The following is a 72,089-nucleotide window of genomic DNA, read 5'->3' as shown; positions in this document are numbered from 1 at the left end:
GGGTTGATACTCCAAAGTTGACGAGTAGCTCGTCATCTTCGTAGACCAAACCTCCCTTTACTCCAGACCTCCCTTTACTCCAGGCCATATCCTTGCGGGGAGGTTTGCTAGCACTGCTGGGGGGGGTTTAAACTAACTTGGCAGGAGGATGGGGTACAGAGTGGAGCTATAGTAGGGGGTGATTTACAGCCAAATACAGAGGGAAAAACAAGTCAGCTGGGAAGCCAGAGCAAATATGTGAAGGCAAAAGAGAATATGGCAGGGCTGGAAGGCATTTTTTTAATGCAAGGAGACTTGCAAGTAAGGTGGATGAACTGAAGTTGTTGTTGAACACATGGGAGTACGATATTGTTGCTATCACGGAGACATGGTTGAGGGAGGGTCAGGACTGGCAGCTCAATATTCCGGGGTATAGAATCTTCAGGCGAGACAGAGGGGGGTGTAAAAGGGGAGGGGGTGTTGCAATATTAATTAAGGAGTCAATTACTGCTGTAAGGAGGGATGATATATTAGCGGGTTCCTCTAATGAGGCCATATGGGTAGAACTTAAAAACAAAAAGGGGGCAAGCACTTTGCTGGGAGTGTACTATAGGCCCCCAAACAGTCAGGGGGAGATAGAGGAACAGATATGTAGGCAAATCTCAGAAAAGTGCGAAAATAATAGGGTAATAATAGTGGGGGATTTCAACTTCCCCAATATAAATTGGGATAGTCAGAGTGTGAAAGGCTTAGAGGGTGCAGAATTCTTAAAGTGCATCCAGGAGAGCTTTTTGAGCCAACATGTAGAAAGTCCTACAAGAGAGGGGGCGGTACTGGACCTAATTCTGGGGAATGTAGCCGGGCAAGTGGTGGAAGTATCAGTAGGAGAGCATTTTGGCGACAGTGACCATAATTCGGTGAGATTTAAGGTGGTCATGGAAAAAGACAAAGACGGCCCGGAAATAAGGGTTCTAAATTGGGGGAGGGCCGATTTTAATATGATAAGGCAGGATCTGGCCAAAGTGGACTGGGAGCAGCTATTTATAGGAAAATCCACATCAAAACAGTGGGAGACTTTCAGAAGGGAAATAGAGAGAGTACAACGCCAACATGTTCCTGTAAAGGTCAAGGGTGGGACCAACAAGCAAAGGGAACCTTGGATGACAAGGGATATACAAAAATGCATTAGAAATAAAAGGGGGGCTTTTGGCAGTTACAAAAGACTAAAGACGGAAGAAGCCCTAGAGGAGTATAAAAAGTGCAGGGGCATACTTAAAAAAGAAATTAGGAGGGTGAGGAGGGGCCATGAAATAACACTGGCGAGCAAAATAAAGGAAAATCCTAAGATGTTTTATAAGTATATTAAGGGCAAGAGGATAACCAGGGAAAGGTTAGGGCCCATTAGGGACCAAAGTGGCAATCTGTGTGTAGAGCCAGATGATGTAGGCGGGGTTTTAAATGAATTTTTTGCATCTGTGTTCACTCTGGAGAAAGACGATGCAGACATAGAAATTGGGCAAGGGGACTGTGACATACTTGTACATATTAGCATCGAGAGGGAGGAGGTGCTAGCGGTTTTAGCAGGCCAAAAAGTGGATAAATCCCCAGGCCCGGACGAGATGTATCCCAGGCTGCTGTGGGAGGCAAAGGAGGAGATTGCAGGGGCTCTGACACAAATTTTCAGAACCTCTCTGGCCACAGGGGATGTACCAGAGGACTGGAGAACAGCTAACGTAGTACCATTATTCAAGAAGGGTAGCAGGGATAAACCAGGGAATTACAGGCCAGTGAGCCTAACATCTGTGGTAGGGAAATTATTGGAAAAAATTCTGAGGGACAAAATTAGTCTCCACTTGGAGAGGCAAGGATTAATCGGGGATAGTCAGCGTGGCTTTGTCAAGGGTAAATAATGTCTGACAAATCTGATTGAATTTTTCGAGGGGGTGACTAGGGGGGTGGATGAGGGAAATGCTGTGGATGTGGTTTACATGGACTTCAGTAAAGCTTTTGACAAAGTCCCGCATAGGAGACTGGTCAAGAAGGTAAGAGCCCATGGGATCCAGGGTGCCTTGGCGCGTTGGATCCTAAACTGGCTGAGTGGCAGGAGGCAGAGGGTGATGGTCGAAGGTTGCTTTTGTGACTGGAAGCCTGTGTCCAGTGGGGTACCTCAGGGATCGGTGCTGGGTCCCTTGTTGTTTGTGATCTACATAAATGACTTGGATGAGAATGTAAAAGGTATGATCAGTAAGTTTGCAGATGACACGAAAATTGGTGGGGTGGTAAATTGCGAGGAGGAAAGCCTCAGGCTACAGGACGATATAAACGGGTTGGTCAGATGGGCGGAAAAGTGGCAAATGGAATTTAACCCTAAAAAGTGCGAGGTGATGCATTTTGGACGGACAAATAAGGCAAGGGAATACACAATGAGTGGTAGGACCCTAGGAAGTACAGAGGGTCAGAGGGACCTTGGTGTACATGTACATAGATCCCTGAAGGCAGCGGAACAGGTAGATAAGGTGGTTAAAAAGGCATATGGGATACTTGCCTTCATTAGCCGAGGCATGGAATATAAGAGCAGGGAGGTTATGATGGAGCTGTACAAAACGCTGGTGAGGCCACAGCTGGAGTACTGTGTGCAGTTCTGGTCGCCTCACTATAGGAAGGATGTGATTGCTTTGGAGAGGGTGCAGAGAAGATTCACCAGGATGTTACCTGGGATGGAGCGCCTCAGCTATGAAGAGAGGCTGGACAGGCTGGGGTTGTTTTCCTTGGAGCAAAGAAGGCTGAGGGGGGACCTGATTGAGGTGTACAAAATGATGAGGGGCATAGATAGGGTAGATAAAGAGGAACTTTTCCCCTTAGTAGGGGGGTCAATAACAAGGGGGCATAGATTCAGGGTAAGGGGCAGGAGATTTAGAGGGGATTTGAGGAGGAACTTTTTCACCCAGAGGGTGGTTGGAATGTGGAACTCAATGCCTGAAAGGGTGGTAGAGGCAGGAACCCTCACAACATTCAAGAAGCATTTGGATGAGCACTTGAAATGCCATTGCATACAAGGCTATGGACCAAATGCTGGAAAATGGGATTAGACTGGACAGGGATGGATGGGCGGCGCAGACACGATGGGCCGAAGGGCCTCTTTCTGTGCTGTAAAACTCTATGGGCTAGATTTTCAGTATAGACAGTTTTGGGGCGCTAAGCTTAGCGCCCGCCTGAAGTTATTGCCCGCCCCAAAGTAGCGCCCTGTTGCCGGAAATTCAGTGGCTTCGCCCTAAGAGGTTGGTGGAGCGCTAAAAGAGGCGTTCCACTAGTATCTTTAGGCGCTAAGCCGGCGGTGGAGAGCGCAACACCCGAGCTCGGGCGCAGCGCACGGCAGACACTCTGGTGCCAGTGAGCTCTTAAAGGGGAAGGGTGCATGTGTTTTTTTTTCAAATGCAAAGTCTGGGGGGGGGGGGGGGGGAAAAAGAGAAGGGAGGGGGGAAGGGAGGGGAGGGAAGGAAGGGAAGGAAGGGAAGGAAGGGAAGGAAGGGAAGGAGGGGAAGGAAGGGAAGGAGGGGAAGGAAGGGAAGGAGGAGGAGGAGGAGGAGGAGGAGGAGGAGGAGGAGGAGGAGGAGGAGGAGGAGGAGGAGGAGGAGGAGGAGGATATGATGATGATTCCACACAACACATGCAGAGTGCCTTTTGTATGATGATATGATGATGATTCCACACAACACATGCAGAGTGCCTTTTGTATGAGTGCCCTTTAATTTGCACTCCCCAGGGTGTGTTGCGTTCCATTTTACAAACGCTCTGGACGCCAGGCGCACAATGGGGCGGTCCGACTGAAGTTTGCATTCGGGGCGGCCAAAGGGCGTTGCACGAGGATGTGACGTCATTTTCTGCGCGCGCATCCGGGCGGCCGCTAAACTTTGCGCCGGCGCTAACGGGCAACTTAATTTGGGGCGGGGCGCAAACTGCGCTGCGCCCGGGCGCTACACGCATAGCGCCCGAAAATCACTTCTCTTAAGGCGCTAACTGCTGGCGCAAGCAACTGAAAATCTAGCCCTATGACTCTTACTAGGGCACACTGGGTCAGGGATTTCTGTGGTGGTTGGCATCTCTGTAGTGGTACTGGGAGTTGTGGGTTTTGGTCTCGGGGCCCTTACTAACCACCCATATTAGGTCTCAGCAACCTCCTAATCCATTTGTACATCCATACTTGGTTATACCATTTATGTCACCTGATGATATTTTGTGTGGATACTTCCCTGAGCATTGCACACAATCTATCTCGTTGTCATATGCCTCATACCAGGTTGCCATACTTGTACGTATCACCCATTTAGTCCCGTTCTTTATTCTATTTCCCCTAGTCATTATCCCCGGACCTGCTATCCCAGTATTCGTCTTTTCCTCATTCCTTTGAGTTCTAATACAGTTACTTGTTACGCTATGACTGTTATCCAGACTTGTTCCACCTGAAGCGGTCTCTGTTGGTGTCAGGATCGTTCTGACCACAATACATATTAGGTTCAGGAGTAATCTGTAACACAAAATGTCCAGTCATCACCGGACGTATCAGTGATTTTTATACTCTTTCAACTGAGACCAGTGTTTCCACCGTCGTCCTCTCTTTTTCATATCCACACATGCACAGGTGTCACTTGACATAATGACGTCATATGGTCCATCCCACCTAGGGGTGAGACCTGTTTTTTCTGGGATTATTTTTACCATTACCTGAGTACCTACCTGTGGTACTTCGGATTTTTGCACTTTATTATCACTTTCCATGTCCCTAATTAGTTGCTGATCTCGTACTTCCTGTTTCAGTTCGTGCAATCCCACACATAATTGTCTGACAAATTCCCTTACTTTATCTTTTACCGGTGCTATATGATCCGTGCCTCCTGTGATGACTCCTTCAGGGAGTCTCATGGCCCTTCCTGTCATTAACTCAAATGGTGTTAGACCCGTCGTGCGGTTCGGTGTTGCGCGTAATTGCATCAAGATACCGGGTAATATATCAGCCCATCCTTTTCCTGACTCATGTATGCTTTTGGCCAATGCTAACTTTAGGGTTCAGTTCATTCTTTCTACCATCCCTGAGCTTTGCGGGTGGTATGGTATGTGATACTTCTGTTTGATGCCCAGTAATTTACAAGTTTCCTTAATCACCTTTCCTGTGAAGTGCGTGCCTTGGTCTGAGTCAATTGTTGGGGTACACCCCATCTTGGCACGATTTCCTCTGCCATAATTTTGGCTACTGTAGTGGCTGAGCAATCTCGTGTTGCAAATGCCTCTACCCAACGAGTAAATTGATCAATTACTACTAGGCAATAGGTTTTCCCTCTACTGTTTGGTAGTGGGCCAGTAAAATCAATCTGTAAATTCTCCCATGGTCCTTTGGGCCTGGGTTGATGACTCATTCTGATTTTTACAGGTCTTCCTGGGTCGTGTTGTGCGCAAATAACACATCTATGACAATATTTTGCCACATCCTCTCCCATACCCGGCCACCACCAACATCTCCTCATGTTGTATAACATGTTGTCTCACCCTTGGTGTTGGCGCCGTGGTATAGTTCTAACAGCTGCTGTTGAATGCATTCGGGAACAGCTACCCTACCTTCCGGATTTCTCCAGATTCGGTCATCTCCCTCTTTCGCCCCTGATTTATAGCACAAGACCTTTTCTTCCTTTGTGATTTCTTGATGTAGTTTATGCACATTCACTTCCTCAGGTCCTATGGCACTTATAGCTACATTTACTTGGCTTACCTCTTCTGGCTTTAAGTCTTGCTCCACTACCTGGTTTGTTGTTTCGTTTGCCCACTGGTTCCCTAGCTGTTCTGGGTTATCTGCTTTACGGTGAGCTTTTATTTTGATTACTGTAGCTTGGCTTGGTTTCTTGGCTGCTTCCACCAAGTCCCTAATCTTATTTTCATGCTGTATGGGTGTTCCCCCTGAAGTTACATATCCTCTTCTACTCCACACCATCATATAGTCATGCACTGCACCAAAGGCATAATGATTGTCTGTATATATATTTACCCTCTGGTTAGCTGCCATTTCTAAAGCTCTAGTTAGATCGCATTAAGTTTAAGCAGACTTTGGTAAGTGGCAGAAAAAGTCTTTTAAGTGCATTTACTGAATTTTAGTGAGTAAAAAAGTGAATTATTTGAAGTAAGTTTAATTTTTTAGAGTAAATTAAACTGTTGGGGAGTTGAAACCGGAAGTAGAATCTGGGTATAAAAAGGGGCGGGCTTAGTGCGGTAGCGCTGAGTGCGGTCGCATTGAGTGTAAGTAGAGTTTGGTAAGTGGCAGAGTTTGGGCAAGTGGGAGGTGAGGGGGTGCTTGCTGCTCTGTTTTGCTTCCCTCTCTCAGGCTAATCTAACACTGCGGACGTGGAGCAGTGAGATGATTCAACCAGACAGGTCCCCCAGACAGCTTCCACGAGGGAGGTTGGTGATCAGCTGGTTGGTAGATTCTCTTCCTTCTCTTCTATACCTTCAAGTTGGTAAGTCCTATTAAATAGTGGTGTAATATTATCACCTATATCGGGGCAGAGGGTCTTCATAACTAATAATAAGAAATTTAATTTATTACACAGATATGGGTGAACAGGTGATGTGTCACTGTTGCAAAATGTGGGAGCTGGTGGACCCCATTGAGGCTCACGGTGATTACATTTGCGATAAGTGTTTGCTGCTAGAGGAACTCGAGCTCCAAGTTAAAGAGCTTGAGACCGAGCTTCAGACAGTGCGACACATCAGGGAGGGGGAGAAGTTCCTGGACTCTGTTTCAGGAGGTGGTCACACCTATGAAATTAATTACTGTAGATGTAGTCCGTGGTCAGGGACAGGATGGTGTGACTACGAGTGAGGAAGGTACAGGGATCCAGGATGTAGTGTTGAAGGAGCCGCAGCCCTTGCTCTTGTCAAGCAGGATTGAAGTTCTTACTCCCTGTGAGGGCAGGAGTGGGGACTGCAGGGAGGATGAGCAACCTGGCCACAGCACCGTGGTACAGGGGGCTATTCAAGTGGAGGGAGTAAAAAGAAATGTTGTAGTGGTAGGGGATAGTATCATTAGGGGGATAGATAGGGTTCTCTGCAGTCAAGAGCGGGAGTCCCGAAGGCTGTGTTGCCTGCCCGGTGCCAGGGTTAAGGACATCTCTTCTGGGCTGGAAAGAAACTTGGAGTGGGAGGGGGAGGATCCAGTTGTCGTGGTCCATGTTGGTACAAATGACGTAGATAGGACAAGGAAGAAGGTTCTGTTAAAGGAGTATAAGCAGCTAGGGGTCAAATTAAAAAACAGAACCTCAAGGGTAATAATCTCTGGGTTATTACCTGAGCCACGAGCGAAGTTAGCTAGGATAAATAAAATTAAAGAGTTAAATGCGTGGCTCAAAGACTGGTATGGGAGAAATGGGTTTTGCTTCTTGGGACACTGGCACCAGTACTGGGACAGGAGGGAGCTGTTCCGTTGGGACGGACTCCACTTGGCCAGTGCTGGGACTAGAGTCCTGGCGAATCATATAACTAGGGCTGTAGAGAGGGTTATAAACTAATTAGTGGGGGGGAGGTTTCTAGAGAGCAAACAACAGAAATGACAACGGAGAAGGTCATAGACTTGGTAGCAGTGGGGAAATTAAAAAACAGAACGTGTCAGGAAGGGGCAGAAGGTATGGAGTAAAAGGTAAAGTAGTAAAAGGGGAAAAAACAGGAACTAAGTGTCACAAAACATATTTGAAAGTTCTTTATCTGAATGCACATAGCATTCGTAACAAAATGAATGAGTTAACAGCACAAATAACTACATATGGGTATGATCTTGTGGCCATTACAGAAACATGGCTGCAGGGTGACCATGACTGGGAATTAAACATACCAGGTTATTTAACAATCAGGAAGGACAGGCAGGAAGGGAGGGGAGGTGGGGTGGCTATGTTAATAAAGGAAGGAATCACTATAATACAGAGAAATGATATTGGGTCAAAGGAGCAGGATAGTGAAACAGTTTGGGTAGAGATAAGGAATAACAAGGGGAAAAAAACACTAGTGGGCATAGTCTATAGACCTCCGAACAGTTGCAACTCTGTTGGACGGAGTATTAATCAGGAAATAGTTGAGGCTTGTAATAAGGGAACAGCTATAATTATGGGGGATTTTAACTATCATATTAACTGGACAAACCAAATTGGGCAGAGCAGCCTTGAGGATGAGTTCATTGAGTGTATTAGGGATGGGTTTCTTGAGCAGTATGTAACTGAACCGACCAGGGGGCAAGCAACCTTAGATTTGGTCCTGTGTAATGAGACAGGATTAATTAAAAATGTCCTAGTAAAGGATCCCCTTGGAATGAGTGACCATAACATGGTTGAATTCTATATTCAAGTAGAGGGTGAGAAGGTTGGATCTCAAACAAGCATGCTGAGCTTGAATAAAGGAGACTATGAAGGTATGAGAGCGGAATTGATTAGAGTGGACTGGGAAAATAGATTAAAGGGTAAGACGGTACATGATCAGTGGTGTACATTTAAGGAGTATTTTACAACTTCCAAAAAATATATATTCCACTGAGGAAAAAAGGCTGTAAAAGAAAAGATAGCCATCTATGGCTAAGTAAAGTAATTAAGGATAGCTCCGACTAAAAACAAGGGCATATAAGGTAGCCAAATCTAGTGGGAGGATAGAAGATTGGGAAGTCTTTAAAAGACAGCAAAAAATAACTAAAAGATTGATTAAGAAAGGGAAGATAGATTATGAAAGTAAATTAGCAAAAAATATAAAAACGGATAGCAAAAGTTTCTATAGTTATATAAAAAGAAAAAGGGTGGCTAAAGTAAATGTTGGTCCCGTGGAGGATGAGACTGGGAAATTAATGGTGGGATACATGGAGTTGGCAAAAACGCTGAACAAATATTTTGTATCAGTCTTTACAGTAGAGGACACTAAGAATATCCCAACACTGGACAAACAGGGGGCTCTAGGGGGAGAGGAGCTAAATACGATTAAAATCACTAAGGAAGTGGTACTTGGTTAAATAATGGGACTTAAGCCGGATAAATCCCCTGGACCTGATGGCTTACATCCTAGGGTCTTGAGGGAAGTGGCGGTAGGGATTGTGGATGCATTGGTAATAATTTTCCAAAACTCCCTGGACTCAGCAAAGGTCCCGGCAGATTGGAAAACTGCTAATGTAACACCCTTATTTAAAAAGGGTAGTAGGCAGAAGGCTGGAAACTTTAGACCTGTTAGCCTAACATCTGTGGTTGGTAAAATGTTAGAGTCCATTATTAAGGAGACAGTAACGGGACATTTGGATAAACATAATTTAATAGGACAAACTCAGCATGGTTTCATGAAGGGGAAGTCATGTTTGACAAATTTGCTTGAGTTCTTTGAGGAGGTAACATACAGGGTGGATAAAGGACAACCAGTGGACGTAGTGTATTTAGACTTCCAAAAGGCATTTGACAAGGTGCCTCGCAAAAGATTATTGCTCAAGATAAAAAATCACGGGATTGGGGGTAATATTCTGGCGTGGGTGGAGAATTGGCTCTCTAACAGAAAGCAGAGAGTTGGGATAAATGGTTTATTCTCAGACTGGCAATCAGTAACTAGTGGTGTTCCGCAGGGGTCAGTGCTGGGTCCCCAACTCTTTACAATCTATATTAACGATTTGGAGGAGGGGACCGAGTGTAACATATCAAAGTTTGCAGATGATACAAAGATGGGAGGGAAAGTAGTGAGTGAGGAGGACATAAAAAACCTGCAAAGTGACATAGACAGGCTAAGTAAGTGGGCAGAGATTTGGCAGATGGAATACAATACTGGAAAGTGTGAGGTTATGCACTTTGGCAGGAAAAATCATAGAGCAAGTTATTATCTTAATGGCAAGAAACTGGAAAGTACTGTAGTACAAAGGGATCTGGGGGTCCTGGTGCACGAAACTCAAAAAGTTAGTGTGCAGGTGCAGCAAGTGATCAAGAAGGCCAATGGAATGTTGGCTTTTATTGCTAGGGGGATAGAATATAAAAACAGGGAGGTATTGCTGCAGTTATACAAGGTATTGGTGAGACCGCACCTGGAATACTGCATACAGTTTTGTTGTCCATACTTAAGAAAAGACATACTTGCTCTTGAGTCAGTACAAAGAAGGTTCACTCGGTTAATCCCGGGGATGAGGGGGTGGTCATATGAGGAGAGGTTGAGTAGATTGGGACTCCACTCATTGGAGTTCAGAAGAATGAGAGGCGATCTTATTGAAACATATAAGATTGTGAAGGGGTTGGATCGGGTGGATGCGGTGAGGATGTTCCCAATGACGGGTGAAACTAGAACTAGGGGGCATAATCTTAGAATAAGGGGCTGCTCTTTCAAAACTGAGATGAGGAGAAACTTCTTCACTCAGAGGGTGGTAGGTTTGTGGAATTTGCTGCCCTAGAAAGCTGTGGAAGCTACATCATTAAATAAATTTAAAACAGAAATAGATAGTTTCCTAGAAGTAAAGGGAATTAAGGGTTATGGGGAGCAGGCAGGAAATTGGACATGAGTCTAGGTTCGGAATGGTCATGGCCCTGTGGGTAGTGGAGCGGGCCCAGGGGCCGTGTAGCCTGGTTCTGCTCCTACTTCTTGTGTTCTAATTCTGTGTTAGATTTCAGGAGATGGTTTTATTCCTGTTCCTGGCTGGGGTGGAGATCGCCTTTACAGAAGGTAAGTACTGTAGAAAATATAGGGACAGAGGGATCTCCTGGAAGAGTTTCGGTCGGAAAGGAATTTCCCAGATTTTTTCTCCCAAATTGGCCATTGGGTTTTTTATCTGGTTTTTCGCCTCTCCCGGGAAATCACATGGGTTCGGGTGGGATGGAGAGTGATAGAAGATTTGAGGTTAGGATCAGATCAGCCATGATCTTATTGAATGGTGGAGCAGGCTCGAGGGGCCGATTGGCCTACTCCTGCTCCTATTTCTTAAGTTCTTATGTTCTAGTTAATGCTACTAATTCCGCTACTTGAGCTGAGTGTCCTCCATCTAACCTTCCATGGTCTCTTATTTGTCCCATTTCATCTACTACTGCCCATCCAGTCCTTGGTGTCCCATCAATATATTTACGGGATCCATCCACATAAAGAGTTATATCTACTTCTGGTATAGGTTGTTCTTTAATCAAACTACTTGCCTCTTCTCCCTCTCCTGTTGCACAGATATGTTCCTCCCCTTCATGCATCATCATTGCTGCAGGGTTCCTTCCTATGTCTTGTACAATTTGTACTGACTTATCTTTTGGGATTAAAATTGCTTCCCATGTTGCCCTTTGGCTATCTGATATGGCTCTCGGCTTTCCTGTATTTAGTAGCTCTACTAAAGTATGGGGGGGTGGGGTGTAAAATTATCACACCCATCAGTGTCAGTGGTTCACAAACCCTGACTGCCCATGTTGCACAAACTATTGCAGCTACACAGTTTGCCATTCCTGCTGCTACAGGATCCCTCTTGGTTGAATAATAGGCTATCAGTCTCATGCGGTCACCGTGTTCTTGGGTCACTACAGCTGTATAATGTCCCCATTCATTATGACAGTGGAGGTGAAATGGTTGACTGTGTTCTGGCAGACCCAGTTCTGGGGCAGAGATTAATGCTCATTTTAATTCCCTAAATGCTTGTTCATGTTTACTTTCCCAATTAACAGGTTCATCTGATGCCTCCCCCCCCTTTGATCAGCTTGTACAAAGTCTCCACCTTCTGGGAGAAGTTGTCAACAAAATTCCTACAGTAATTAAACAATCCCATCTCCTTTCTGGCCCCTCTAACGGTGGTGGGTCAGCACAACGTGGACCACTTTCCATACCTCGGGAACCTACTGTCAACAAGGGCAGACGTCGACGACGAAGTCCAACACCGCCGTCAGTGTGCCAGTGCAGCCTTCGGTCGCCTGAGGAAGAGAGTGTTTGAATACCAGGACCTCCAACCCAGCACTAAGCTCATGGTCTACAGAGCAGCAGTGATACCCATCCTGCTGTATGCTTCAGAGACATGGACCATGTACAGCAGGCACCTCAAAGTACTGGAGAGATACCACCAATGCTGCCTCCGCAAGATCCTGCAAATCCATTGGCAGGATAGGCGCACCAACGTCCGTGTTATCGCTCAGGCCAACATCCCCAGCACAAAGCTTTGACCACACTCAGTCAGCTCCGATGGACGGGTCACATTGTCCGCATGCCCGACACGAGACTCCCAAAATAAGCGCTCTACTTGGAGCTCCGGCACGGCAAGAGAGCCCCAGGTGGGCAGAGGAAACGCTTCAAGGACACCCTCAAGCCTCCTTGAAAAAGTGTAACATCCCCACTGACACCTGGGAATCCCTGGCCCAAGGTTGCACAAAGTGGAGAAGAAGCATCCGGGAAGGCGCCGAACACCCCGAGTCTCTTCGCCAGGAGCAAGTGGAAGCGAAGCGCAAACAGCAGAAGGAGCGCACGTCAAATCAAGCACCTCACCCACCCGCCCCTTCAACCACCATCTGCCCCACCTGTGACAGAGACTGTAGGTCTCGCATTGGAATCATCAGTCACCTGCAAACTCATTTTTAATGTGGAAGCAAGTCATCCTCGGTTCCGAGGGACTGCCTAAGAAGAAGGAAGAAGGGTCGGCACATTTCCATAATGGCCTTTTTCCTGTCTATTGGCATTTCCCTCTTTCCTTCTGTGATTGTATACCCCAAATAGGCTTCCTCTTTCTTTCCTATTTGTGCTGCCTTGGGGTTTACTTTCAGTCCTGCATCTTGCAGCGCCTCAAATACCCTTATCAGTGCCTGCACGTGTCCTCCTGGTGTTTCTGAGGCTATTAGTATGTTGTAGGAACGGAGGTTCCTAGCTGAATAAAGTATACGACTCGATGAATCAAATCAACAGGTTTTAATGAACAACGAAGTTAGCAGGGAAACTACAGGAGAAACGGTATACAGGTCTATACAGCTTGCTGGGCACTCGATGACTACTGGAAGATTCTGGAAGCTGATGTCATGACGTCATCACGTTCTTCGCGCCACTGGTAGTCACGTGAGCAGCGTCATGATGTCATCACGTGGAGTGCAGGAAAACACCATACAGTACAGTTAACAGGCAGTTTAAAGGTGCAGTCCGCGGTTGCACTATACTGTAGTTAAAGGGATTATTAATAATTGTTCTGAGACCCTTGGTGGCTCTGCCACAGGCGCCCCCCCAGAATCCACTTTAACAGACATTGTCAAACGAATAGCAGGCTTAATGATCCTGGTCGAACGGCGGCGAAACTCAGGCAGCGGCAACGGGGCATTGTTCGAAGAACCAGTGCCGGATTGCGACAGAAGCGGCGTCTTGGGCGAGGCAGAAACGGTGGTCAGAGGTGCAGGCGCGTCGGAGGACGAATCGGGCTGTTCGACGGTGGGTTGATGCACAGCTGGTCTGGTGGCTAACGGCGGTCGGCCACGGCGAGGCGGTTGGGCAGCCACGACAGGCTCAGTCCGATCCAGGTGGGCTGGTTTGAGCCGGTCGACCGAAACAGTATCAGACTTTCCACCGACTTCGACTGTGAAGAACTTTTCCCCTGATGAGATGACACGAAAGGGTCCGGTATATGGTGGCTTGAGTGGGTCTTTTTGACCGTCTTGCCGAATAAAGACTTAGTCCGAACTCATGAACTCTGTCGGAACGTGAGGCCTCTGCAGGTCGTGCTGCGAGGTTGGGATGGGCCGGAAATTCCTAGCCGCCTCCTGGTGCAGTAGGAGCTGTTGAGTTGCAGACCATGGTTCGGTGTGTGGAGGTAGGAAGTCACCTGGCACTCTGAGTGTCTGGCCATAAACCAGCTCAGCCGATGAAGACTGAAGATCCTCCTTTGGTGCTGTCCGGAGGCCTAGCATCACCCATGGGAGCCTATCCACCCAGTTGGGTCCTCGCAGGCTGGCGCGGAGGGACGCTTTGAGGGACCGATGAAACCTTTCGCACAGGCCATTCGCCTGCGGATGGTACGCGGTGGTACGGTGCAGCTTGGTACGCAGGCCTTGTGTCACTGCGTTCCACAGCTCTGAGGTGAATTGCGGACTGCGGTCCGAGGAGATGTCCGATGGCACCTCGAAACGAGCTACCCACGACGAAAGAAATGCCCTGGCTACGTCTGCTGCGGTGGTGGCGGCCAATGGAATCGCCTCTGGCCACCTGGTGGTCCGGTCTACGACTGTTAGGAGGTGTGTGAATCCACGTGACCCGGGAAGGGGGCCTACTAAATCCACGTGAACGTGGTCGAAACGGCGCTCAGGCACCGGGAAGTTTGCCAGCGGGGCCTTGACGTGACGGTGAACTTTGGACTTTTGGCAATCGATACAATTGTTTGTCCAGTCCCGGACGTCCAGATGCATGCCTTTCCAAACGAATTTGCGGGACATTAGCCGTTGAGAAGCCCGCATTCCCGGGTGAGATAACCCGTGGATTGCCTGGAATACCTTCTTGTGCCATTCGACCGGCACGATGGGCCGGGGCACTCCCATGGATGTGTCGCACAGGAGTGTGGTTCCTGCCTCTTGAAACGGCACGTCTGCAACCTGCCAACTGGAAGGCGTGGTCCTAAACGCTTGTACTTCTGGGTCTGCCAGTTGATCCCCTGCCAGTCCGACGAAATTGATGCCCAGGTGGACTGCCTGGACTGGGACTCGGGAAAGGCAATCTGCCACGAGATTATCCTTGCCCGACACGTGCCGCAAATCCATCGTGAATTCGGATATAAACGTGAGGTGGCGCTGCTGCCGAGCTGACCAAGGCTCCGCCGCTTTGGCCATAGCGAAGGTGAGCGGCTTGTGGTCCACAAAGGCAGTGAACGGGCGGCCTTCTAGGAGGAAACAGAAATGCCTGATGGCCAAAAACAGGGCTAGCAGCTCTCTGTCAAAAGTGCTATACTTTCGCTCGTTCTTGCACAGTTGGCGGCTGAAAAAGGCTAATGGCTGCCAACCCCCGTCGACCCATTGCTCTTGAACTGCTCCGATGGCGTAGTCGGAGGCATCCGTAGTAAGGGCCACAGTCGCGCCTGGACGTGGGTGTGCCAGCATAGTTGCGTCTGCCAACGCCGCCTTGGTGTCGCGGAACGCCTGGTCCATTTGCAGTGTCCAAGTGAGAACATCCTTGCCCGACTTTCCCTTTAGTGCTTCGTACAGCGGTTGCATCAACCGGGCCGCTTTGGGGACAAAACGATGATAAAAATTTACCATCCCCAAGAACTCTTGCAGGGATTTGACCGTGCGAGGCTGCGGGAATGCGGTAACTGCCTCTACCTTGGTGGCTAGTGGGACGGCGCCTTCTGGGGTAATCCTGTGTCCCAGGAAATCAATGCAGGATACTCCGAACGTGCATTTGGCCGGATTGACAATAAAGCCATGTTGGCTGAGTCGGGCGAAAAGCGTACGTAAGTGGGCCATGTGAGCTGTCGAATCCTTACTGGCTATGAGGATGTCGTCCAAGTAGACAAAAATGAAGGGTAGGTCCCGTAATACAGAGTCCATCAAACGCTGGAATGCTTGAGCTGCATTTTTCAGACCGAATGGCATGCGGAGGAACTCAAAAAGGCCGAACGGGGTGATGACTGCCGTTTTGGGGACGTCTGGAGGGTGCACCGGAACTTGGTGATATCCACGAACGAGATCCACTTTAGAAAATATAGCATTTCCAGCCAGATGAGCCGAAAAATCTTGGATGTGGGGAATCGGGTACCTGTCCGGTGTCGTGGCATCGTTTAAGCGTCTGTAATCCCCGCAAGGTCGCCATCCGCCGCCTGGTTTGGGGACTATGTGCAGTGGGGAAGACTGGAACTCGGCCTTTGCGGCTGCCAGCTTGCCAGCTTCTAATCGCCGCGCCCGAGCGTAAACTGGTGCTCCGGTCGTGGAGATATGGTGCTCCACCCCGTGCCGTGTGCTTGAAGCCGAAAAAGTGGGCCTGGTGAGCTCCGGGAATTTGCCGAGCAGGCGCGTAAAGCCGCCTTGCGACGGAACCGCGCAGGCCACCGACCAGGACACGGCGTGCTGCGGTGGCAGGGCACTGCGTGGAATGTGGACGCATTAATGAGTCGGCAGTGTTGGACGTCGACCAGCAGACCGTTGGTGCAGAAAAAATCGGCCCCCAGGATGGCCTGTGAGACCTTGGCTGTAATAAAGTCGCAGACAAAACGTTGACCGGCGAAGGTTAAGTTTACCGTCCGTTTCCCGAACGCACGCATGGCCGCGCCATTTACTGCCATGAGGGAAGGCCCTTGGCTGCCGGATAGTAGGTCCAGCTTTGAAGCTGGGAGGATGCTGCACTGTGAGCCGGTGTCGTACAGGAACCGGCGGCCCGTAACGGAATCCGTAACATAAATGAGTTTGCCCACTGAGCCCGCCACCATGGCTAACTTGCTGTGCTTTTCAGACCTTGTCATCCATCCGGGAGGACGCAGGCTTGTTGGAGTTTTTTTGTTGTTGTTTTCTTGAGGGAAATGGCAAGGAGGCCGGCAGCATCGAGCTTTGGCGCCGAAACGGGCGTGGTACGCGCACCATCCTGCTGGGGGCGGGCTGGCTTTCTCTCGCGCAGGGGAAAAGCGCCTCGCGGCTGCACAACATTGCTGAGTAACAGTAAATATCTTGTCTGCCTCTGCAGCGAGTTCAGCACCGTCTGTGATGGCTGTGTTGGCCAATGCCGCCTGAACCGGTTCGGGTAGCTGGCAGAGGAAAAGCTCACGGAATAAAAAGCATTGGGGTTCCGCACCCAACAGCGTGAGCATTTGACTCATCAGCTCTGACGGTTTTGAGTCCCCGAGGCCGGACATGGAAATAAGCTTGCGTGCTCGCTCCGACTTATTAAGATCAAATACCTGTAGCATACGGGCTTTAAGCGCTTCGTACTTGCCCTCCTCCGGTGGGCTTCCAAGGATGCTGATGACCCGCGAGGCCGTGGCACTGTCGAGAGCGGCAACCACATAATAATAACGGGTTGCATCCGTTGTGACCTCCCGGAGAGCGAACTGTGCTTCTGCCTGGAAAAACCATGCTGCTGGCTGCTGTTCCCAGAACTGCGGCAGTTTAAGGGCGACGGCGTTCGTGTTCATCCTCGACGAAAGTTGTCCGACGAGATCGGGGTCACCAATGTAGGAACGGAGGTTCCTAGCTGAATAAAGTATTCGACTCGATGAATCAAATCAACAGGTTTTAATGAACAATGAAGTTAGCAGGGAAACTACAGGAGAAACGGTATACAGGTCTATACAGCTTGCTGGGCACTCGACGACTACTGGAAGATTCTGGAAGCTGGCGTCATGACGTCATCACGTTCTTCGCGCCACTGGTAGTCACGTGAGCAGCGTCATGACGTCATCACGTGGAGTGCAGGAAAACACCATACAGTACAGTTAACAGGCAGTTTAAAGGTGCAGTCCGCGGTTGCACTATACTGTAGTTAAAGGGATTATTAATAATTATTCTGAGACCCTTGGTGGCTCTGCCACAATGTCATCTACATACTGCAGGAGGGTACTCTTATTTTTGATTAAACCTACTTTCTCCAAGGCCTCTGCCATTGCCTTGTGAAATATTGCTGGACTATTGTGAAAGCCCTGAGGCAATCGTGTTCAGGTATACTGCTGATTCCCCACTGTAAAGGCAAATTTATCCTGTGACTCTTGTTGCAATGGTATTGACCAAAATCCATTTGCTATGTCCAATACTGTAAATATCTTATGTTTCCGTCCCAAATCATTAAAGATAGTTGCCGGACTCGCCACTATCGGCAGCTCCCGTTTTGCCACTTTATTTAGGGCTGTATAATCAATCGTTAGCCGATATGTCCCATCTGGCTTTTTGACTGGCCACACTGGTGAGTTGGTTGTGATGCTAGTTTGTCGTACCACACCTTGTACTTCTAATTCTTTCACAATTTGTTTCACTGCCCTTTGAGCCTCTACATTAATCGGATACTGTTTATGGGGTTTGTGTTCAGGTCCCAGTATATTCAATGGTTCCATTTTTACTAAGCTGCAATCACTTTTATGGGTTGCCCTTAATTTAGGGTACTGTTGACATAGTACTCCCCAGGCTCCCTTACCTTTCCAATCGGGATCTATCAACTTTAATGATCCTATCTGTACCACACTGTCCCTTGGCTCACCATATTTTCGGCATGTTTCATGTGTGTCTGGCCAGATTATAGTATTCTCTTTAGGGTTGATTATTCTTCCTAATTCTCTGAGGATATCTATGCCCAAAATGGTTCCCTCGGGTATTTTACATACCCATATACATACAGGGACCATTACATCTTTCGTTTCTAATAATGCTGTTTCACTTTTATATGCTTTAAGGGTTTTCCCTCCTATTCCTTGGATTTTAATACAACTATTTGTTGTTGGGAGGGGGAGGTCTGTTTCTGGGGAATCTCTAAATCCCTTTAATGGAGCTAACTTCTTCCTGTGCAGCTTAATAGCTGCTATCTTTCCCTTGAGCTCAGCTCTCTCTCGTGTTTGTTCTTGTTTCTGGCATTGATTCACGTAACAAGCCACGACAATGATGTTTGCAGTTTCTTCCTTGTCCTTGGTCTGTTTTAACCACCATGTTTTTTGTCTGTTTGGGTCATCTCTTGGATCCCACCCCTTTTTCTCCATTTTATTAATCATTTTATCTTTCTTTTCTGCTTAATAGCGAGTTATGGACTCTGCTGAGCCCCAATCCATTTTGGCCATTATAAAGATCGCTAGCAGGGACTTTCCAGTCTCCGTCTAGTAAGTTGCCTACTCTGTTTTGGCTGTTGGTTAGTAACTCTGACTCACTCAGATACTATCTGTAGTTCGGGTTACAGTTATACAGCTTATGCCAAGTCTTACCAGAGAAAAATGCCAACAATGATTATGGTGTAGGAGTTCTCAACTCCTAACGAAAGTACTGAGATTGAAACTAGCAGTTAACCAAACGTGGTTTAATGCACTGGTAAAAGTTACAAACAAAAACGCAGGAGAAACTCTAAACAGGTCTGTACAATACTTGGTTCCACGAGGACTGAAAGGGCACGCCTCTTCCCTCTGACGTCATGACGTTTCCCGCCGTTGGGTACGTCACGTGACCTGCGTGATGACATCATCGCGCTGGATCGACATTTTACCGAACCCGCGCTATTTATACAGAGCAAACATTTAAAGGTAACAAACCCCTGTTAAAGGCAATTATATACATTACTGCAAGAGTCTTTTGGTGGCTTTGCCACAACGGACACTAACTATGGGTGGTAATATAAATGTACTCACCCTTGATTGCCCTTCATTGTTGCCACTCTGGGTGCTTTGGTATCCTGCTGACGATGCCAATTTGTTAGAGGGGGACTCCAATTTCCTTCCTCTCAGTCAAGACAGACGATGGTAGATAGGTTTACAACGATCTTTATTCAAGCATATGCAGGGGAAGACTCTCACTTCAAGTGGGACTTCACTGATCTCTCTCATTTCATTTACTTATATACATTTGTTATTGCTTATGCAAGCTATTACAAAATATCACATGCTAGTCACACTATTTGTTAATGCTATCACATTGCCCATGTTATGGGTCTCTATCCATGAGTTGCACTCCTTAGTTCCCTTGTGATTTAATCATTTGCTTGGTGACTATTCTTTTACACGTATATAATTAGGTTTTGACTTGTTTTTCACATTTTATCACATCATCATCGTTAACCTCAAGTTCTTTATTGTTTGGTCAATCAGTAGTGTTTACTTGTTAATTACCCTTACAAAGTGGTTTTACAAGTGGCGGCTTTGAACCTAATAATAAGAATGAAGTTAAAACAGAAGAAAAATAGATACGCGGGCCTTTAATCCTCTGAGTGGCATAAACCTGTATTTAGATTTGAATGAAATTCACTTGGGTAGTAGACTTTCTTTATAGAATTCTTTTATTTAATTTCTATTCCAATATACTCTTTTCCTGTGAGCTAGGTCTCCCAATACTGCCTACTGCCACATGCTTTTTCCTACGGCTGGGTTAGCCTGCTGGCGTTAGGAGCGGGCGGGGTGGTCCAATCTCACATGGGAAGCCGGGAAGAAACTTCAGCGGGTCTGTCAGTGGCTCTTTCACTCAGCCAGTTCATTAGCATTTTACTACCGGTTTTGCCATCCAACCCGCGGCAGCGGGCGTGATGAGGACCCGCATGATGGGATCTTGACTCCATTATTTAAAGGGCCATTCCAAAGATGAAGTTTGTAACAAAGGAACAGGAAGTTCAATGATGAATTTGCGACGGGGCAAAGGATGCGCCCGGCTTCAATGACTCCTCCCTTGATGTGCTGCTGGGGGCTGTGAGGCGCCGCAGAGAGACACTCTTCTCCAGCAATGGGAGGAAGAAACCTGCTACTGACACCAAGAAGGCCTGGCTGGAGGTGGCCTAGGAGGTGAGCAGCAGGAGCATAAGCATTGTATCATGCTCCTGGATGCACTGCAGGAAGCGCTTTAAGGACCTAACCAGGTCAGGAAAGCTGAGTACAGTTGCACGTTTACCTACATACTGTTGTGCGCACCACCCTAAGCCCACACTGCCTTGTCAAGCCTACTTCACATCACTCCTCACACCTAGTTACCTTGCATGCGCAGCCATCGTCTCTTTCTATGCACTTGCTCACATCCCCATCTATCGATCCACCACTCCCACTCACCCTGATCCTTATGCAATTTCATGCCTCCCTCTGTTAGTCACCCTCACCAAATGCACTCCATCCATTGGATGAACACATGCCATTACAGTCACTCACAGGTCTGTTCTTACCCTCGTTGCAGGCAAAGAGAGCACAGAACACAAGGGAGAGGGAGAAGTGGTCCTCCACACATTTCCTAGCTAATGAGTGCAGAGGAGGAGGCGCTGGAGGTAAGTGGATTGTCAGCATCCATGGCCATTGGAGACGGGGAGACTGGGAGCTCCCAGTTACCTGGTGACACAACTAAATATCAGCCACCCACATGTCATACGGCACTCAGTCATGTTGACTTGATTTCAACAGCGAGTGAAATATGATCATCTTCATAATAAGTTGCAACATTCTTACTTGCCAGGACTAATTCAGGTGTTTTATGTCCGACAGGGCCTTCATGCGTGCAGTAGAAGTCGGTGGAGGCCGCCGATAGCGATTCCTCATAGGAGCGGAGTCCTTTTGAGGGTGCACTGCCACAGGACTCATGCATACCATGCACTAGCTCAGATACACGCACTTCACGTAGACAGATAGTTGGGTTTTCACCTGGTGACTCACGCTTCACAAGTGAGCAAGAGCAGATGGTGGAGGCAGGGTCAGCAGTGGAGAGGCCCCAGCCCTCTCCAAGCTCTGCTCAGCTGGACACAGGTGCTGTACCTCGGGGGCTGTCGATGAAAAGGAGAATCATTGAGCAGCAGCAGAGAATGCACGATGCACTGACGGGCCTTCCAAGCAAACTGCCCATGATTGCACAGAGAACAGAGGAGTCCACCTCAAATATGAGTGGGTTGATGTTGCAGGCAATTGCGATGATGTGTTCTTGCATTGATCGAGTGATGATGGCGAAAGGGGACATGGAAGTGGGGACTCCATTCAAAGTGCTCACCCACTGCCTCCCCCCGCCTCCCCCCTTCCCCGAGTCAGTAGCCAACATGCTGCCTCATTTCCCGATGGCAGAGTCTGCCCCTGCACATGTGCAGGTGGAGCTGTCTTTGGCCAGGCCCTCAGGGACCCCAAAACCGAGAGGTCATCAGCCAAGAGCATCTCCGCAGTCAGAACAGGGATCTGAGCAGCCTGCCTCTACCTCTGCTCAAGCCATAGAGGTTGCACCATGTAGTAGTGGTAGGAAAAGGAAGAGTAAAGCCTTGTAATTGCACAAGGGGATGTACACATGTGTGATGAATTGTTATGTTAAGTTTCTGTTGTTTAAAGCACATAAATATTATTATTTTGCACCACTTTAAGAAGGTTGTAGGTAGCTATTCAGAGTGGCATGAGGTGGGAAGTGGTGTTCCACAATCATCAGTGCTGGGACCACTGTTGTTCACAATTTAGATTAACAATTTCGACTTTGGAATCAAAAACACAATTTCTAAATTTGCAGATGACACCAAATTGGGGGGGGAAGGTCAATACTGAGGAGGACTGCAACAAATTACAGGAAGACATTAATAAACTTGCAGAATGGGCATATAATTAGCAAATTAACTTCAACACAGATAAATGAGGTATTACATTTTAGTAACAAAAATAGGGAGGCCACATATTACTTGGAAAATACGAATCTAAATAGGGTAGAAGAGCAAAGGAATCTCAGAGCACAAATACACAAATCACTAAAAGTAGCGGCACAAGTTAACAAGGCCATAAAAAAGCAAACCAGGCACTAGGGTTTATTTCTAGAGGGATAGAATTGAAAAAGTAATGAAGCTATGCTAAACTTGTATCGAACCTTGGTTCGACCACACTTGGAGTACCGCATATAGTTTTTGTCGCCTTATTATAAAAAGGATATACAAGGATGATACCAGAAATGCGAGGGTGTACCTATCAGGAAAGGATGAAAGGAGGAGATTGCAGGGGCTCTGACACAAATTTTCAGAACCTCTCTGGACACGGGAGGTGCCCGAGGACTGGAGGACAGCTAACGTAGTACCATTATTCAAGAAGGGTAGTAGGGATAAACCAGGGAATTGCCGGCCAGTGAGCCTAACATCCGTGGTAGGGAAATTATTGGAAAAAATTCTGAGGGACAGAATTAGTCTCCACTTGGAGAGGCAAGGATTAATCAAGGATCGTCGGCATGGCTTTGTCAGGGGGAGATCATGTCTAACCAATTTGATTGAATTTTTCAAGGGGGTGACTAGGTGTGTGGATGAGGGTAGTGCAGTTGATGTAGTCTACATGGACATCAGTAAGGCTTTTGACAAAGTCCCACATGGGAGACTGGTCAAGAAGGTAAGAGCCCATGGAATCCAGGGCAATTTGGCACATTGGATCCAAAATTGGCTTAGTGGCAGGAGGCAGAGGGTGATGGTCGAAGTTTGTTTTTGTGACTGGAAGCCTGTGTCCAATGGTATACCGCAGGGATCGGTGCTGGGTCCTTTGCTGTTTGTAGTGTACATTAATGATTTAGATATGAATGTAGGAGGTATGATCAATAAGTTCGCAGATGACATGAAAATTGGTGGAGTGGTAAATAGCGAGGAGGGAAGCCTCAGGCTATAGGATGATATAGACGGGTTGGTCAGATGGGCAGAACAGTGGCAAATGGAATTTAACCCTGAAAAGTGTGAGGTGATGCATTTTGGGAGGACTAACAAGGCAAGGGAATACACAATGAATGGTAGGACCCTTGGAAGGACAGAGGATCAGAGGGACCTTGGTGTGCATGTACATAGATCCCTGAAGGCAGCAGGACAGTTAGATAAGGTGGTTAAAAAGGCATATGGGATACTTGCCTTCATTAGCCGAGGCATAGAATATAAGAACAGGGAGGTTATGATGGAGCTGTACAAAATGCTAGTTAGGCCACAGCTGGAATATTGTGTGCAGTTCTGGTCACCACACTATAGGAAGGATGTGATTGCATTGGAGAGGGTGCAGAGGAGATTCACCAGGATGTTACCTGGGCTGGAGCACTTCAGCTATGAAGAGAGACTGGACAGGCTGGGGTTGTTTTCCTTAGAGCAGCGAAGGCTGAGGGGGGACCTGATTGAGGTGTATAAAATTATGAAGGGCATAGATAAGGTAGATAGAAAGGAACCTTTCCCCTTAGTAGAGGGGTCAATAACCAGGGGGCATAGTTTCAAGGTAAGGGGCAGGAGGTTTAGAGGGGATTTGACAAAAAACGTTTTCACCCAGAGGGTGGTTGGAATTTGGAACTCACTGCCTGAAAGGGTGGTAGAGGCAGGAACCCTCACAACATTCAAGAAGCATTTAGATGAGCACTTGAAACGCCATAGCATACAAGGCTAAGTGCTGGAAAATGGGATTAGAATAGATAGGGCTTGATGGTTGGCGTGGACACGATGGGCTGAAGGGCCTCTTTCTGTGCTGTATAACTCTATGACTATGAGCCAAAGAATATCAGAATTTTTATAAAAGTGAGCATTTTTTTAAAAAAAAGCGAAAGCAGTATCTATTACAATCCAGTATAAAGTTAATCACTAGTGATAAGTTTGCTCAGGTTATTTGAAGAGTTGCAAGATACGTACCATATGGTAAACACCCTAGAATGGTTTAAGTTACAGTCAACAGCTGTAAGGTTGGGAAAACACCAACTGTTTGAATGGGAAATTAAAACACCTAGGCCTGTAATTTCCGATCCCTACGGGTGTGTATGAGCTGTACACCCGTAGGAACCTCGCAAGTGCCGAAAACCGGCACTTCTGATCTGTCAATCTGCCTGCTGAAATCACTTGAAAATCTTATGCCTGGTAAAAGCATAAGGCCTGCTTTTACCAGCATAAGAGTTTAAAAAAAGTAAAAAAAAAAAAAAAAAATTCACTCATTTATAATTTTACAATACTTTTAAATAAAGTTAAGTTTATTTGTAACCCTGTAATGTAATTTTAATCCATTTTAAAAACGTGATGTTTTAAATTTATTTAATGTTTTGATGTCTTTTTTCAGTGATCCCCATTCATACTTTTGACAGGTCTACCTATGAAGGGGGATTCCCTCCTCCCATTGACTCGCCTGGCCCACGTGATCCCAGGGACGCTTGCGAACCACCTGCACCCCTGGAATACCTGGGCCTCTATGTGCGCGCACCAGGAGAGGCCCAGGAGCAGAAGAGTCCAGACCTCAGGAGCCCTCGGGTAAGGACATAGATTTTTATCTCGATGGGAGGCATCCGCACGCAGACTGGGCTTCTCCTATGTATTCCTTACTGGTTTCACCACTTCCCACCCCTCAAAAGCGACAAGTCACCCAGAATGCCCACACCTGTTCTCACCCACACAAAGGCTTGCATCCCACGCTCTACTGACTTCCCGTTCCCTGTACAATCGACTAAGATGCTCAAGTTCCTCCACGGCCTTGACCCTCCCTCTGGGATAACCTCCAGCTACATGTACCCATGCTCAACTTCCAGTCCTCAAACACAGGTCTACTTCTCATTCCCAACTCCGCCATGGGAAGCCACTCCTTCAGCCATTATTTTTCCACACTCTTGAACTTCCTCCCTCAACATCTATACCTTGTTATCTCCCTTTCTGCCTTCACAAATCCTTCCTCTTCACATCAATAATAAAAGGAAGGCTGGGATGGGAATAGGGCCATTAAGGGATAGTCAGGATAATACAAAAGCAAAATACTGTGGATGCTGGAAATCTGAAATAAAAACATGAAATGCTGGAAATACTCAGCAGGTCAGGCAGCATCTGTAGAGAGAGAAACAGAGTTAACGTTTCAGGTCGATGACCCTTCGTCAGAACCTTTGTCAGGTTAATACCTCAGGTAACGATAGAGAGATAGCAGAAATATTAAATAATTATTTTGCTTCAGTATTTACCAGGGAGATAGAACAGGTGGACATGACACTGGATGATAAGATTAGTAATGAGATAAGCGTATTTAAAATAAAAAAATGGGATATATTAAATAAATTAATCAAACTCGGAGGATAAAACCCCAGGTCCGGATGGATTGCATCCACACATTTTAAAAGAATCTAGAGAAGAAATAGCAGAGGCATTACTACGCATATTTAATAATTCAAAGGCTTTTTGAAAATCCAGATAAATTACATCTACTGCATTACCATTGTCCACTCTCTTGTTACCTGTTAGAAAAAGATATAGTGCCAGAGTACTGGCGGATAGCTAACGTAATACTGATATTTAAAAAGTGGGATAGAACATGTCCAGGGAATTATAGACCAGTCAGCTTAACATTGGTGGTAGGAAAAATAATGGAATGCCTACTAAAGGAGAAAATAGAAGAACATCTAGAAATCAAAAATATAATAATGAATAGGCAACGTGGATTTCAAAAGGGAAAGTCTTGCTTGACCAACCTTATTGAATTTTTTGAAGAGGTAATAAGAGAGTGGACAATGGTAATGCAGTAGATGTAATTTAACTGGATTTTCAAACGGCCTTCGATAAGGTATCCCATAATAGACTGATAAACAAGGTCAGAGAATGTGGAGTCAGGGGACAAGTAGCAGAATGGATTGCTGGCTGGCTTCAAGACAGAAAGCAGAGAGTAGGAGTAAATGGTAGCTATTCACAGTGGCAGAAGGTGGGTAGTGGTTTTCCACAAGGACCACTGCTGTTCACAATTTACATTAACAATTTAGGCTTAGGAATCAAAAACACAATTTCTAAATTTGCAGATGACATCAATTGGGGGGGGATAGTCAATACTGAGGAGGACAAGTTACAGGAGGATATTAATAAACTTGCAGAATGGGCATATAATTGGCAAATGAAGTTCAACACCGATAAATGTGAGGTATTACATTTTGGTAGGAAGAATAGGGAGGTCACTTATCACTTGGAGGGTGCGAGTCTAGGTGGGGTAGAGGAGCAAAGGGATCTGGGAGTACAAATACACAAATCACTAAACGTTGTGACACAGGTTAGCAAGGCCATTAAAAAAAGCAAGCCAAGCACTAGGGTTTATTTCTAGAGGTATAGAATTGAAAAGTAGGGAAGTTATGCTAAACCTGTATCGAACCTTGGTTAGACCACACTTGGAGTACTGTGTACAATTCTGGTCGCCATATTATAAAAAGGATATAGAGGCACTGGAGAGGGTGCAGAGAAGATTTACAAGAATGATACCAGAAATGCAAGGGTATACATATCAGGAAAGGATGAACAGGCTCGGTCTCTTATGTCTTGAAAAAAGAAGGCTGAGGGGTGACCAAATAGAGGTCTTTAAAATTATGAAAATTTTTGATAAAGTGGATACAGAGAGAATGTTTCCACTTGTGGGGAAGAGCATAACTAGAGGCCATCAATATAAGATAGTGACCAAGAAATCCAATAGAGAATTCAGAAGAAACTTCTTTACCCAGAGAGTGGTGAGAATGTGGAACTCACTACCACAGGGAGTGGTTGAAGCGAATAGTATAGACGCATTTAAGGGGAGGCTGGACAAACATATGAGGGAAAAGGGAAAGAGAGAGTTATGTGGATAGATTTAGATGAGGAAAGATGGGAGGAGGCTCATGTGGAGCATAAACACTGGCATGGACTGGTTGGGCCGAATGGCCTGTTTCTGTGCCGTATATCCTATGTAGTACTATCTTTAACTTCTCTTGTTAGTCATGGTTGGACTACTTTTGCAGTGGGATTTTTATTCCTTAAGGGAATGTATATTCATTAAGAATTATGAATTATTTCTTTAAATGCTTGCCATTGCTTACCTACCATCATATCTTTTAATTTAGTTTCCCAATCTACCTTAGCTAACTTGCCCCTTATACCTAAGTAGTTTGCTTTGTTCAGACTTAAGACCCTAGTTTTGTACTTAACTAAATCACTCTCAAACTCAATATAAAAGTCTATCATATTATGATCACTCTTTTCCAGAGGCCCCTTTACTACAAGGTTATTTATTAACCCCGTCTCATTGTACAATACTAGATCTAAAATAACCTGTTACCTAGCTGGTTCCTCAACATCCTGATCTAGAAAACTATCTTGAATGTTTGCTTAGTCTATATGAAGATTAAAGTCCCCCATGATTATTGTATTACCCTTGCTACATGCTCCTCTAATTTCCTGATTTATACTCTTCCCAACGCTACAACTAATGTTAGGGGGACTATAAACTACTCCCACCAATGTTTTCTGCCCTGTGTTGGTTCTTAGCTCCACCCAAACTAATTCTTGTTGAGATTAGCCAAGTTGTTGATATTCACTTATCTCTGGTCTTTCAAATAATCAGGATTGAGTACAAACCAATATGGTGAGTATATTGCATTTAATCGGAGTTTAAGATGGAATATACACACTAGTTATACAGCAAAAACATATGACCGTGACAAGCAGCTGATACCGGGCCCGATCGGACAGATAGCTGGCGTGCATGAACAGCTCTTTGGCTTAAGGCCTTTCTCCCTCTCTTCCTCTCTTCTAGAACCACCAAGAGTGTTAAACTAGGGTCAGCATGGGTCCACCCTCGGAAGAGTGTTAAACCATTGATCATTCTTGGAAGCTCTCCACTTTACCGTCTGTGCTAAGGGCGTTTCAGGTCTTTCTCTGATACCCTTTTTTAGGGGTGGGCCTGGGATGGAATATTAACAAGACCATTTAACCTGTAAGGGTTCCTCTTAAACCAAGGTGCCCAATGGTATGTCGAATTCTTTGCCTCAACTTTCAGATGAAAATCCTCCCCTAAGGGGTCTCATGCTCTTCCCTCACGTGTCTTTCCTGTTTATACATTCTGAAGGCCCATCCATCTGAATTCCTCTTATCTTTCCTTCTTATCCTCCCAAGTTTGGAGTCAGACATGCCATTCTCGGCCTTCAGATATTTGTAGCTGCTTGTTATCAGTTATTTATGTTCAAGCTGTTCATGCAGCTTTAGCTGTGCAAAACTAACTATTTCATTCCATTATCAGACTATTGTACCATGGAATGAATCATTAAATTCCCAATGACATCACCCATTCTATTCTCATACACTGGTTAACTTATGCATTTTAAAGCAGCTTTGTTAAACAAAGTCAAAATCCTACCTTAGCGTTATAATCTGGTTATTAGCAGTAATGGAAGAAATGTAGGCGTTGGGCCTCGGTTGGCCAAATCAAAGATACATAAAACAAAGTCGAAATCCTAACTTACAAACAGCAGATAGCTAGCCTGGGAAGCAGAATGTTATAACGTCCGCAGGGAACCAAAAGCATAAGCAAGTTCTAAGCATCTATCCAGCTATTCTAATACTATTCTGAAGAGAGACTTTTGTCTCAATTTCTAATACAATCATCTAAACACTATTATTCGTGTCACAATTTCATTCGCATAACCATATACATTTTAAATACCCCTAATTTCTAACAGACTCCCCACCTTGAGAGGGAGAAAAACTCTTTCAACCTCTCACTTTCGATTTTGCATCCATCGTGCCAGCTCTAAATTGTTAGTTCGACGGTTCAGTAGGTGGGTCAGATGTTTCAAATAGCAAGACATCAATGAATTGGCTCAGAGGCAGGAAACAAAGGGTAATGGTTGAAGGATGTGTTTGTGACTGAAAGGCTGTTTCCAGTGGGTTCTGCAGGGCTCAGTACTGGGTCCTCTGCTTTTTGTGGTATATATCAATGTTTTGGACTTGAATGTAGGAAGTATGATTAAGAAGTTTGCAGATGATACAAAAATTGGCCATGTGGTTGATAATGAAGTAGAAGGCTGCAGACTGCAGGAAGATATCAATGGACTAGTCAGATGGGCAGAACAGTGGCAAATGGAATTCAATCTGGAGAAGTGTGAGGTAATGCGTTTGGGGAGGCCTAACAAGGCAAGGGAATACACTATAAATAGTAGGACACTGAGAAGCGCAGACAATCAGAGGGACCTTGGAGTGCATGTCCACAGATCCCTGAAGGTAGCAGGACAGGTAGATAAGGTAGTTAAGAAGGCATACGGGATACTTGCCTTTATTAGCCAAGGCATAGAATATAAGCAGGGAGTTATGCTTGAACAGTATAAAAGTTAGGCCACAGCTAGAATACTGTGTGCAGTTCTGGTCACCACATTACAGGAAGGATGTGATTGCACTAGAGGGGGTGCAGAGGAGATTTACGAGGATGTTGCTTGGGCTGGGGAATTTTAGCTATGAGGAAAGATTGGATAGGCTGGGGTTGTTTTCTTTGGAACAGAGGGGGCTGAGGGGAGACCTAATTGAGGTGTATAAAATTATGAGGGGCCTAGATAGAATGGATAGGAAGTACCTAGTTCCCTTAGCAGAAGGGTCAATAACCAGGGGGCATAGATTTAAAGTAATTGGTCGGAGGTTGAGAGGGGAGTTGGAGAATTCTTTTCACCCAGAGGGTGGTGGGTGTCTGGAACTCACTGCCTGAAAGGGTGGTCGAGGCAGAGACCCTCATCATATTTAAAAAGTACTTGGATATGCAGTTGAAATGCCATAACCTACAAGGCTACGGACCAAGTGCTGCAAAGTGGGATTAGGGTGCATTGTTCTTTGTTGGCCGGCGTGGACAAGATGGGTAAAATGGCCTCCTTCTGTGTTGTAAATTTCTATGATTCTATCATCATAATAAGGGCCATTAAGACCAGACATTGGACAGTCACTAGGCCCACTGATACCATTCGTGCCCAAGGATGCTGGCTGGCATTGTAGGCTACTTCCCGCCACTCATGGTCCCCTAATTTACTTACTGCTTTCTCAACTTGGGAGTTAGTTAGTCAGGAGACTCAGAAATTAAGATTTCCCCCTTTTTTACAGTCCACTCCTTTGAGGGGGAGGAGCAGCCTCCAACCCCTCACACAGGTTCAATTCACTGTTCCAGTATTCCAATTCTACCCCGCCTGGGGTATCCTCTGTTTCTTCTATCTTTCCTGATCTTACCCCGCCTGGGGTCTCCTCTATGTTGCTTCAGATCTTCTCTTTCGGTGTGCTCAATTAATTTGTTAGTGCTGGTTAATCATAGGCATGAGGACACAATCGGCTTATGCATCAAAGTCTCACTACACGGGTTACATATATCAAATACACTATCATTACAAGTTGGAGAACTACCAGAGTTACCAAATAATACAAACCTAAGGGTGTGCTGATGTATTAAGCCCAATATCCCAACAGTGTGAACCGTCCCCTATGCTGTCAATTTCAATATCTATTCTCGAGTTGTCTTGTTCCAAACATAAAAATGCTTTAGGGAAGAGTTCAGTCTCATCACAAGCTCACTGAAACCCTCAGACAACAGGGGAATGTTGTACCCGAATTGTGCCACATAATTCTGCAGCTCATACTTAAGTGTCTCATTTACTGTCAGTTTCACTTGAGTGTAGGTTTTGATACTGAGTAAAACGTATTGGTTGAAGGTTGTGGGTAGATGTGGTGTGAAGCAGAAACTGGGGCGATTAATGGTACAGGTCCTGTTAGACCCGTAAAGCGTGGTAGTTGCGGTAGCAGTGACACAGGAGGCACCATCAAAACCACCTCATACTGTATTCGTACTGGCTATTCCCATGCCCTGTTACCTACAAAACACAATTATTACAGTTACAAGTTATAATTCAGTCTTACAATCATTAGCACGTCGACTAAGTACATACATTTCAAGCGACACTGATGCAGACAAAGAAAACAGACATTGTTAAAAAGCTGCAGTTTAACATCTAATCAACAAAAGACTTAAAAGATTCTCCAGATCTCTCTTTTACTCTTATCCATCTTGTGGATAATTCTTACTAAATGTATTTCTCCCTAGCCCTCAATTGTCCCAATCCAAATTCCATTTAACTCTCCACTTCAACTTCAATATCAATCCCTCTAACAGGTACCAGTGTGTTTAACTCTATTCTGATTGTTTCATTAATGAGATAGTTTCTCAATGGAGTATGTGTCAATGCTTTAAAAGTTGTCTCACTCTCTTGAGCCACATTAACCATTTCATGTCTTGTTGTCGAGTAACTGAGCATGTCTGAGGCCCGTTCTTCAGCGCAAATTCACCACGCATTCCCGCAAGCTGATTGCTTCATATGTAACAAATCACATTTGCACAATCCCAATAACTTGCCACACGTGACATCTGATACAAGCCATTCTCGGGCTTTCAGGTGATCTTATCAAAAGATCTTTACTCATCTTCCTCTGCGTGGTCCTGATGTCTTGGGTAGTGGCCAGACTATCACATTTAGTTTTCTTAAAAAGTTCATAGGCAAGGACACAAATGTCTCCAAGAGAAAGCTATCAATTTACTATTTTTAACTACACTTTCCTGACATTTACTAGAATGTATACCAGATTGCACCCAGGTGATTTATGCCAATTCACCTAAGAAAAATGATTTTAGAAAAAGTTCTCTGGCTTCCAGCCTCTCTCTCTCTCTGGAGTCTTCAAGTTGGTGAGCATAGAATCACTCTTAAAAGAGCGTTCGACCAGCCCAACTTCTGCTTGGATATCCCCTCCACCGTCTGCGTGGACAAGCACTCGGTGTTACTTTTATTCTCTTTTTAGGGGTGGGCCTGAGGCCATATTATTGACAAGACCATTTAACCTATAGAGGTTCCCCATAAACCTCATTACCCAATGGGGCTTCAGGTTCTTGGATGAACGCCCTCCCTCATCCAATTTGTCTTATTGTTTAATCTTTCTGAATGTTCTTCCTTTGGAATTCATGTCTTATCTCTCTTGTCTCTATCCTCCTTGAAACAGCAAGTACAAGGCCTGACCACTGTAAAGTCTGTAGGTATTATGGCGAATTAATACACAGACTACAAGAGTAACTTTAACAGGACTTTACTATTCGAAGGTCAGGGCGAATCTGCCCAATAAATCCTGACACAGCACTTATATACCGGTGTGGTCACCGTTGGTATTACAGTATACAGCAGCCAAGATAAAGTAGCACCACACCTAAAATAGTTCTCTTAAAGGTGAACGGTTACATACAGTAGTTCTCTTAAAGGTAGAACAGTTACATACACTACAATCCTCCCCTTTTAGCTTACAACATACTTATTCCCCATTAAACATAACATCATAACATATATCCAACTTCATGTTAAAACAGTTCACAGATGTAGTCTCTGCGGAAACAGTTCACAGATTCAGTCTCTGCGGGAAACAGTTCATAGATTCAGTCTCTGCGGGAAACAGTTCACAGATTCAGTCTCTGCCGAAAACAGTTCACAGATTCAATCTCGGTGGATGCGCCTTCCGTGCTTCTTGACTCGGTCCTGACAACACCTCAGTGGTGTAGCAGTTCCCTGTGGTGTAGTCGGTTCACGTTGCTGGAGTGACTCATCCAATAGTCCTTCACTGGACTTAACAGCTTGAACTTCCATCCTTCTGAACCAGCATTGTTGGCTTGTAAAAACTTGAGTACCTTGGGAAGTTTTTCTACTTCCAAACTGATTTGGCTCCATTCGAAGGGACCCCGTGCGTGATCTAGTAGTGATGATGATGGTCCAGATGATCATCATCTTCTGCTTCGTCTTTTCCTTTTCTGCTTCTTGGAGACTCTCTGGGCTCCACTGTCAGCTGCCAGCTGCATGCACAGTTCCTCCTTCTCGTCCTCCTTTTTCCGTAGTAGCGCCACCATCTCCCGATGTTCCTTAGACTTTTTGTGATTCTTCATGGTTTCTGCACTTTGGGAGTTTTCATCACAAGCTGAGCAGAACAGGTCATCGTAATATTCGATGTCGTCCAACAGGTCATGGTAATATTCGGTGTCATCTTGAGCTAGGCCAGTGAGAGGGTCTTCTATTTCCTCCATACCCAGCTGGACATTAGCCAGCTTTTGTTCCAAATCCAGACATCTTTCCTGAAGAGACTTCTTCAGGCGTTCAGCTTCATCCAGCTTTTTCTGGGCTTCCTGCAAGTCTTTTACTAATGACGTCATTTGTGATTTCAATACATCAACTTCATTCGGAGATTGGTTGATCGGACTATTCAATCCCTCTACTGCAGCAGCTGTTTCAACCTTCTGTTGTTCAACATTGACGTGAGTCAGCATACTTTTGGCATCCAAGGGTTGCTCTGCTGCCATCTTCTCAGTCTGTGTTGCAACCTCAGCTATTTCAATAACTTTTGGGAGCTCCAAACCCCTCTCCTTTGAAGATTTAAACTCCTGTTCAATTTGTTCCCATTTCAGAGTCTTGTCCTTCAGCATCTGAAGGAGTTGGCTGACTGTTAACTCCAAACCCCTCTCCTTTGAAGATTTAAACTCATGTTCAATTTGTTCCCATTTCAGAGTCTTGTCCTTCAGCATATGAAAGAGTTGGCTGACCGTTAACTCTTCTGACCTCATACGTTTCCCAGTAGCTGCAGGGCTGTTTATAACCTTGCCCTGGGGCTCCTTTGCTGTTTCTACTTCGCCATCATCTGCAGCCTCCACCATTCGAATTTCCCCACTTGAATCGTCCGGTGATGCTGCACCCAACTTCAGTAGGAGCTCGGAGTTCATGGTGACCAAATCAGTCTTTTCTGCCTGCAATCCGCTAACAAGCGCTTTCAGTTGCTGAACCTCTTGCTCCACCAGATTAAAGCATGCACCTTCTGAAACCGAATCAGCTTTGATTCGTTTGGCCTCCTTGCCCCGACGGTTTGTGTGCTCCTGCTCCTTTTTCTCCATCAGCTGTTTCTGTTGTCTTTCCAGGTTCTCCCACTCTGTCACAGAACTTTTTCATTGCTTTCATCTCTTGTTCGAGACGGCAACTCAATTGTTCTAATTGCTGTTGTAATTTGAAATGGAGTTGCGTTCGAGCCCGGTGTTCCTCAGAATTGTGCATATCTGTAAACAGGACAGACTCAGAATTCTCTGTCAAACTATGTTGTTGTTGTTCAGTGGAATTCTGTTCTGAAACTTTGTTCTCCTCTGAAGCATAAGCATTTATGCACTCCTTCGTTTTTCCAACCTTAGTCAGCAAGTCCATTTTAAACTCGTCTTTCGCACCTGGGCTGGTCTTATCGTCATCTGTTTCAGAGTCTGAGCTGATTGTCTTCACCGAGTTCTCACTCATTATTGCTTTTAAATAGTGCCATTCCATGTTTATTTCCCAGATCCACTCCCGTCCCAGAAGTGGTGGACCTCCCTCAGGTAGTACATATAAATACATTCCTTGGTGTTCTTTGCCCCTGTCTCTCACCTTGACTTTTATCTTTCCCATGGGGTATACTTTCTGCCCCGTGTATGTCTGCAATACGATCTTGGTATCTCTCAAGGGTATGTGTGAGAATAGCCGGTTGTAATCCCTTCGATTTATGACTGATAGGGCTGATCCTGTGTCCAATTCCATTTTCACTTGGACTCCGGCTATTTTTAGCATGACCCAGATAGTTTGCAGGTCAGCTTCCTTACTCACATTGTGAATTCTCAGACTACCCAGTTCCTGAACGGTTGGGTCTGAATCCGAATTCTGTTCATCTGAACTCTTCTCAGCCACCTTGTGTACCTTATTGTACTTTTCCTGCGGTGACTTTTTTTTGTTGTTGTTGGTCTTCTTTCCTGACCGGCATACCTTAGCTATGTGACCAAGTTTGCCACATTTTCTACATTCCTGGTTTTTAAACCAGCATTGGTTCTGGTCGTGTGTTGTCTTCCCACAACGATAACATTTCGATGTACCCGAAGTAATTTGATCCACACTGAGTACCGCTGCCTTCAGCTGCATTTCCGCTGTGCCTCTCGCTGCGGCTTCGTGCGATGCTGCAATAAGGACAGCCTTATCAAGTGTGAGATCGTTCTCTTCTAGCAGACGCTTTTGTGTTCCTTCCTTTGACAACCCGCACATGAACTTGTCTCTCAATGCCTCTGTCAGATTTTCCCCAAATTGGCAGTATTTCGCTAGTCTACGCAGTTCGACCAAGTATTCCGCGTTGCTTTCCTCTTTCCGTTGCGTTCTCGCATAGAATTTGAATCGTTCTGCCAACCTCAGTGGTGTGGGGTTCAAATGATCCTTCAGGACAGCAACAATATTAGCGAAAGTCTGATCCGCTGGTTTAGCTGGTGATAGAAGATGCTTCAATAGCCCGTATGTCTTTGCCCCCATTGCGTTTAATAAGGTGAGAGCTTTATCATCATCTGCTATCTTATTGGCCTCACAATATATCTCGATACGTTCTACGTACGTGGCCCAATCTTCCACCTCGGAATCGAAGTTGTTGATGTTACCATGCTTAGGCATCTTCACTATCTCTCACTATCTTTCTGCGAAACAAACACGAAATTTTTCTTTAACTTTTTTTTTCTCAAAATGGCGGTTTCCCGCGCTTGTCTTCTTCCCCCGCCCACTTTCAAAATGGCGGTTTCCCGCTTCTGTCGTCTTCCCCGCCTACTGGCGGCTTCCCGCGTTTCTTCCCCTGGCGGGAGGGGTAAGCTTTTCCCTTGGGCGACGACCGCTGGCTTTCGGGGTTCGCAGCCTGCGCGTCAGCTTCAGTGCGTTCCTTGTTCCCTTTTCTCGGCAGGGCAACCGGCGCTGGGTACAACCCGTTGACGGCGAACAGTTTCAGCCGCTGGGCTGGATCTCGCTCAGTCTCCCTCGCTCGGGCTCTGTTGTTCCCTTTTCTCGGCAGGGCAACCGGCGCTGGGTACAACCCGTTGACGGCGAACAGTTTCAGCCGCTGGCTGGATCTCGCTCAGTCTCCCTCGCTCGGGCTCTGTCTCTCCCGCTCGCTCGGGCTCTGTCTCTCCCTCAGCGGCTTCCAATCGCGCCTCCCAGCCCTCTCGCAGTCCGGTGCTTTCCTCCCCGGCTGCGGCTGAGTTCTCCGTGATTTATTTATTTTTATATCTTCCCGCGCCTTACGATCCCGGTCGCAGCGCTTCGTGGCCTCGGTCGCTGCCCGGCCTTTTTCACTCCAATCGCGCCTCCCAGCCCTCTCGCAGTCCGGTGCTTTCCTCCCCGGCTGCGGCTGAGTTACCCGCGGTTTATTTATTTTTATATCTTCCCGCGCCTTACGATCCCGGTCGCAGCGCCTCATGGCCTCGGTAGCTGCCCGGCCTTTTTCGCCGGTTGCGGTCTAGCTGTCTCACGACGCCGTTGCGTCTCCCAGCCCGCTTGTACCGCGGCTTCCGTGCTCCACGCTGCCCCAGTCTCAGCGCCTCTGGGCCCGACTTCTGTCCGGCTCCTTTCCCCCCGACCGTGGTCGAGTTCACCGCCCTTATCCTCCGTTTATTTTTTTATTTTCCCTTTACTCACAGTCACCGTGGCCGACTTGCTTCTCGTGCTGATCGGCTCACTCACCACCGTGGCAGAAGGGACAATCAGTGCCTGTTGCTGATGGAAGGCTTCGTGTCTGAATTCTTCCTTCTTCCTTGCTCTGCAGACTCGAGTTTTCTCTCAGCAGAACGACGAGGGCGGGTGCCTCTTCTCGACGCTCGTTAACTGCTTCGGAAGTATTGTTGCCGCAGGGTAAGATCGAACTCGTCGCCACTGTAAAGTCTGTAGGTATTATGGCGAATTAATACACAGACTACAAGAGTAACTTTAACAGGACTTTACTATTCGAAGGTCAGGGCGAATCTGCCCAATAAATCCTGACACAGCACTTATATACTGGTGTGGTCACCGTCGGTATTACAGTATACAGCAGCCAAGATAAAGTAGTGCCACACCTAAAATAGTTCTCTTAAAGGTGAACGGTTACATACAATAGTTCTCTTAAAGGTAGAACAGTTACATACACTACAACCACCTCTCTTTTTAATCAGGAGGCCCAAGCTAGAGCTGTCGCACTTTAGCCGGTCGTTATCTCACTTTCATCTAGCAAATGGCCCATCCTAAGATGGATGCCTTAACCTCCTCAAATTCCTTTCATTCTATGTCTTTTCCTAATTAACTTTTAATTATCCTTACAAGCAGTTTTGTTAAGCTAACACCATTTCCTACTTAGCATTGTATCATGGTTATTAGTAATAATAGAAGAAACGTAGGCATTGAGCCTTATTTACTCCAATTAGAGAAGCATAAACAAGGTTGAAATCCGAACTTGAAAACAAGACTATTTATGACCATCACACTGCAGAATGCTATAACATCCGCAGGGAACCAAAACACAAGCAGATTCTACACATCTATCTAATTATTCTAAGACTAGTCTGAGAGACTTTCTGTCTCTAGTTCTAATACAGTTATGTAAATACAGCATTACTCGCATCACAGTTTTATCCGCAAAACCATATATATTTTGAGCACCCCTGATTTCTAACAAATTTTGGTTCATAATTTAGCCCTGGGAGCCCTGGTAACATTCTGGTGAATCTGCACTGCACTCCTTCCAAGGCCAATAGATCCTTCCTAAGGTGCGGTTCCCAGAACTATACACAGTACTCCAGATTATGGTGGTCTAATCAGGGCTTTGTATAGCTGTAGCAAAACTTCCTCCTCTTTGTATTCTAGTCCTCTAGATATAAAGGCTAACATTCTATTAGCCGCCTTGATTTTTTTTTTTGGTACCTGACCACCATATTTTAGTGATCTGTGTACATGGACCACTAAATCTTGTTGGATTTCCAGTGTTCCTAGCTTTTCACCATTTAAGAAATACTTGGATCTATTCTTTATTAGTCCAAATGGATGACTTCATAATTAACTGCGTTGATCATTAGCATCCACAGCTTGAGATATATGGAAGCTAATAGGAACATTAACTTAAACCACATAGGTGGCCCACGAGGCTCCATGGTGTGGACTTAAGTGGTCCAGAAAGACAAAGCTTGAACATCTCGGTCCTAAATATTATTTTTCATTAAGGAACATTTGGCTACTCAATGGTAGATTGTTTACCAGATGTGGCTTTGCTTGCCTTCAGTAAACGTCCTTCCACCTCTCAGTACACCAGTGCTATCTCACTCACCACCCCGACTTGTGTGTCCCTTTAAGAATCAGATATAATGTAGGCTCTATTTTGTGTCTGAATGAGTAATGTTGGTCAGCCCAAAGCAGCTGTCCTTAGAATTAATCAGTATTTTTATAAACAATCAAATTTTGTGCCTGCATTAAAAATGAGGGATGACAGTATTCAAGAGAATCGAGAGATTTGGAAGATTATGGCTAAAGCATCTGCAATTTCCTCACCTACTTCCTTTAAAACCCTGGAGTGGAAACCATCAGGTCCTGGGGATTTGTCCGTCTTTAGTGCCATTATTTTTTCAATACTGTTTTCTTGCTTATGTTAACTTTAGTGAGTTTCAGTCCTTGAATCATGATTAGTTCCCCATAACTCTCAGGTATATTATTTTCTTCCTTTACGGTGAAGACTGACACAAAGTAATTATTCAACAAGTCTGCCATTTCCTTATTTTCATTTGCAATATTACCCGCATCTGTTTTTAAAGGGCCCATGTTACCCTTGACTACCCTTTTTCTTCTAATATAATTATAAATACGTTTTGTGTTAACCTTGATAGCCCTCGCAAGTTTCTTTTCATATCCCTACTTTGCAGCTCTTACTATCTTTTTTATCTGTGTGTTTGGTATTTCATCCAAAAATGGAGAAAGTGTTTTGTGGAACACAAAGGAACATTAAATGTAACTCCTCTAACTTCACTGGTAAAACTTATCACAGTCCCCAGAATGTGAGATGAGATGGCTGGAAGATAGCCCCTGACCCTCCAAACTAGACAGCCTGGAATCCGACACTTGTGACAAATGTAGGTGTTTTGTTGTCTTAACAACAACTTGCATTTATATAGCACCTTTAACGTAGTAAAACATCCCAAGGCGCTTCACAGGAGCGTCATCAAACAAAATTTGACACGGAGCCACATAAGGAGATATTAGGACAGGTGACCAAAGGCTTAGTCAAGGAGGTAGCTTTTAAGGAGCATCTTAAAGGAGGAGAGAGAGGTGGAGAGGTTTAGGGAGCGAATTCTAGAGCTTGGGGCCGAGGCAGCTGAAGGCACGGCCAATGTGGGAGCAGGTGATAGTTGCTCACTTTCCAACTTCCTTGAGCGCAGGAAGCTAATAATATTGCTGACACTAGGAAATAGCACCGTGCACATTTAGAGGAATACTTTATAGACACCCTAAGGGAGCTTGGAACTGCTTACAACCTATGCTATACCTGACCTGGTAGGGCTTCATGCTGCTGCTGGGTGGAATAAAGAAAATAAATTCCTGAATACTGTCACCCCTGATTTTAAATGTGTGCGAAAAATTTGATGGTTAAAAAAATACTGATTAACTCTGAGGACGGCTGCTTTGGGTTACCAGCACTACACAGACAGACACAAAATAAAGCCACACTAGCCTGTGACATTTAAGCTGGCCTACATTATATCTGATTCTAAAAAGAACACACACTTCAGGGTGGTGAGTGAGATAGCTTTGTTGTAGTGAGAGGCGGAAGGGTGTTTACTGAATGCAGCAAAAGCCACAGACGGTAAACAATCTACCATTGAGTAGCCAAATGTTCCCTAATGAGAAATAATCTTTAGGACAGAGATGTTCAACAACAACAACAACTTGCATTTATATAGAGCCTCTAATGTAGTAAAACATCCCAAGGTGCATCACAGGAGCATTATCAAACAAAATTGGACACCGAGGAGATATTAGGACAGATGACCAAAAGCTTGGTTAAAGAGGTAGGTTTTAAGGAGCGTCTTAAATGTGGAAAGAGAGGCGGAGAGGTTTAGGGGAAGAATTCCTGATCTTAGGGCCTAGGCAGCTGATGGCACGGCCACCAAGGGTGGAGTGATTAAAATTGGTGATATGCAAGAGACCAGAATTGGAGCAGCGCAGAGATCTTAAAGGTGTAGGGCTGGAGGAGGCTACAGAGTTAGGGAGGGGTGAAGCCATGGAGGGATTTGAAAACAAGGCTGCGAATTTTAAAATTGAGGCAATGCCAATGTAGGTCAGTGAGCACAGGGGTGATGTGTTCACAGGACTTAATGTGAGTTAGGATACGGGCAGCCGAGTTTCGGATGAGCTCAAGTTTATGTAGGGTGGAGGATGAGATGCCGGCCAGGGGGCGGGGACTGAAGACAAAGGCTTCGGTCTTCCCAATATTTAGTTGGAGTAAGTTTCTGCTCATCCAGTACTGGATGTCGGACAAACAGTGTGACAATTCAGAGACAGTGGAGGGGTCGAGAGAGGTGGTGGTGAGGTAGAGCTGGGTGTCGTCAGCGTACATGTGGAAACTGATGCCGTGTTTTCGGATGATGTTGCCAAGGGGAAGCATGTAAATGAGAAATAGGAGGGGCCAAGGATAGATCCTTGGGGGACACCAGACTTAATGGTGTGGGAGCGGGAAGACAAGCCATTGCAGGTGATTCTCTGGCTATGACTGGATAGATAAGAATTAAACCAGGCGAGGGCAGTCCCACCCAGTTGGACGATAGAGAAGAGGCATTGGAGGAGGATGGTGTGGTCAACTGTGTCAAAGTAGAGAAGGATGAGGGGGGTTAGGTCACCATGGTCACAGTCACATAGGATGTCATTTGTGACTTTGATAAGGACCGTTTCGGTACTGTGCAGGGGCAGAAACCCCATTGGAGAGATTCAAACATAGAACTGCGGGAAAAATGGACACGGAATTGGGAAGCGACAACAAGTTCAAGGCAATGCTCCCTCTAATTTTTTTTTGAGACTACATCACCGAGGCTGCCACTGCCAGCAGTGTCGCCCCCCACCACCTGGCTCCAGTGCCCGAAGAAGCTTCATGACCTCAGGCCACTGGTCAAGTTCAGTGAATGCATCTTCAAAAACCATCTCCTACCAACTACACCACTAGCCTTGCACACTGCACAATGCACGACTTCCCCCCCCCCCCCACCGACCCCCGACCCCCACCCCCAATCACTCACCTAACAACAATCCGTACCAATCACGAGGCACATCTCCAATTCCTAGCCTCACCTCCCCTCCTTGGAGGAGATGGTGCAGGCCATTTTTGGCAGAAGCATGGCTGACCCTTTGGCCAATGGCAGGACTGAAAGGATACAAGATGCTGGTATCCTCATACATTATGCTCCTCATGCTTTCCTGCTCTCCTGTCACCACAACTCTACCCTTGTGCCTTCCTCATTTCACACATTCAAGAAATGCAACCTGCCCAGCCAGTGAGTGACCAAGAAGAGGGAGAGGAGGGTGAAGAAGATTAATTTGACACTCCCAGCCACCAGCTCCTCAAGGTCAACCAGCAAGGCCATTTGCAGTGTACCCCCACTGAAAGTCAACAGCCTTCCTCCAGCCATGCTGCAGCCACTGGGGTAGCACTGTGTGACATCAGTAGAATAGGCAAAGGCACACACAAGACAGTCACTAACAGAATGCATAAGGGTGATGAGTTGATTTCTTGATGTCATATTAGATGGGTAGATGTATAAAGTTGGATTGGAAAGTTTGCTTTGTGGTGGCTTTTATTTCAGCATCATGGCCAAGAGGACGTTGTGATGCTCAGTAACAGAGGGAAGGTAAGGTGTGGGACTAATGTTGGGGTTGAGGTCACTGGGACCACAGGCGGATGATTCCATCCCGGATATCCCGGCCACAAAGGGGCTGTCTGGGATGCATCCTTCTGTCTGCTTCCTCCTCTTACCTCTGCAAGCGGATGCTGTAAATCTGAAATTACAGCATAAAATGCTGGAAATACTCAACTGGTCAGGCTGCATCTCGACCTGAGACATGGGCCTAGAAATTTGGTGGGCTGCGCCACCAGTTAGCACCCAAAGAGGGCACTTGGTGGGTTTAGCGCCACTGGCCACGCCTCCCGCGAAATTTAGCGGGGCGCTAATGGCGGCACTAGCCGTTAGCGCTGTGCCGCCACCGATTACGTCATCGGTGTGCGCAGTGCCCCGCAACTGCCCCGATCGCGAAATTTGGTAGCGCCCCCTGCTGTAACGCCGGTCGCAAATTGCGACCAGTTCAGGGGGGCTTACCTGCAGCGGTAGAGGCGCTGAGGTGTGGGGTGGCCATTTTTTTTGCTGGCCGCCTGCCAGCACCAATTCGCGCAGCCGTCCCTGGCCTCCTGAGCCCCCCCCCCCCCCGCGTTGTGCTGGCTGTCTCCCAAGAGCCCGGCACTTCTCCTTGGTGCCGGGCTCTTTTGCCGGCATTCGCGATCTTAGATCGCGCTGCAGCAGGCCCCTCCTCTTTAAGAAGGGGAGGAAGGCCTGCAGTACCGCAGCACGTTGCGCTGTGGACTTCAGTTGCAGCGCCCCAAGACGGATGCGGGGCGCCTTGAGTAACGCCGCGCTTCCGTTTGGGGTGCTCAAACTGAATTTCCGGCGGGCGCTCGCGACTCCTTCCGGGGTGGTACTTCCGGCGCCCTGGTGAGACTGGCGCCCCAAATGGGGTGACCCCGAATTTCTAGGCAATGAACTCTGTTTTTCTCTCCACGGATGTTGCCTGACCTGCTGAGTATTTGCAGCATTTTCTGTCTTCTCAAGGCCTTCATTTACTATCCGAGCCCTTGCAAGTATCCAGCAGCACATCCTACACACTTAAAAAACTTTTAACATCAATTGCAGCAAGCCATTTGTTCAATAAAATCAAAAATACCCAGTGCAAAAGCTTAAATACTAACTTACCTGAAAGATCTGTGTGTCCCTTTAAGAGGTGCTGACATCGCCACTGTCAGCCTGCTTGTATGCCAGGTTAACCTGGCGTGCTTAGGATCCAGCGCTGAATTCAGCGCTAGGGCCGAAGTTCGCGTTGGTGACGTTAAGTAGGCGTTGCACGCTGATTGACGTCGCCACGCCGCCATTTTTTCCAGCGTGGCGCTGCCAGTTACCGGCAGCGCAAAGGTAGGGATAGAAACGGCAGCCACTGCAAGACCCACCACCAGCTGGCGAAAGAGCAGCGGCCAGTGATTTATTGCCATTTAATGGCACTACGGAGTGGCAGTCAGGCCACGAATTTCTAGCCCATAGAATCACAGAAGTACAGCACAGTAGGAGGCCATTCAGCCCATCGAGTCTGTGTCGGCTCTTGCAAAGAGCAATCCAATTAGTTTTACTCCCCCACTCTTTTCCCCATATCCCTGCAATTTATCCAATTCCCTTTTGAGGGCTACTATTGAATCTGTATCTACCACCCCATCAGGCAGTGCATTCCAAATCCCCACACCCAGTTAAATAGTTATGAAGCACTGACAGGAAATTACTTCTGTTGTAGAAGCGAGGTGTCAGAAAAGCTAATGAAAAATATACAAGATTTGTTCAGTCTTAACAGAGACATGTGATGCATTGTCACAGGCAAACATGCTTTGAACTCATTTTGCTTTTTAATAAGTTATTTACTTTTTGATATATATTTAAAGATAAAGATTATTACTCAAACACCACAACGTCATGTCAAACAGGAAGACTGGTGTAAAACAAACCCATTTCACCTTACTGGCAGAAGCACGGTTGCACACTCTTACCCACTGAACAACTGTATCAGAGCTGTTGCTATCCCTGTCCCAGAACTGAACTTGTCAATTCAGCTGGTGTTGGGCAAAATGTCTTCACTCGTAAACTGTTTTACCAAGTGGATTCTCCTCATGGTTACTCTAGGTAAGGATGCTTATTTATTCTGACAATGCTAGTGAAGTTGTGAGAACAGCCCGTATAACATCTTTCAGTTTCTACAGGATAACCTGCTGGTACTGATTGTTATTTTTCTATCACTGAAGTTCCTGGCCTTGCAGGATTTTTTTGTCAAGCATTCAGGTGGCCTAAATGTCGTGCAGTCTACCACCGGGTGTTGACCTGTGTTCTTTTGAGGCCTTGTTTATATTCACAGAAAACTAAATTATTTAAACAGGAATCTGCCATGAATATGAAAAGGAAACTGTGTTTCATGAGGCATTTACGTGCAGAATAATGTGATAAGATGTGACTGGTAATGCAGTGGTATCAACTTTGTCAATCTTATTTTCTGCTACCGATAATTCTTTTTGTGTAATTTTAATTAAGCATCAATTAAAGTTCAAAAACGTGTCTCAAACTCTCCAGTACAAGCAATGCACCATTTCAATTTTGTTTTCACTGTGAGTAGGCTATTCCAGCGCAGTAAGAGATATACACTCGCCAAGAAGGCGCATTGATGTTAGAAGTAGAGCAGAGCCATGCAGGATTCTTGCACTTGTTAATGTTGGAACATGAGAAATAACCTAATCACTTCCTCTGCTGGCACCAATCTCAATGCTGCATTCTCAATGTACATGATTTAATTGGAAATGCACTTAACTCTCATTGACCCAAACAATTATATTATAAATCTCTTGTGACAAAGCACATTGTTATTACAAACCTTGTGGGGGGAGAAATTCGGAGTGAGAGAGGCCGGAAGCCAGAGAACTGTTCACACACACCAGCCGCCTGTCCGATCGGGACCGGTACCAGCTGTGTGTTATATTCCGTCTTAAACTCTGATTAAACACAATGGGGGAGAAATCCGGTATCGCCCCGTTTGGGGCACAATTATCGGCCGGGCGCAAAGATTAGCGCCTAACGCTAATTATCGCCTCCGACTGCAAACTTGGTCTCTGTCGCCCCTGACAGTGATTTGAGCGCTAAATCAGGTGCTACACACCTCTCTCAAGGCGCTAACGCTGAGGAGTGAGGCGCTACCTCAGAGCGCTGGCGAAACTCTGGTGATGTCAGTTAGCAATGGAACTCGGACACAAAGGCGCCAGCCAGTTCTTAAAGGGGAGGGTCGATCTTGCTCTCCAGCCACACTGCTCATTGCAGCCTTGAATCTCGGCCTGGAGAGACCTGTACATCAATTCTCCTGGAAAGAACAATGGAGAGGGCCAGGGAAAGAGCTCAGAGTGCAGCCCCCATAGTCTCTTCTAAATCGATGCAAGGAAGGTCAAATCAAAAGTGCTGCTCAGTACCCAAAACTCCTTCACACAGCGTTGAAGCTCTCCAGAAGACTCTCTCTCTTTCTCTTCGAATGCGAGGTGCAAAAATGTTGCTGACAAAAAAAGGCAGGAAGCGGCCGCCTTTAAATGGCGCTCCCCCAGTCCCTTCCCGACTACAAAACGTTCCCCTCTACCTGTCGTTGCTAGCGGCAGGTGGAAAGGCAGGGGGCGCCACTCAATATCTGGGCGCTGCTGGGGCATTGCCTGCTCGACTGACATCACAATCTGCGGGTGCAGGAGATCATGGCGGTAGTGTTTAGCGCCACCACAAAATGTCTGGTCAATTTTGCGAGCGGCGCAAACATCGCTGCGCCCGGGCATTAGCTGCTTTGCGCCCTGTTAGCGCTAATGGGAGGTGGTAATCAACCGAAATTTTCCCTCTTGGTCTTTCAAATTTACAAACCTCTCGCTATAACAAACTAGTATTATTAAAACGGGCAGTGCTATGCTTTTCCATGAGACAGTTTTAATTGATTGTACCATTGACCTAGGTTTCATACCTTGATTTCATCCACTCCTAGAATCAAATGTTGATTAAAAACAAAAGACAAAATGAACACAACTTATGCTGAGCTGAAGAACCCATGTAATGTCTTGCTCAGTAACGATTTCAATCAATATTAAAATCATATCTTTAAATAACTAGGCAGATTCACACAGAGATATTTGAATAGTTTTTATTAACTATGCTAATTTGTTTTGATTTTTCATGGGAACAGATTTGACACATAATGAAGAGCAAGTTCCCCAAACTCCAGCTGTCCTCAGAAGGTTAACGGGAGAGAGTGCTAACCTCACCTGTTCCTACTGGCACGATCACTCCGAGCTAGAAATGGTGTCTGTTTCCTGGTGGAGGAATATGCGTAACGATCCTGTGTGTAGAATACTTCATATGAATAAGACGCTGATGCAGAGTCCTACGTGTGATAGTCGAGTGAGCATTACTTTGGAGCTCAATGCTCAGGTTATGCAGTTTTCCATCCGAGATCTCCAAGTGAATGACACAGACCTTTATTACTGTAAGATTACAATCTCTATACCACCGCCTACCATAGAAATACAAGGGAACACAACACGCCTCATAGTAAGAGGTATGAATTATTATATTAATACATTATAAAGTCTTATATATATTTCTATACTATTGTATTGACAACATAAATCTGTTGTATTTTCACCTAATAATTGTCTTTTGTGATCACAAGATAGTTTGAATTGTAAATATCTTTGAAAAGAAATTTCTTATGATTATTATCTACATCATAACCAACATGTTTGCCTGTCATAGAATCAATGTACAGCATTAAGTTGAGAGAACAGCATCACTATATGCACAATGGGTATTTTTCCAATGGAAAATAAAGTAAAATATATAATTTTCAAATATTAATGACTCTTGTTACATTTTCTTCACCAAGCTTCTCCAGGGGTGGAAGTTGAATTTCTTCCCCCGCCTGAAAATGGCTGCTGCGTACAACTGGTTTGTAGAGCAGTGAACTTCTATCCTGAGAACATTCAACTGAGCTGGAGTAAAGAAGGGAAGGAAGGCTCAGCATGGATTTACTCTGCAATAACTATTACGTCAAATATAAGCAATTCCAGATCAAGTTATCTTAACCTCTCTGACTGGAAGGAGGGGGATGTGTATTCATGTCATGTGAATCATTCATCATTGCAATCCCCTCTCATTAGAATAATAACCATACCATTTGATGGGCAGCGTGAAGGTATTTCAGTTTTACAGTTTTCTTCCCCTTCTTCACTTTAAAATCACTCTCTCCTTTTAATCAGAAAGTGAAATAGTCTGGGTAGTATTCTTCCAACTCTTTATCTGTGTTTACAGAAAATAGCAGATTCCATAAGTGGACTGATGTCCCCTGTGTGTTAAAACCTACTGTCTTGGAGGCCGTGACATGAATACCACAGAAATAACAAAGGGCTTTTTACTAAAATATAGACACAGGACTAGCTGCCCACCATGCACTCCTACTCCCTCTGATTGCTCTGGCTAAAACTACAAGTAACATTTATTTTTATGAATGAAGTTTATGCACAAGCATAAGAGAGTAGTAAGAAACTAAGGTGGGAATTTGAACGCCTGCTGCCCGCCGGGCTGTTAGCATGGAGTGGGTGAAATCTCCATTCCATGACTCGGGCGGACACCTCATACATTTATGCAAATTGAGGTCCAATTACAGTAAGAGGACCCCAACACCATCTTAACCAGGAAGTCAGCGGGACGCCCGCAGCAGCTGCCCCGAGAGCAAGGACCTGGTCTCCAGGGCGAAGAGCTTTTCCAGGCCGCACAAGGGAAGTGTTGGCCTCTCCTTCCCCGGACTCTCGCTTTTCGCAAACCACTGGCCACATTTTACCCTCCGCATGCACCTGTATTTACCCTGGGCCCGGTCCTGTCTCATTCCCCACCAGTTCCTGCCAACTTGTGGACAGCATTTCATCAACTGTCAATTGTACTGATCCTCATAACCCTCGGCCCTGTTCCCAACCAAATATTCATCCAGTATTTTGTTATACAGGAATTAATTCACACATCATTAGCTGTATTACTTGGGAATATTTTCTGACATCTTGCTTGAAGTTTGTTAACTTTGTGCTCAGTTTACGACTCAAAAACAGACTTTTCCATGTTCCTAAGTAATCAATATAAACAAGAACAGTAAAATATATTTGATATTGGAAGAAATTCATTGTATTGGTTATCGGATGACCTGGTGATTAAGCCATTAATTCAAAGACCTTCTTGGTTTTTTTTTTACTACAGGCCGAGTGTATATTTGGGCAGTGCTTGCTTTTCTGTGCCTAATCCTAGTAACTGTGGTTGGCTATTTACTGTTGAAGCGTTCAAGAAAAGGTAAGATCCAGATCTTTATAGCCTTTGCTTTCAAATCATCAAAGTTGTGGTCTGTGGATGCCTTTAATTGATCATGTGAAAATGGAGTCAGTATCACTGTTTGCACTATCTTTCTGACTTTAATCCAGGTTCCAGTAGGTGAATCCATGTGTGGGCTGAATGGAGCTGATGCACTTACACTGCTGGCTTTCAGTATACGTGTTTTACATGCCTAACTGATAGCTGGGTGTAGTGGATTAGAAGGCTGTCTTTTCATGTCTTAAACCAATATTCTCAACCCAGTTCCAACTGGATATGGTCCCATCGTACAAAACTGCCCTTTGGCACTAAACTGGTAATCTCATTGAGAGAGTAGACAAGGATGGCTGGTGTGGGAATTGGAAAAAGTCACTATGGGGCAGTCGGAGTAGTACTGTGAGATTGGGTTCAGGAACATTGATAAAGCAGAGTGTAGCCTGATTTATTCTTCATAACCCATCTATATATATAAAAGAGCTCTTCTGTCTGTCTGTCCTGATGTCTGTCCCGATGTCTGTCTGTCCGTCCGTTCTCTATACGTTTGAAAGTTACAGAGCGTACCGACGCGCGCGTCGCCTCAAAAGAAAGCTTGCGATTCCGGACCGGTCATAGGCGTATTTACGTTTCGGCCGGACAAAAATCCCGCCCGCGGTATCCCAAAAACTTTCAGCGTTCTGCTCATTAGCATCTCATTAGCGACCGTGTGACGTCGAGGTCCACCAATCGGACGGCGGGTTCCTTCCTACAGTTGAGTGTCGAGTGACTCGACGATTGACCAATCCTACGCTTCGGTGACCTGACCGGTCGACCAATCGGTGCGTGTGTGGGTGGGCCTTATCCTTCTGAACTGAGGTGAGTGGACGCCATCTTGATTTTTCACAATTTTTTCCTCCACACTTTCTGTGTGTTAGGGAACTAAGGTAAATATTTTAATGATGTGTTAGGGAATTAAATAACAATTTAATAGGGGGGGGGGAGAGCCTCGGGAAATCGCGGGGGGGGGGAGAGCCTCGGGAAATCGCGGGGGAGAGCCTCGGGAAATCGCGGGGGGGGGAGAGCCTCGGGAAATCGCGGGGGGGGGTGGAGAGCCTCGGGAAATCGCGGGGGGGGGAGAGCCTCGGGAAATCGCGGGGGGGAGAGCCTCGGGAAATCGCGGGGGGGGGGCGAGCGAGCCTCGGGAAATCGCGGGGGGCTCGCGCTGACCGCGCATGCGCCGCCCGCACTGACCGCGCATGCGCCGCCCGCCCGCAGCGGCCGTCCATCAGCCGCGCGATACGCGGGGGACCTCAGCTCCGGTCCGTCCCGGCCTCAGAACCCGACCGCGCCTTAAGCGCTAGGCCCCGCACGGCCGCTATCGCAACGGCACCGGACCTCAGGCGCTAGGCAGGGGGAGGGGCCGGAGAGAGGGACAGAGGGGAGCGGGGGTGGGCGAGGGGAGTGTGGGGGAGGGGAGGGAGGGAGAGGAGGGGAGGGAGAGAGTGGAGGGGAGGGAGGGATAGGACAGGGAGAGGACATGACAGGGAGAGGGGGGACACACAGGGGCAGGGAGAACAAGCGCCCCAAAATTGCCCTCGCAACGCGGGGCTCCCCAGCTAGTGATATAATATAACATAGGAGTGCTTCAGACTGATACTGGGTTCACCTTGATGAGCATAAAATTCATAAATTATTTTTATTAAACTGTTAGCTTGATATTGAGTATAAGACTGAGTATATCTGAATGATGCATGTGCACATACACACACAGTATGCAAGTGAAAATTGATATTTTTTGCTAATTTTTGGTCAGCAAAATAGAGAAATATACTAAAAACCGAACTAATCCACTTGTAAATTCAACAACCATTTGCATTTGACTGTCTCCAAATATGCCTTGGCAACCTAACCCAGAGTTGCATTGACTTTATACAAAGCCACATTCAGAGTGAAAAATTGAATTTATATTGACATTGAATTTACCCTGGCTTTTAGCTGACACTTTTAGTTGGATATATTCCTCATTCTACCTGTGAATTGCTATATCAATAGGGTACCTTGTGGTCAGTTCTGTAATTCAACACAGTCATGCTGGATGCAGAACATAGAGCTCTGTGAAACCTCATCCTGTATCCACACGTTATTAAGCAACACTTATCAATCAATCATACATCATAGAATATTAATTTATGACTATTCTTACATTATAGTCCTCTGTACTGTGAAACAGATACTTGTATCGCTCTTTTTCAAGCAAATTTTTTAAATATTAGTTCCTGGGATGCGGCGATGCTGGCAACGCCAGCATTTATTGCCCATCCCTAATTGCCCTTGAGAAGGTGGTGGTGAGCTGCCTTCTTGAACCGCTGCAGTCTTTGTGGCGAAGTTACTCCCACAGTGCTGTTGGCGAGGGAGTTCCAGGATTTTGACCCAGTGACAATGAAGGAACGACGATATATTAATTGACATTCAGCTACTAATTTAAAACTGAGTTTGCAAAACTGTTCTCAGTAGTTTTCAAGCGATTGAAACTGAATAACAGTCTTGCTCGCAATGACAGAACGAGTCTCACTAGCAGAAGACAAACTGCATGCACTGGTGCAAAATGATAAAATCCACTTTCCGTGTGAGTTTGCCATGGGATTTTACACCACTGCACTATCCATTCAGAGGATTGATATTGATTCCTTTGTGATTGTGTGTTCTTTAGGTATATGTACAGGAAACTCTTTTTTTAATCCGGTTGATCAAAAAGTCCGGATTACAGAGTGGTATACTTACTAAGGTACGAGAGCCCGTACACGGCCACAGATCCAGGCATCCCTGTTGCATGGCAACAGGTGCAGGAACCCCGGTTACACTGCCACAGATCCAAGAACCCCGGTTACACGGCCACTAATATGAAGTAAAACTTACCTGAACCTACTCCTGAATTTTGCCGGTTAAGAGAGATTTCCGGTTATTTAGGTGCCGGTAAAAAGAGAGTTTCCTGTACATCACAGAATGAATTAAATGACACAAATTGCATTTTTAGACAATTTTTCTTTCATTTTAGCAGATTCTGAAGCCAATCCGATCTATGTTAATTTTGTCGCTGGATCAAGAGAAGTGGCTGCCTCAATATGTCAGAATTCTAATCAAAATTCAGCTTCTAATTATAGTTTAATTGGACACATTCCATTGGTTGTATATGAAAATACCTTTACAGGCCGTTGAACTGGCATCAATTTTATAAAAACTGTGGTGTATGTAACCTGTTCCACCTTAAGAGAACTACCTTAAGAGATGTACTACTTTCTCTTGGCTGCTGTATACTGTAATACCGGTGGTGACCACACCGGTATATAAGCGTTGTGTAGTGATTTGCTGGGCAGTTCAGCCCTGACCTCCGAATAGTAAAGACCTGTTAAAGTTATTCTTGTTGTCTGTGTCCAGTGATTTATAATAAGCATAACTGGGACACACAGACTCAACAGTGGCGACGAGTTTGATCTTACCCTGCGGCAGTTTTACGTCCAAGGCAGCTTCGTCCTCAGAACGGGCGTCGAGAAGAGGCATCCGCCCTCATCCTGCTGAGCACCACATCGCACGGGAGGCATCGAGAAACTGGGTTAAAAAGAAAAAAAAATTCTGACCACAAAGCCCTCCATCAGCGACAGGCAGTGATCATCCCTTCTACCACGGTGGTGGGTAAGCCGATCAGCGACACGAGCAGAAAGTCGGCCGCGTTGGCTGTGGAGTAGGGGAGGGAAAACGGAGGAAAAAGGGCGGAGAACTCGACCGCGGCCGGTGAAAAGGGCCAGGCTGCAATCGGGGCCGAGAGGCGCAGCGACTGGGGCAGTGTTAAGGCCACGAGAACCGCGGAGAACTCAACCGCAGTCGGTGTAAAGGACCGGCCTGCAAGCGGGGCTGAGAGGCGCAACAGCAGGGGAAGCGTGAATGCCCACGGGAACCGCGGGGGAGCAAAAAGCAGCGTCGGGGAATTGAGAACCGCTGGGGAGGCGAGAATGGCAGCAGCACGGCAATCGCCATTGCAGCCAGCGGGGGAAGAAGGCAAACGCGGGAAGCCGCCAGTGTAGTCGGCGGGGGAAGAAGACGAGCACGGGAAAAACCGCCAAGCGTGGGAAGCCGCCATTTTAGTAGGCGGGGGAAGAGGACAAGCGCGGGAAGCCGCCATTTTGGGAAAAAGAAAATTTAAAGAAACTTGCATGGATGCCTAAACATGGTAACATCAATGCTTTTGATAGCAATGTCGAAGATTGGGCCACGTATGTAGAACGCATGGAAGTTTATTGTAAAGCAAATGAGGTACCAGATGATAAGAAAGCACTAACCTTATTAAACTCAATGGGTGCGAAGATGTACGGGCTATTGAAGCACCTTGTATCACCAGATAAACCGGCGGATCAGACTTTCGCGAATATTGTTACAGGTAGACTATCCTTTATCCGAAAACCTCGGGACCAGCCGTGTTTCGGTTTTCGGAGAATTTCGGATTTCGGAAGTTGGGTCGGCGGGGGTCGGCGGGGGGTCGTGCGCACGACCCCCCGCCGACCCCCCCGCGGACCCCCGCCGGCCCCGACACCCGCCGACCCCCCCGCGGACCCCCGACCCCCGCGGACCCCCGCCGGCGCCGACCCCCCCGCCGACCCCGACCCCTGCCGACTTACGGCGGGGGTCGGGGGCGGGGGTCCGCCGGGGGGTCGTGCGCACGACTTACGCTGGACTTACGCTGACCGAAAAAACCTTCGGTTTTTAGAGGGTTTCGGTTTTCGGAAGTCCGGATAAAGGGTAGTCTACCTGTACTGTCCTGAAAAATCATTTAAACCCCACGCCGCTGCTGATAGCGGAACGATTTAAATTTTACAGAAGAACGCAGCTGAAAGAAGAAAGCAACGCTGAATTCTTAATTGAACTGCGTAAGCTATCAAAGTACTGTCAGTTTGGAACAGGACTAGAAGAAGCGCTGAGAGATAAATTTGTGTGTGGATTGTTAAAAGAAGGAACACAAAAGCGACTGCTAGAGGAGAATGATCTTACGCTTGATAAAGCTGTCACTATTGCAGCATCGCACGAAGCCGCAGCGAGAGGCACTGCGGAAATGCAGCTAAGGTCATCGGAACTCAGCACCAATCAAATGCCCTTGGGTGCAGTAAAATGTTATCATTGTGGAAAGACAACGCACGATCAGAACCAGTGCTGGTTCAAAAATCAGGAATGCAGAAAATGTGGCAGGCTTGGTCACATAGCTAAAGTATGCCGGTCAGGAAAGAAGACCAGCAACAAAAAGTCACCGCAGGAAAAGTGCAGAAAGGTACACAAGGTGACAGAGAACAGTTTGGATGAACAGAAGTCAGATTCAGACTCCAGCAGTAAGGAACTGGGTAGTCTAAGAGTACACAATGTGGGTAATGAAGCAGACCTCCAAACTATCTGGGTCACACTTCAGATAGCAGGAGTCCAAGTGAAGATGGAATTGGACACTGGATCGGCATTGACGGTCATGAATAAGCAAGATTACAAAAGGTTATTCCCACATATTCCCCTACGGGATACGGAGATTGTATTGAAAACATACACGGGGCAAAGAGTATACCCCATCGGAAAGATAAAGGTAAAGGTGGTCCACAAGGGCAAAGAAAGCCAAGGAATGGACTTATATGTGCTACTTGAGGGAGGTCCACCACTACTGGGACGGGAGTGGATCAGGAGAATAAATATGGACTGGCATTCCTTAAAAGCACTAACGGTAGATTCTGGTAAAAAAGATGTCAAACCTAAACGATTGTCCAGAATATTGGACGATGCTAAAGAGGTGTTCCAACAGGGACTGGGAACACTGAGAGGAATTACGGCAAACATCAAGGTTGAAGAACATGCAAACCCGAAATTTTTCAAAGCCAGACCGGTACCTTATGCGATACGACCTGCTGTGGAAGCTGAGCTGGAAGGGCTAGAACGTTCAGGAGTACTGTCTAAGGTGGACTGGAGTGAGTGGGCCACGCCCATTGTTCCCGTCATGAAGCGTTCATCGAGCAACAAGCCGGGGGAACCGGGGAAGGTTCGCATCTGTGGAGATTTCAAGATCACTGTTAATCCGGTGCTTCACACGGTGCAATATCCGCTTCCGCGGATTGAGGATATCTTCGCTTCGTTGTCTGGCGGGAAACACTTCACCAAGATAGACCTGGCGCAGGCGTACTTACAGATGGAAGTTGAGGAAGAGTCACGCCAGTATCTCACGATCAACATGCATAGAGGCTTGTATCGGTATAATAGACTGGTTTTTGGAGTGGCATTGGCTCCAGCAATTTGGCAGAGGGCCATGGAGCAGGTATTACAGGGAATTCCAGGCACACAATGTTACCTGGATGATATTCTGATTACAGGAGATGATGATGAGGAACACCTTGCAAATTTGGAACTGGTGCTCACCAGATTGAAAGAATATGGACTTCGAGTTAATCGCCAGAAATGTGAGTTCTTTCAGAAGCGGATCTCGTACTGTGGTCATGTCATTGACCAGGAGGGGCTTCATAAGTCTCCTGACAAGATCGAAGCTGTTGTGAAGGCTCCCGCTCCGGATAATGTATCCCAGTTGAGGTCGTTCCTAGGGTTGATTAACTATTACCATAAGTTTCTGCCAAATTTATCCACGGTGCTGCACCCGCTGAATGCTCTTTTGCAGAAGGGAGTACCATGGAAGTGGAGCGAGGACTGTAAGAGGGCCTTTCGCAAAAGCAAGGCATTGATCACCTCAGAGGAAGTGTTGGCTCACTTCAACCCAACGCTGCCTATTCGCTTGGCTTGTGATGCTTCTCCATATGGTATTGGGGCAGTACTCTCACACAAGTTGCCAAATGGCTTGGAGAGGCCAGTCGCGTTCGCATCCAGATCATTGACCTCCGCTGAGCGCAACTATCCTCAGATAGATAGGGAGGCTCTCAGCCTTGTGTGGGGAGTAAAGAAGTTTAATCATTACCTGCAGGGCCAAAAGTTTACGCTACTGACAGACCACCAGCCGTTGGTATCCATTTTTAACCCTAAGAAGGGTGTTTCGGTGATGACAGCACAGAGGCTCCAGAGATGGTCCCTTTTCCTAGGGGCACATCATTATCAGATTGAATTCAAAGGTACAAAGCAGCATGGTAATGCTGATGGGCTGTCGCGCCTGCCACTACCTACAGCGGAGGAGGCACCGACGGTTGACCCTGTTGAGTTATTTCACTCAACCATCATTGAATGTTTACCAGTCACCAATGCAAGTATTGAAAGAGAAACCAGGAACGACCCGACACTGTCCCGGGTCTACGAATTGACAGTGAAGGGATGGCCAGCACATGGTGATCCACTGTTACCGGCATTCTCAGCAAGACGAGAACAGCTGTCCGTCTGTCAAGGAACATTGATGTATGGAACAAGGGTGATTATTCCTCCTAAGTTAAGAGAGAGAGTTCTAAAGGAACTGCATGAAGGTCATCTGGGGTGAGTCAAGATGAAAAGCCTTGCTAGGGCTTGTGTGGTGGCCGGGTATCGACCAACAGATAGAGGATCTGACGAAAAGCTGCTCAGGGTGCCAAAAAGTTCAAAATGCACCTCCGATTGCACCGCTGCATCCGTGGGAATGGCCTTCAACCCCATGGCAACGTGTACATATTGACTTTGCTGGTCCATTCATGGACTCCATGTTTTTAATTGCGGTGGACGCACAATCTAAATGGCCAGAAGTGATTAAGATGACTACCACTACCTCGGAAAAGACGATCGCGGTGCTAAGAACGATATTTGCAAGAAATGGATTGCCAGAACAAATATGTTCAGACAACGGACCGCAGTTCGTGTCAGAAGAATTCCAGAAATTCATGAAGAAGAATGGGGTGAAACATTATACCTCTGCCCCATATCGTCCGGCTACAAACGGGTTGGCCGAGAGATTTGTACAAACGTTCAAAAAAAGCAATAAAGGCCATGAGCGAAGATCAGATTCCACTACAACACAAGGTGGACAATTTCCTACTGGCATATCGAAACGCCACTCATGCAGTGACAAACCAAAGTCCTGCCATGATGTTCTATAACAGGAGGTTGCGGTCCAGGTTGGACTTGTTAAAACCAAATGTGCGGAGGGAAGTCGAAAACAAACAGTTCCAGCATATAAATAACAAGACCACTCGGAGTTTCGAAATAGGACAACCAGTGTTAGCCCGGGACTATAAAAATGAGAAATGGCAATCTGGAACAATTCGGGCCAGACAAGGACCCCTGATGTACACGGTAGATATTGGTGAAAATGTAATACGACGTCATGCTGACCAACTGGTAGAATCAAGAACAAGGGTCGAACCCATGGTTACGGCAGAGACAACCGTGGAAGAAGTTAGTGAACCTGAAGCATCTACCTCAGAAGTGAATGTACCTGATGATGATGTCCAATCCATAAGAGATCAACTAGATGAGTCACCCCAGCAACGAGAATCAGAGACCCCTGAAAGGCGTTATCCAACTCGGATCAGGAGGCCTCCTCAGAGACTGAATCTTTGAACTGTTTTGCATGAAGTTGTATATATATATATATATGTTATTATGTTATGTTAAATGGGGATATACACTGTTAAGCTAAAAAGGGAGGATTGTGGTGTATGTAACCTGTTCCACCTTAAGAGAACTACCTTAAGAGATGTACTACTTTCTCTTGGCTGCTGTGTACTGTAATACCGGTGGTGACCACACCGGTATATAAGCGTTGTGTAGTGATTTGCTGGGCACTTCAGCCCTGACCTCCGAATAGTAAAGACCTGTTAAAGTTATTCTTGTTGTCTGTGTCCAGTGATTTATAATAAGCATAACTGGGACACACAGACTGAACAAAAACAATGTTATTTTATGTTTCGTTATTCGTTTCCCGATGGCCAAGCAGCTGGAGCCGTCTTTGGCGGAGCCGTCAGGGGCTCCAACACCCAGAGGTCATCAGCCAAGAGCATCTAAGCAGTCAGAGCAGGGATCTGAGCAGCCTGCCTCTACCTCTGCTCAAGTCACAGGGGTTGCACCACGTAGGAGCAGTAGGAAAAGGAAGAGCAACACTTTGTAGTTGCATAAGGGTATGCACGTGTGTGTGATACATTGTTATGCTGTTAAGTGTCTGTTGTTTTTAGTTAAAGCACATAAATATTATTAATTTGCACCACTTTCCTGTCTTGCACATTCTTATCTGCTGGGTGACAAGTCACTTTTTAAGTTTGATGATGAATGGGAAGACATAAATTGATGGGGTTCAATGGGCGGTATACAGCAGCCCAAATTGCCCTATCTTACTCTCTGCCTGCCCTCCCCACCCTAAGCGCCTGCTGCGAGCTAATCTCGCCAACCTCCTCCCTGTCCCATCCTGCTTTGTCCTTCTGGACTCCGCCAGTAAATTAGGTATTATCTCCCCTCTCTGCACTTCCCTTCAAATGTATGTTCAATTGTAAATAAGGCCTTGCCATCCATGAACATATTGTGGATGATCAAATTAACATCATGGCATTGACGAAGGCATGGTTGAGGGGTGATGACAGCTTTCCCCTTAATGAAGCTTCCCCACCATATTTCACGCCCAAACCACCGTGGTGGTAGTGTAGCCCTTGTATCTAAATCACACCTTGGTCTGTCTCCCTCCTCCTCTGGTAACTTCTCCTTCGAGCGTCTCGCCATGTTCCACCCCTTACACCACTCATTTAAAATCCTTATTCTGTGCCACCCACCCAGATACCACAACCATTTTCTCAATGAGATATCCTCTGCGTTCCTCCCTCTCCCTCTGCCTCTGTACTGAGCGACTTTCCCTCCTCGGTGAATTAAACACCTAACTCAACTCTTCTTGCTCCCTCTCCTCTGAGTTCACTGCCCTCCTTTCCTCCCTTAATCTCTCCCTTCATGTCAACAACTCCACCCATATATACGGCCACCCCCTTGATCTTATCATCTCATGTGGCCTCGCTATTCCCTCCATAACCATCACCAATAAGGCAATCTCTGACCAGTTCCTTTTATCACTCTCTACCCATATTCCCCTTCCTCCCGCCCCCCCCCAAACCCATTTCCTGTCGTATCTGCCCCTGGAATAAACTCTCCCTCAAGTCTCTTACCACTGCACTTTCTAATTCCCAACTACCTAGCCTTTGGCCTACAATTCTTCATGACACCTCTGCAGCTACTGACTTACTCTCTCACACTAGTTGTTCTTCCTGGTATACCCCATATCTCTGCCCCCTTAAGTCCAAGGGACGCAGACTTGAACGTCTTTGGCAAACAACTGGTCTAATCATCCACCACCAGATTTTAGATCATATAACGCACCACCGGGTCCTGCTTTCCATCACTAAAACCGTCCGCTGTTCTAAGGTCATCCAGGATGGCAAAAACAACACCAGGATTCTCTTCTCCACCGCTAACCGTCTTCTCAAACCAACCTCCCCTGCCTCCTCCTCCCTCACCTCCAACAATAAATGTGAGGAGCTCATGGACTTTGTTAAAAAGATTGACAACATCTTTTCAACTGCTGCTGTTTTCAATTCCCTCCTTTCCCCCAGCCCACCGGGCCTTACTTCCTCTCCGTTTTTCCCCTACCCTAACCCTAATTTTGCATATTTCTCTCCTATCTCGCTTCTTACCCTTTCAAAGCTCATCTGATCAATGAGACCAACCTCCTGCTCTCTCGACCCTATTCCTACTACAGGAAACTTTTGATTAACCGGCCCCTAAATAACCAGAAATGTCGGTTAACCGGCAAAATTCAGGAGTCGGTTCAGGTAACTTTTATTACTTGCACAGCAACAAATGGAGGAAGGCAAGGGTTTGGCTGCAGCTGTTGCTAAGCTACAGAAATACTTGCAACTTGTGGACGTTGTTCTGAAGCTGTTGCTAAGCAACAGGGTTTGTTGCTTTATACGGAGCTCTAAGGTTCATATCTTTTACTATAGCGTTCGGTTATCCGGAATTGTTGATGAACCGGCACCACGTCGGTCCCGTCCGTGCTGGATACCAGAAAGTTTCCTGTAAATTGCTGACCATCCAACTTCCCTTCCCTGCTCCCATGTTAGCGGATATTGTTAACGGTTCTCTCTCCTCAGGTATTGTCCCCTGTTCCTTCAAACCTGGTATCATCACCCCACTCCTCAAAAAATCAACCCTTGACCCCCTCCGTCCTTGAATGTGTTGTCACCTCCCAAATCCGTGCCCATCTATCCCAGAACTCCTTGTTTGAATTCTGCCAATCATTTTTCCGCCCCGCCACAGTACTGAAACTACTCTTACTAAGATCACAAATGACATCGTAATTGACTGCGACAAAGGTAATCTAACCCTTCTCATCCTTCTGGACCTGTCTGCAGCCTTTGACACGGTTGACCACAAAATTCTGCTCCAATACTTCTCCACCGTCGTCCAGCTGGATGGGACTGCACTCGCCTGGTTTCATTCCCATCATTCCAGCCGTAACCATGGAATCCCCTGCAATGGCTTCTCTTCCCATTGTCAACATTCCCAACTGTCATCTCTGATGTCCACCCAAGTTTCATTTACTTGCTGCCCCTTGGTGACATCATCCAGCAACACAGCGTGAGTTTTCACATGTATGGTGATGATACCCAGCTCTATCTCTCCTCCACCTCTCTCAAACCTGCCACCATCTCTATAATATCAGACTGCTTGTCCAACGTCCAGCACTGCATGAATAGGAATTTCCTCCAATTAAATATCGGGAAGACCAAATCCATTGTCTTCGGTTCACATGATAAAGTCCGTTCCCTTTCCACTGATTTGCTCTCCCTCCCTGGCTACTCTATAAGGCTCACCAAGTCTGTTCGCAACCTTGGTGTCATATTTGATCACGAATTGAGCTTCCTACCTCATATCCATTCTATCACTAAGACTGCCCATTTCCATCTTCGCAATATCGCCCGTCTCCTCAAATTACCTGCTGCCGAAACCCTCATCCATGCCTCTATCACCTCTGGACTTGACTATTCCAATGCACTCCTGGCCAGCCTCCTTAGTTCTACCCCCCATAAACTTGAGGTCATCCAAAACTCTGCCGCCGTATGCTAACTCGCACCAAGTCCGGCTCATCCATCTCCCCTGTGCTTGCTGACCTACATTGGCTCCCAGTTGACCAACGCCTCAATTTTTAAATTCTTTTCAAATCCCTCCATGGCCTCATCCCTCCTTATCTATGTAATCTCCCCCAGCCCTATAATCCCCCTAGACGTCTGCCCTCCACCTATTCTGGCCTTTTGAACATCCCTGATTTTAAATGCTCCACCATTGGCAGTCATGCCTTCAGCGGCCTAGGTGCTAAGCTCTGTAATTCTCAGCCTAAACCTCCCTGCCTCTCCACTTCTCTTTCCTCCTTTAAGATACTTCTTAAAACCTCGCTTTTTGACCAAGCTTTTGGTCATCTGCCTGAACATCTCCTTATATGGCCTTTTATGATAACACTCCTGTGAAGCACCTTGGGATGTTTTATTACATTAAAGGCACTATATAAATATGAGCTGTTGGTTGTTTGTAGGACTGCTTTGTGTCTGTGGCATAACGGGGAGGGGGCGGGGCGGGAAGAGTGGCCATTGCATGTGCTTCTGACAGGGGTCCACTGGTGCAACCTAGTGAACGTTGAATTAATAAGGGCAACCTGGGCAGCAATGTAAGCAGCTGGTGGTGCATTGCCCTCATTATCTTCCTCCTCCTCATCATCTCCTCCTTCCCCTCCTTGGAATTGTCCGAAGACGATCTGAGGTCTTTGCCTTGTTCCTCCTGCAGGTCCAAACCTCACTGCTGTGCAATGTTGTGCAGAGCACAGCACACCATGACCATTCTAGACAACCTGGCTGGTGCGTGCTGAAGGGCATCTCCAGATCTGTCTAGGCACCTGAAGTGCATCTTCAGCATGCCGATGGCTTGTTCAATCACACATCTGGTGGTCATGTGGCATTCATTGTAGCGCTGTTGGGCTTCATTGTTTGGGTTTCTGACAGATGTCATCAGCCAACTTTGATTTGGGTATCTCTTGTCTCCTAACAGCCACCCCTTAGGTCTGCTTGCAGGTCCAAAGACGTAAGAAGCTTGTCTTTTGCATTTGTGGGCCGCTGACTGGGAGATCGTGGACATGCCTCCAGCAGAGCCCTGGAAGGATCCAGAGGCAAAAAGTTGAGGGCTCATGGCCACCAGGTCCAGCAGGGAGCACGTCGTCTTCTAGGAGGCTGCAGCTGTCTGCCACCGCCTGACGTGACAACCTGAGGCTCCTGAGACACTGCTGTTTGCACATGTCAAGGAAACTCAGCTTCTGCCTGTACACCCTGTGTCGCGGATAGTGCCTCCTGAAGCTGCATCCCTCTGCCACTGCCCTCTCTGCTGCTTTCCTCTCAGTTGATCAGCATTACACAGACAAACACAAAATAAAGCCACACTAGTCTGTAACCTTTAAGCTGGCCTATATTATACCTGATTCTTAAAAGGACACACAATTTGAGGTGGTGAGTGAGATAGCATTGGTGTAGTGAGAGGCAGAAGGACGTTTACTGAATGCAGCCAAAGCCACAGCCAATAAACAATCTACCATTGAGTAGCCAAATGTTCCTCAACGAGAAATAATATTTAGGACAGAGATGTTCAACAACAACAACTTGCATTTATATAGCACCTATAATATAGTAAAATGTCCCAAGGTACTTCACAGGAGCGTTACCAAAATAATTGGCCAATGAGCAACATGAGATATTAGGACAGGTGACCAAAAGCTTGGTTACAGAGATCGGGAGGGGCGAGGCCCTGGAGGGATTTGAAAACAAGGCTGAGAATTTTAAAATTGAGATGTTGCCAGACCAGGAACCGATGTGGGTCAGTGAGCACAGGGGTGATGTGTGAACAGGACTTGGTGTGAGTTAGGATACGGGCAGCAGAGTTTTGAATGAGCTCAAGTTTATGTCTGGTGGAAGATGGGATGCCGGCCAGAAGAGCGTTGGAATAGTCAAGTCTAGAGGTAACAAAGGGATGGATGTGAGTTTCAGCAGCAGATGAGCTGAGGCAAGGGTGGAGTTGGGCAATGTTAGGGAGGTGGAAATAGGCGGTCTTGGAGATGGAGAGGTTATGTGGTCGGAGGTTCATCTCGGTGTCAGATATGACACCAAGGTTGCGAATGGTCTGGTTCAGCCTCAGACAGTTTCCAGGGAGAGGTTTGGAGTCAGTGGCTAGCGAACGGAGTTTGTGGCGGGGACTGAAGACAAAGGCTACAGTCTTCCCAATATTTATTTGGAGGAAATTTCTGCTCATCCAGTACTGGATGTTGGACAAGCAATATGACAATTCAGAGACAGTGGAGGGGTCAAGAGAGGTGGTGGTGAGGTAGAGCTGGGTGTTGTCAGCGTACATGTGGAACCTTACGTTGTGTTTTTGGATGATGTCACCGAAGGGCAGCATGTAGATGAGAAATAGGAGGAGTTCAAGGATAGATCCTTGGGGTCACCAGAGGTAACGGTGCTGGAACAGGAAGAGAAGCCATTGCAAGTAATTCTCTGGCTATGACTGGATAGATAAGAATTAAACCAGGCGAGGGCAGTCCCACCCAGTTGGACGATGAAGGAGAGGCGTTGGAGGAGAATGGTGTGGTCAACCATGTCAGTGTTGAGAAGGATGAGGAGGGTTAGTTCACCATGGTCACAGTCACATAGGATGTCATTTGTGACTTTGATAAAAACCATTTTGGTACTGTGGCAGGGCGGAAACCTGATTGGAGGGATTCAAACATAGAATTACAAGAAAGATGGGCACGGATTTGGGAAGCAACAACATGTTCAAGGACTTTGGAGAGGAAAGGGAGGTTGAAGATGGGATGGTAGTTTGCAAGGACAGAGGGGTCAAGGGTAGTTTTTTTGTGGAGAGGGGTGATGATGGCAGATTTAAAGGGAAGGGGGACTGTACCTGAGGAGAGGGAACCATTAACAATATCGGGGCGGTGATAGCTGATCCGCAATTCAGTTAGTCCCACTCCCCCGCTCTTTCCCCATATCCGTGCAATTTTTTCTCCTTCACATATTTATCCAATTCCCTTTTGAAAGATACTATTGACTCTATCCGCCACCCTATCAGGCTGTGCATTCCAAATCCTAACCACTCATTGCGTAAAAAAGTTTTTCCTCACGTTGCCTCTGATTCTTTTGCCAATCACCTTAAATCTGTGCCCTCTGGTTAACGACCCTGCAGCCACTGGAAAGAATTTCTCTTTATTTACTCTATCTAAATCCTTCATCATTTTAAACACCTCTATCAAATCTCCTCTTAGCCTTCTCTGCTCCAAGCAGAACGACCCCCGCTTCTCCAGTCTATCCACATAACTGAAGTCACTCATCCCTGAAATCTCTTCTGTACCCACTCCAAAATCCTTCATGTCTTTCCTGAAGAGTGGTGCCCAGAATTGGACACAATACTCCAGCTGGGGCCGAACTAGTGTTTTATATAGGTTTAGTATAACTTCCTGGCTTTTGTACACTGTGCCTCTATTTATAAAACCCAGGATCCCATATGCTTTATTAATATGCCTATAGAATACCTTTGGTTTCCTTTTTATGCTAGCCACCAATCTATTCTCGTACAGTCTCTTTGCCCCTCTTATTTCCTTTTTCACTTCTCTGTACTTTTTATATTCAGCTTGATTCTCGCTTGTATTATCAAGCTGGCATCTGTCATACACCCACTTTTTCTGCTTCATCCTACTCTCTAACTCCTTCGTCATCCAGGGAGCTCTGGCTTTGGTTGCCCTCCCTTTCCCCCTTGTGGGAATGTACCTGGACTGTACCCGAACTACGTACCCTTTGAAGGCCGCCCATTTTTCCATTACATTTCTGTCCACCAGTCTTTGATGCATGTCGGCCTATGACAATGCATTACACGTCTCTGCTAAGACTGAACAAAACGTGTATATTTTTCATTAGCTTTTCTGGCACCTCACTTCTACAACAAAAACACTTTCCTGTCAGTGCTTCGTCAATATTTAACTGGGTGTGGGGATGTTAATTCTTTCCTTTTACAGTAGTCACTTTTCACAACTTTATAATTAAATGGTATTAGGAAACTTCTATTGGGGAATTTCATGCACACTTATCATTCTGATGAACGATTCAGTAAATTGTTGGAGAAGTACAATTTGTGTCGATTACATGTAACTCAGATCATCGTTATGGTAAAATGTTTAATTGTGGTGTTAAAATATTCACTAAACAGGATTTATCAGAAGTAAATGCAAATGAGTGAAGATAGAGTGATTCAATCTAATCGACCTCTAGTCATTGTGTGAAGCGGGGTTCAAGGGTGGGGGCTAATTGGACCCATGTGTACAGACATTATTCAGTCCCCATTTTACATCATATATTTTGTCCTTATTTTATATTTCCACGAGTTGATCTACCATGGTGGTGCACATGGTGGGATCAAGACCAAAGTGCAGTATTCAGGTCTAACAGGGTTAGAGGGTGGTAGATAACTGGATCCGGGGGGGAGGGGTGAAAGGGGAAAAGGAAAATACACATGGGAGGAGTTGGGACGAGGTAGGGAGAAAATGGAACAGGACAGATAAGGTGGAGAGAGGAGGGGGATGGAGAAGGTGGGGGAATGGGCACAGGAAAGGTGGAGGAGGGAGGGGAAGATGACAGATTAAGAGGAGGAGAGTAGAGAGAGGAGGGGATAGGGGAGGTGTTAAATAGTGCACTAGAAGAGGAAATTAAACCCTAAGGATTTGAGTTCTGATCTCCATACTGATGTTCATCTATATACTTGAGACCAATTTTCATTATACTTGGTTTGTTCTGTTTGAATTTCATAAAAGGGGAAGATTGGATGCTTAATATTCCTGGGTACAACCAGGAAAGATAGGGAAGGAAAAAATGGAGGCGGGGTAGCAGTTTTGATAAAGGAAAATATTACAGTGCTGGAAAGAGAGAGTATCTTTGAGCAGTCAAAGATAGAGGCCGGAATTTTCTTTACCTGGCCGGGTTGGAGGCAGGCGGTCAGCGTGGCGGGTCAGGACCCCATTGTTCTTTTCATCCCGCTCCTCAGAGCGACTTTTCCTTAACGGTGCCTATTAAGGCAGGCCTGCACGTTTCCCGGCCCTATTAAATGGTGCGGGTCTGATGACGTCATCGACGACTCATTTCCAGCCGGGATATTTAAAGGAGCCTTGGTCGCATTGCATTTGAAGGTTCATCTAGGGGTGTGCAGGCTGTATGTCTTAGCTTTTGGGTCTTGCTGAGCTTTGCACACATGACTGCACAGTGGCAGAGGGCTGCACCCAGGTTCTCAGATGACTCCCTCCATATGCTTGTGGAGGGAGTGCAGGCACGCAGTGAGATCTTCTTCCCTTCTAATGGGTGGAAGAGACCTCCCCAGGAGAAGAAAAGAGCCTGGCTGGAGATAGCAGAGGCGGTCAACAGCAGGGATGTTGTGAAGAGGGCCTGGGTGCAGTGCCGGAAGTGCATCAATGATCTCATTGGATCAGGAAAGGTGAGTGCAAAGCCACAGTCAACTTCATCCGACTGTGCCTGTCATCACATCCCCATCACTCTGCCTTCCCAACCCTACTCCTGCACATCATTACTGACATACCTTGCACGTCCACCCATCCCTCTCTCTCTAGCTACATTATCACATCCCTTTCTGACTAACCACCCCTCACACTCACCCTCACCCTAATGCAATCATAGCAACTAACAACACACAAGGAGGCCACTTGACATTGGCACCACACTGCATCATAGTCTCCCTCTAAAGTTGTAGCCCATCCATTCCTTACACTCATTCCATCACTCTCACTTAACCTCTTATTTCCCTCCTTGCAGGAAAAGAGAGCCCACAATAAGAGGGCAAGGGAGAGAACCGGAGGTGGCCCTCCATCATTGGCTACCTCAACTGCAGCAGAGGAGGCTGCCTTGGATGTCTTGGGAGTCACTGAACAGCTGGCGTTGGGAGATGGAGATAGGGGGACATCTCAGCAACCTGGTGACAGAATTACATATCATACAGCTAAATGGGATACAACAGTCACTCATATGGGGACTGATGTCAGCAGCCACTGAATGTTCATCATGTGCATAATGGTATCTGTAGCCATTCTTCATATGACATGTCTGACTTATCGCTTTACTCTCCCACAGGTCCATAAAGAGCCCCTCCCTGCCCACCACACTGTCCAGGAGGAAGAGGAAGACGACTCCTCAGAGGAGCCTCCAGCCTCTGAAGACGCATCGTCACCAGACATAAGCGCACCCAGCACCAGCGCAGATACGCACACCTCAATGGGCCCCATCTTCTTCCCCTTCACTTTCCTCTGACCCCCCTTCTCCCAATCTCACTCCCTGCCGTGTTTTCATTATCCCCTCTGACCTTCCCCTCTCTGACCCCAAACGATCAGTCCTCAGCAAAGGTCCGAGTTTCATCCCCTTATGCCCCCACCTCAATGAATTTCGGGCTCGGCACGATGCTGAGCTCTTTTTTCGCCGCCTTCGTCTCCGTGCCCACTTCTTTGGCCAGAAGTCTTCCCCCTGGATGGCTGACCCTTTCTCCTGCTTTCAGAATTCTCATTCTACCTGGATCCCTCCCTCTGGCCTCTTACCCTCTCTAGATCTTTTCATTGCTAACTGCCGCCGTGACATCAGCCATCTCCATTTCTCTGCTCCCCTCACTCACTCCAACCTACCTCCCTCTGAACTTGCAGCACTCCATTCTCTCAGATCCAACTCCGACATTGTCATTAAACCTGCTGATAAGGGCGGTGCTGTTGTTGTTTGGCGAACCGACCTCTAACTAGTGTATTGATTTCTTTGTGGGTTCAATGACGAGACATTTATGAAAGAGAATGTCTTTTAATCTAAAGTATGTTCAACTCAGTTAAACAGCATTACAGGAGACACCATGCTCGAGATCCATCTAAAGTGAAACCAAAACTAAACTCAACTGCTTGTCTCTCACATGACCTCTGCTGGTCAGGCATAAGTAATCAATCAGGCAAACATGCTGGTAAGGCATCATAATCAAACAGGCAAATACCATCACTATTTGCTGATATCATTACATCTCCCTTTCTTAAAACAAAAGTATTTTACTTTTAACTAACTGTAGTGTCCGTGTGTAGATAAAGACACTGAAGGCAGGAGTTGGTTCATAGGTATTTACTAAGCAAGTCTGGGGGGGGGGGGGTGGTTTCTAAAGGATATACACAATACACAGGCTTATATAGCCCAAGTGGCAATTACCGGCATTACGCACATCTGGGGCTCTTAAAGGCACATACACCATAATTGCTCTTAAAGGCACATACACCACACTAACAACATGTTTTCTTTGTATTAATCTGCATTTTAACTGTAACACTTAATGAACTTACATTAACATTATCATTATCAAGGTTTTTTAACCTTGCTTTGTGTGTTCACATGAAATATGTAAATACACTAGAACTTGAAGAAAGAATAAGATAACATTACTTCCTTCTATAACAATAGTCCTTAAATTTGCTCAATGAGTCTCTCAGGAGGCTTCACGTGTCTTGAGGATTTTCTGATTGATTGTCCTTGAATCTGAGTTGTTGCCTCAGATGATGGTTTCTCAGCTGTGTGATCAGGTTGTTCAACAGTATCAGTCTTTTGACCTGCTGTGTGATCAGGTTGTTCAACAGTATCAGTCTTTTGACCTGCTGTGTGATCAGGTTGTTCAACAGTATCAGTCTTTTGACTTGCTGTGGCTGGTCCCATGAGAAGATCTCGACGATTTCTTCTCAGAACAGCACCCTCATCTGTCTGAATGGTGTATGATCTTGGTTGAACTTCACTCAGGACAGTTCCCTTCTGAGTCCATATGTTTGTTTTGTCTTTGAACCTTACTTGGTCACCAGTGTGGAGTTCAGGTAGGTTTTGTGTTCCTCTGTCATAGTAGTACTTTTGCTTTTCTTTCTGTTGTTCTTTGAACTTCCTCACTTTCTCCCCCTCTTTTGTTTTCAGGAGGTTCTCCGGGATGGGTAGGTTTGACCTTAGCCGACGTCCCATAAGGAGTTGGGCTGGTGACATACCACACTCGAGCAGCGTTGTGTGGTATACAAGCATGCTTTGGTAGAAGTCAGTTCCACTGTCTTTTGCCTTGTACATCAATCTTTTCACTGTCTGGACCGATTTTTCCACTAATCCATTGGACTGTGGAAAGTGAGGACTTGACGTTGTGTGGACAAAGTCCCACTCTTTGGCAAAGTGTCGGAAACTTGCATTGTAAAACTGGGGTCCGTTGTCTGTGAAGACCTCGCTTGCCACGCCATGTCTGGAGAATATGGCTTTCATACATGTTATCACAGCATCTGCAGTGGTGGTGTACAGTCTACTAACCTCTGGATACAGGGAATAATAGTCTGTGACTACAAGATAGTCCTTCCCTTGACATACGAATAGGTCAGCGCCTACCTTCTGGTAAGGTCTGTCTGGCGCTGGGTGTGGCTTTAGTGGTTCTACCGGATTGCTTGCTCGATATTTCAGGCATATTGTGCAGTTTGACACTTCATTTGTCACATCTTGGTTGATTCGTGGCCAGTACATCACCTCTCGTGCTCTTTTCTTAGACTTTTCGATTCACAGATGTCCTCCATGGATCCTTTTTAGCATCTCTTTTCTCAGACTCTTTGGGATAACTATTTTACTTCCTTTGTAGATGATGTCTTCGACCACCGATAGTTCCTCCCTGCAGTTCCAGTACTCTGCTATGTCAGGTGAGCAGTCTTGCTTCATGTTGGGCCATCCATCCAAGATGCTTTTCCTCGGTCGTCTCATTGTTTCATCTTTGTTTGTCTCAGTCTTTATGAGCTCCATTTTTGCATCTGCTATGGGCAGTGCACTTGTGATCATGTCCACGTAGGCGTTCACTTTTTCATCCATTTTGGTGTTTGCGGGCTCACTTGGGTCAACAGCTCTGGACAACGTGTCTGCTGTATACATCAGCTTACCCGGTGAGTACGCAACATTCAGTGTATAGCGTTGCAGCCTGATCATCATTCTTTGTATTCTAAGCGGACAGCTATTTAGTGGCTTTTGGAACAATGCAATCAAGGGCTTATGGTCAGTCTCTATACTGATTGCTTGTCCTGCCACAAACTGGTGAAATCTTTCACAGGCGTATGTGATGCTGAGCAGCTCCTTTTCTATTTGAGCATATCGCGTCTCCGCGTCTGTCATTGAGCGCGATGCATATGCAATAGGTTACCAGTAGTCATATTTTTGCAGAAGAACGGCACCGAGCCCACTCTGTGATGCATCTGATGATATCTTGATGGGTCTCGCTGGGTCATAAAACCTCAGAACTGGTTCCTCTGTGAGCAGTTTCTTTAGATCGCTCCATGACTTCTCATGCTCATGATTCCATTCCCATTCTATGTTCTTTTCAGTTAGTCTACTCAGTGGCGCCATCTTTTCTGAGAGGTTGGATATGAATTTACCCATATAGTTGATCATTCCATTAAACTTCTGCACGTCCTTTTTGCATTGTGGCTTTGGCATATTCTCAATGGCGGACACCTTTCTGGGATCTGGTCTGATGCCCTCACTGCTAAGGATATCTCCCACGAATGTCAGTTCTGTCACCCCGAGCTGGCATTTCTCTCTATTCAGCTTCAGGTTTGTTTTCCTTGTTGCTTCCAGCACTTTTTTCAGTCTCTCGTCATGCTCAGTTCTCGTGGTTCCCCATACTATGATGTCATCCATTGATGTATCAACTCCCTCCAGGTGCTCATAGATCATATGGATAGTTTTGTGATACACTTCAGGAGCTGATGCAATGCCAAATGGTAACCTTAGGAATCTGTATCTGCCAAATGGACTGTTGAACGTGCACAGTCTTGAACTTGCCTCGTCCAATTTCATCTGCCAAAATCCTGATGATGCATCTAACTTGCTGAAATACTTTGCATTTGCAAACTGTGACATGATTTCCTCACGTGTAGGAAGCTTGAAGTGCTCTCTCTTTATTGCTCTGTTTAGATCTCTTGGATCCAGGCAAATTCTGAGCTTTCCATTCTTTTTGTCCACTACGACGAGGGAACTTACCCACTCAGTTGGCTCATCTATCTTTTGAATCACGTTCAGGCTTTCCATCCTGTCCAACTCTGCCTTCAATTGCTTTTGAAGAGCAAACGGAACTTTTCTGCATGGATGTATGACCGTTGGCATACTTTTATCTACTCTGATCGTGTGTTCTCCTGGCAGGCAGCCTAGACCCTTAAATAGGTCATTGTACTCTTTCATGAGTTCATCATAGACTGTCTCTCCTTCGCTTTCCACAACGAGGACTCTCTTTACCAGGTTCAGTCTCTCACAGGCTTTTAAACCTAGTATGGCTTGCACATCCTTTGGCACCACGATTAATGCTAGCGTGTGCTCTCTGTCCTTGTGTGTTACTTTGACAATGCATCTTCCTTTCACTGGTATATTAGTACCTGTCACTTTCACTTTTATTCCATGTATCTTTGGTCTGGGTCTAATTTTCTTAAAATCAGTCTCTGATATCACATTAACTTGTGCTCCAGTATCCAATTTAAATGGAATGTGTATGTCATTCACTTTTAGTGTCAACATCCAGTCTCTTTTTTCTTCTTTGTTTTCAGACACAACATCTACATTGAACTCCTCTATCTCGCTTTCATCTACTGTATGGACCTTGCTTTGTTGCGCTTGGTTCTTACAGTAACGGGCATAATGATTGTTTTTGTTGCAACTATTGCATGTTTTACCATATGCTGGACACTTTCTTGGTGTATGCTGTGTACCGCATCGACTACATGGCTTTTGATTGCCCCTTTCATTTTTGTTTGCTGGCCACGCCTCTTTTTTCACATTGGCGCTCTTTTTGTTAAACGGTTTGTGTCCGTTCTTCCTCACTGCATCCACGTTGCAGCTACTGTCACTGAACAGCTCCTTTGCCTGCGACTTCACAGTCTCTGTAGCCCTACACAGTGCTATGGCTTTTCCCAGGTCTAGATTTTGCTCTCTTAGCAGTCTTTCCCTTAGACCATTATCTGGAATACCACACACCAGTCTGTCTTTTATCAGCGAGTCTGTCAGTCCCCCAAATTCACATGTTTTGCTTCGGTTTCTCAGTTCAGTCACATACTGATCAATAGTCTCACCCGTTTTCTGTACACATGTGAAAAATCTGTGCCTCTCAAACGTCACGTTACGTTTAGGTATGCAGTAGGCCTCAAACTGTTCCATTATTTTATCTAGCTTCATTTTGTCTCCATCAGCAGCGAATGTGAAGTTATTATACACCTCCAGCGCTTCATCACCCACGACATGTAAGAACACTGACGATTTCTTTTTATCACTTTTCTCGTCAGCTTCGATTGCCGCTAAATACAACTCCAAATGTTGTTTGAATCTCCTCCAATTTTCAGCCACATTACCTGTCAACTGAAGCTTCACCGGTGGGTGTAAACCTTCCATTTTTTCTCTTCGTTAGCTATTCTCCAATGGTAAGTAACGATGTTCTCTTTTGGCTTGCTAATATGTGGAGAGCTGATTTAACTTCAGATTTTTCCTCTTCATCTCTTTCAATCACTTCTGACACCATGTATTGATTTCTTTGTGGGTTCAATGACGAGACATTTATGAAAGAGAATGTCTTTTAATCTAAAGTATGTTCAACTCAGTTAAACAGCATTACAGGAGACACCATGCTCGAGATCCACCTAAAGTGAAACCAAAACTAAACTCAACTGCTT

At 46.2% G+C, this 72,089-nt stretch overlaps 1 gene segment (V, D, J or C); it reads left to right on the top strand.

The window, feature by feature from the left end:
- Window positions 1–24,675: 24,675 nt before the first annotated feature.
- Window positions 24,676–51,711, top strand: LOC147107685 (immunoglobulin heavy constant gamma 2B-like). The segment is given in 5 exon segments: window positions 24,676–24,783; window positions 46,173–46,544; window positions 46,872–47,180; window positions 48,233–48,322; window positions 51,375–51,711. Coding segments are annotated over 4 exon segments (816 nt in total).
- The last annotated feature ends 20,378 nt before the right edge of the window (window positions 51,712–72,089 follow it).

Source organism: Somniosus microcephalus, chromosome 14 (genome assembly GCF_052327205.1).
Source record: "Somniosus microcephalus isolate GS21.2 chromosome 14, FLI_Smic_1.0, whole genome shotgun sequence".
Classification (NCBI taxonomy): domain Eukaryota; kingdom Metazoa; phylum Chordata; class Chondrichthyes; order Squaliformes; family Somniosidae; genus Somniosus; species Somniosus microcephalus.
The sequence above is the reverse complement of the archived record's forward strand: the minus strand, read 5'-3'. Positions and strand labels throughout refer to the sequence as shown.